Source organism: Pinus tabuliformis, chromosome 2_1, assembly GCF_031772625.1.
Source record: "Pinus tabuliformis cultivar Carrire ecotype Pingquan chromosome 2_1, CPIR1, whole genome shotgun sequence".
Classification (NCBI taxonomy): domain Eukaryota; kingdom Viridiplantae; phylum Streptophyta; class Pinopsida; order Pinales; family Pinaceae; genus Pinus; species Pinus tabuliformis.
Window position 1 is genome coordinate 896,065,365 of NC_142299.1, and position 72,089 is coordinate 896,137,453.

Here is a 72,089-nt window from a genome sequence, read left to right on the forward strand (position 1 = left end):
GGGTTAAAACCTACACTTTTAACCCAGGGCTCTTACATACAAAAAATTCTTTGTGAGCTATGTATTATTCCATAAATAATCTATTAACTGAAAACAAATTTAAAAATTTTCATTATTTTAAATTCGCCATGTTTTGGTCTTCGTCTTCATCCTTAGTAGTAAATATCTGACGAACCATCCATAAATTTTTTAAATTTAATTAAAAATTACAAAATCTCATTATTAAAGTGAGGAATTTTCTAAGAGAATTTCATCAATTACCTAATGGGAAAGAGACATAGACTTTTTCTCTGTCCAATATAAATGTTTCTTGTAAATGGTAGTCAGTTATATTATACTTACAAGTAGAACCACCAACAACGAAGAACCATTTTTGATTACTTCTATGTATCATTATCAAATCTTATTATAATATAATTAATTTCATTGTTTTTTTCCCTGACCAATGCTATTGTAGTGATATGCCTCTCCTTATATATATATAAACATATAACAATATTCTTAATTATGGATATCTGTTTACGTTTTTTTATTAATGAATTCAATTAAAAGAGTGGAAAAGACATAATTACTTTTGAGATAAGTTCAAACCTTTTATTATTGACGATTACTAAATATATTCTAAAATATTATGCATAGCTAAATCCCTACCATCAACATAATAATTATTGATAAATAAATTGAAATTTTGTAAACCTATTCCAAACAAAATAATTAAATTACATAAGATTATTTACAATAATATTGTATTTTTTTCCCCTTCAAATTTTATATATATATATATATATATATATATATTTGATAAATAAATTAAAATTCTGTAAACCTATTCCAAGCAAAATAATTAAATTACATAAGATTATTTACAATATATTGTATTTTTTTCCCTTCAAATTATGTATATATATATAATCAATTGGGTTTAGTTTGGCTGGTTGTACAAAATAGTTCTTATCCTCCCCATTTAAGTTCAAGTATCTTAAGTTGATATGTTGATCTTTTGGAATAAAGTAACTTTATTGCATTCCTAAATGCTTTGGAATAAAACAACTTTGTTGCATTCCTAAGTGAGTCTATAGTGAGGGTTGACTTAGTATTAAAAATCACTCTCTTGCCTTTGAGAGAGGTGGACTTTTTCCATGGGTGATACCCAATGTCCAAATTTGTTTTTTAGGGTATATATATAGAATGATTTGTATTAATTATTTAAAATTATTTTCACTTATTTTGTGTTAATTGAGTATACTCAATTTCAATTAATAAATATAGATATATGGTTAGATTCATCTTTACCTAAAAAATTCGATAATTCAATTTTGTAAATAAGTTAAGAAAATGTCTTTGAAAAAGGAAAAAAATCATGCTATTTATTATTAAATTTTATTTTTTTCCCAAATTTTACAAAGAATGCATCCTTTATTTAAAAAATAAATAAAAAATTCTAAACTTAATTTTTAATCAAGATTGAACCTTCACTAATTTTCAGTGGAAAATGGATACGATGACAACATATATAACTAGTACAACCACATTAAAAATATTAATGTGGTTGATATAGCCTTCAGATTTCATAAATATAACAAAAAAAAACTATTGCAAACATGAAGAATGCTTTACCAATGCACACATCTTGTAAAATGGACCATTTTGGAATAATCTCAAATCCCTAGGAAATTGGTGGGCAGGAGCCATGTGGCACAAATATAATTTTTTAAATTTATTAAAAGTCAACACAACCTAACAAACTCTGTAACCCAATACAGACGTTAATAAGCATTCAGACGAAGCATATGCTCAACATATTCCCTTAAGAATCAATCTAGGCTTTCAATCAAAAGAATAAAAAAGAGTTTATAGATCCTCATCCACCTTAAGTTGAAATAGGAATCCTTCAACAATTACCCTTTTTAATTTCATAAATAATTCTGATCAGTGGATCTAATTATGTATTAACCATCTAGATCTACCAAGAGCGGAGATAGATCAAATCTCTTTTCCTTTTACTGATTTTAAAAATATTATAATTTATAATTTTTATTTCATATTTTCGTATTCGTAAGTATTAAGTATTAGTGTTTTTTTTGTTAAATATTATAATATATTAATAACGATTTATGTTGAAAACTTTGAATATATATATATATATATATATATATATATATATATATATATATATATATATATATAATTTTAATTGTTGAAATTTAAACTTGTAAATTAATAAAAAAATAATTATTATCTTAAACTTAATTATGTGTAGTTTAACTAATAGACTAAATGACTTTTTCGCTGAAATCTCGAAATACAATTACTAGCTATTGGTTAAAACACACTTTTGAATGCATAAATGGATTCCGCACCTTAAACGCCCTTAAACACTTTACTTTTGCAAATTAAACAACTTACAAATAAGATTTTTAAAAATTTGTACTATATTTAGAATAAAAGTGACCAAAAAATGCGAGTAGAAAAAATTCAACTATTAATTTATTTAGTTTTTAAATTTCACTTATAAATTGAGATGGATATTTTCATATATATTATTTACTATAATTATTGTTAAAGTGCTTAATTAGTCTCTCATATATATACATACGTTTGCATTTATTAAATCGTTAATATATATAGTTATATTTTATATCAAATATTTTAATATAACACACACGTAATTTTATAATAAATTTATTATTGTGTTAAATTTTGATGGTCAAATTTAACTACCTTTCATTAATATTTGTTTTTTTAGTAATCTTAATTGATTTTAAAAAGGCTTGGTCTAACTTATAGATGAAATAACCTTTTTCACTGGAATTAGTTACACAATTTCAAGCAAGATTGTGATATTTTTGTTTAAAATAATTTTTTTGAATGCATAAATGGATTCAACACCTTGAAAAACTCACGGGACACTCAAATTCTACATATTGAACAAGTTTTTAAAAATATCTACCATGAATTTTCAATTTATATTAAATTAAATATTATATATAAGCTAGTCTAACTTATAAACGAAATGGCCCTTTTTAGGGCATGTTCTTTCATTAATTTTAACCTAAAATTGGTAGATATTTTTAGAAACTTGAGTTAAAGTTGTTTAATCTATATAATTTAAGTGAGCCGAGGTTTTTCAATGTGTTGAATCCATTTATGCGTTTAGATGTGTTTTAAGCAATAAAAAATCACAAATTTGCTTGACATTGTATAACTAGATTCCTGTGAAAAAGATTATTTGGTCTATAAATTAGACTACGCCATTTATAAATATCACTCAAGTCTATAACTTATTAAACCATTCATTTTTAGCCATTGTATTTGATTGTGTTAAATAGATTTTGAGAAAAGTGTCATCCATGGTTTGGTTATAGCTAATGGTTTTGTACTTTATATTATTTAATCTATTAGTATTTTCCCATGGTTTTTTACTTTATATTTATCCAATTTACTTTTTTGTTTGTTAACTTTTCTTTTATAAATTAAGTTGGCTGAGATAATTCGTTATCATGTGAAATTATTTTATATTTCAAATTTTATATTTAAATATATGTTAACTTGAATTAAAACATATGAAGTTGAGAGTTATATAGATATAACCCGACATTTAAAAATGTTGACAAAATTTCTTACATATGCACATCGTATATGTGCATATGTTTCGTATATGCACAACTTCTGTACATGCGTATATGTTCCGTATATGCACAACTTTCATATATGCACATAAACAAAAACTACGCATATAGAAAAGTTGTGCGCAACTTCTGTAATATGCATATAGTAGTATTCAGGTATGCACACATCTACCATATATGCACATCTAATGTATATGTGCAACTTTCAGATATGTGCATATACGAAAGACATGCGCATATACGAAAGATGTGCATGTGCATATACGAAAGTCACACAACTTCTATATATGCATATTTTTGTGTCGTATATTTACCATATATGCGCAACTTCCAAATATGTGCATATATTTCATATATGCACAACTAATTTCGTATATGTGCATATACATAAGTTGTGCATATATGAAATTTATGTACAAATTTCATATATGCACAACTAATTTCGTATATGTGCATATATGAAATATATGTACATATATGGAAGTTGTACATACACATAGGCTACATATATACAAAGGTTGAAGTTGTGCACAACTTCTGTATATGCATGGTTTCCGTACATGCACATATATGGTAGTTGTGCATATACCGTAGATGCACATAATTTATGTGCAGCTTCAGCCACAGTATATGAGCAACCTCTGTATATGCACATATTTGTTTAGACATATACAAAATATATGCACATATACGGAAGCTGCATATATACAAAAGCTAAAGCTTTGCACAACTTCAGTATATGCGCATATATTCCGTATATGCACAACTTCTGTATATGTGCAACTTTTGTATATGCGTATATCTTTCATATATGTTGAAATTCTGTATATGCACATATATGGAAGCTATACACAACTTTCGTAATATGCATATATTGCAATCTCCATATATACAAAATTTCCATATATGCGCACATCTTCTATATATGTACAGTTTCTGTATATGCGCATATCTTCCATATATTTGTAACTTTCGTATATGTGCATCTACTATATATGCATAACCACTGTATATGATTTTATATATGTGCAACTTCCGTATATGCGTATATCATCCATATGGGTGCATCTTCCACATATATGGAAGTGTGAAATTTGCGCACATATGGAAGATATGTGCTTATACAAAATCTGTGTATATATAGAGGTTGAAGTTGTGGACATACGAAAGATATGCGCTTATACGGAAGATATGTGCATATACGGAAATTGACGAATCTCTTTTTTCGAGAAAACAAGGAAACAAACCCACCTGCGAATATTATCCCCCAATATTTTCCATGCTTCCATGCCCATTTGACTCTATTTCAACATTACCCCATGCTAATGTTCATACCTATGACCTCTTCTTCACGACTATAGGACCTTGAGCATTAGCCAAACTTCGAGTCCTCATGTTGGTTCTTTTAAATTTCTAAGAAATTTCTTATCCTAAACCAAAATTTTGGGCAGATAATTCTTTTCTCCTCTTCAATACATTTATATTGACTATTTATTTTCCTGAATCTAAGTTTCAAGCTAAAATTTGTGTCTTGTGAAAGTTTTGGCCCATTCAACCCAATTTCCCTTATTCCATCACAACAAACTTCTATCAATATTATGAACAATTATGTATCATAATTTCAAATCTAGTTCCGTGGTTATATTATATTTTTCAATAGTATCCTACTGGCTGCTTCAACACCCAAATTTGAGCTCTAGTTGCAGAGTTACACTATAATTTTGAAGTGACTACATAAATTAATTTTCCCTCACGCTATTTCAATCATAAATTCTTCATACTAGCTCCATTTTTCAGTTTTATATGCCATTGGAAAGCTCTCTCCAAACTCTTTTATTTAAGCTACAAATACTTCCCATACCATCTATAAGACTCCCTCCTTCCCCCTTGTCTTATCTCAGTCTGTGGGACATGTTTCCTATTTGTTTTGACCCAATATCCAAGGTTTGTTATGAAGATAGGGTTACAAAATCCTCTTTTTCTCAAGTCTACAAATGTCAAAAAAAATTCCACCATCACATTAAGCTCATAAATAGCTTTCTAGTGATATAAATTTGACCTCTATGCAAGTCCCAAATTAAAAGTTTTCTAGCGATATAAATTTCACGTCTATCCAAGTCCTAGATTGAAATTTATGTTCATCAGAAGTTAGGCCAATTATGTTAGTCCACGTTATTATTGTTCTACCACGTGGCATCCATGTCGTCCTTACCTGGTCCATATGGCACTACCATGTCAACACAACGCGTGTCTATCGAGTCCTCGCACCATGGTGTTTTGGTTTACTTCGTTGTTATTTCCAACTTGTGTTACATTTGGCCTTTCAAACTTGTGCTACCCCTCACCACCCTCGGATCCCTTGATCTCCAGATCCATATCCCGTGTGAGGTAAATCTAGCACAAGTACATGTTGAATTTTCTACAAGAAGTACAATATATTATGATTTTCTGTCAGATAATTACTTCCTAATGCATTTTAACCAATATTTTATACTATTATCATTGAATAATTACACTTAAGAAAATCTCAACAGTAAATGCATCGAAAACAATAAAAACCATAGAAAGACAACTATGCACGATAGAGACAATAATTTTTACCCTAGGAAACCCAACCTTGGGAGAAAACCCAACAAATTTTCTTAACATAAATAATTCTTCAGGAGGATTTACAAATCAACAATTTTTCTAGAAATCTGTGCCAATATCCAAGTCAAAATACAAATCAAACATGCTCAATACTTTAACAAGTCAACATTAGCCAAACCAAATAAAATATATGAATTTCAATGCTCGTCAATAGCCTGGTAAAAATAGGAGTGTGGTCAACATTAGCCTTGCGGTCAAACTGCAACTTTCCTATGGTCAAACTATGACCTTCCTGTGGTTAAACTGGGATAAAATAATTTGGTTGACACAAGTCAAACTTGGTCAAAATAGAGGTCAAATTAGCTCGGCTAATATGATCAAACTTGTCTTCCTTCTCCACACATGTGGTTTTCCAAAAGGGATAAGAAGAAACATCACTTTTTGTTGGTGTTGAAATGAGGCATCAAAATGTTTATTTATACAAGTCGAATGGGGGTGTGACAACTTAAGAGACACACCTCTTCATATGCTGACCAACATGAATTCTTCTTGAGCCAACCTGTCCTCTTAATATAAATTTTTTCCTAATTTATCTAGGATGACTTGGATACCTTTTAGCAAAATAGGAATACCTCTCGAAGCTACACAAAAATAAACACTCCCTCTTAGCGAGGGATGTATTCTCCTTAGCTAAAAGAAAATTTCCCCTTAGCTGATATTTCTCATCCACAAGAAAAGTTCATGAGCTCATTATGTTAATGTAGTGTCTTCTCACATGCACATCTATAGATATATATCACTCCATAATAGAGCATGCAATGTGAGTATTCTAGGCCATTTACCCTGGGCCAAATGAGCATGGACTAACCAAATCAACATGGATTCTTAGGTAAATGTACCCAACACCTCTGGAAAAATTAGCATGACCCAGCCAAATCAACATGGCTTCTCAGGAGAAGGTTTACTGCTGAACCATTCACCCCTGGCCAAATTAGCATAGCCCAGCCAAATCATCATGCATCCTCAGGTGAATGTATTAATATCCTCTATTAAAATAAGCATGAATTAGTCATATAAGGATGACCTCTTACGATATTTTTTTTCCCTATGTTATAGTTACCCTAGGCCATTCACCCCTAGCCAAATCAACATGGCTCGACGATATTAAAATGGCTACTCAAGTGAATGTATCCATATACCTTGGTCAAATCAACATGACCCCTGGTAAAAATTCCAAAGGAAAACAAAAGCTTACACATGGTTTTGGTTGCAGATGGTATTGTGCTCATAGTATTCTCTTGTGTAGACTATACAAATATAGGATGACTATCACAAAATAAATAGAGAGCGGAATGTAAAGGACATTGGAGTGGAGGTGAAGTTTGATGTATATTTTATTATTAATAAAAAGAGTTGTTGATCCTTTGATCCGGATTTAAACAGGAACACAACAAATTACAAATATAACCATACATACAGAGATGCAGCAGAAATAATACTTCATTTCATTACTGTAAAATAATGAAATATGCTTACAAACAGAAATGGAAATAAACTAGCTAGGGCGATGGTAGCTTATCTCTGAGAAGAGATGTGGCAGCTACATGCCTCTGAACTGTGTTACAATGAGGCTCGAAGGCCTATTTATTATTGAGAAACAATGGAAAACCCTAAACATCCAAAAACCTAACCCTAGAAGATGAAACGCCAAACTGTGGGCCCCGTTTGGGTAAATTGGTACATCAACTTCCCGGGGTTGTAACTTTGGCATATGATCTCCGTTTGATGCGCACAATATCTCATTAGAAAGATCTATTCGAGAAATACAACTTTGGGAAGAGCAACATTCGTCCATGGACCCATGTTGCTCCATGTTTTCCCAAAAAACATCGTTTAAGGCCTCAAAATGGTTCCGGGAGTTCAAGACCCGAAAAATTGCTAAAAATAGTAAATTGTGCTACAATTAAGGAAAATGAAAAGCTGAAAGAAACAATGGTGGGGGTCTAAGTGGACTTGGAGGGTGGCCACCAATATCCACCTGGATCATTCCTCCCCCCTTAGGAAGCAATGGTCCCCATTGCGTTGAGTTCCTCCATGAGATGAGGAAACCTCTATTGAACTTGGTCCCTGATGAGCCACTTGCCCTAGTGAAGGAGTTGGATTTCTTTGACAACTCGATACAATTGGATATTCTGCTGGAGAGTGTGCTTAATCTGTATGTCCATGGTCTGATCAGTTGTAGCTTTTTCCATGCAATCTGGATTTAACTCTGTGGGTGTGAGCTATGTGTCTAGTAATGGTGGAAAGTATGGCCGAAGGCAGTCCAAATTCGGCCAATCCACATTGAACACTGGGTACAGGCCAAGGAATGGGGGAATGCTGAGCTCAAATGCATTGTCTCCCACAGCCTTGGTAATGGTGTAAGGACCATATCGAAGTGGTCTGAGTTTCCGATAGGCTCCGGTAAGGCGTTCCTTTTGTAAATGCAACCAGACTTTGTTGCCCACCTGAAAATTGTGTGGAACCCAATGTTGATCATGTTGCTTCTTGTACCTGGCATTTGATTTCTCTAGAATGTTGTGGACCTATGTTGGATGTGCTCAATGAAGCTATTTTCCTTATCCGTTTCAGACTGGACATGAGCCGATTCTGCGTGAGTAGCTGCAAATGGCATGACCACATCAATGGGACGTAGTGGATAGAATCCCAAGCCCACCTGAAAAGGGTTGTGGCCAGTCGAGCTATGGAGAGCTCGGTTGTAGCTGTACTGAACATAGGGGAGGCTCTCATCCCATGTGCGTGGATGCCTTGAGTTTTACATGCGCAAAATGTGTACGATCATCATGTTGACAACCTCTATCTGGCCATCAGTTTGAGGATGGAAAGCTGTGGACTTAGTGAGTTTGGTGTCTAGCATCGACCAGACATTGGACCAAAATGTACTGAGGAACCTGCTGTCCTGATCTGAGATGATAGACTGTGGGATCCAAAAGTGTACCCACACTCGTTCAAAGAAGAGTTTATCAGTGGCTTTTGTTGTGATATTCTTCTTGCAGCCCACCATAATGGCCATCTTTGAGAACCTGTCGATGACCAAAAAAACACAGTATTTTCCATGCTTAGTAGAAGGAAGGCCCAACATGTAATCCATGGAGATGGATTCCCAAGGTCGACTAGGAGTAGGCAACGAGGTATAGAGGCTTTGCTTCTTGATGGTAGGTTTGGAAATGGCGCAGGCATTGCATGATCTGATGTACTTCCTGACATCCTGTCGAAGATTCAGCCAATAGAAATACTTCTGCAGTATTGCCACAGTTTTCTTGACCCCGAAATGCCTAGCAGCCTGACTGTAGTGTGCTTCCCAAATCATCTTCGCACACTCGCTTGAAGGAACACAAAGGTGACCCAGGTGGCATAATAGGGCATCCTGGAGGTGAAAATCTGGAACATGCTAACCCTCCAAGAGTGTCGGGTATGTGTGGCTGAATTCTAAGTCGCTTTTGTAGAGAAGTGGCCAATCAGAAGTCTCGTGCCCACAAGAGTTGAGCATGGTGGTTAACGACATGATCGGTGGTCGACTGAGGCAATCTGCAACATTATTGGTGCTAACCTTCTTATACTTGATATTCAAATGGAATTGTTGCAGGTATGTGGACCACTTCTGATGGTGATCATTCTGCAATCTCCCTTGGGTCTGTATGAATTGCAGGGGTCGGTGGTCTGTATGGATGACCGTTTCCTTCCCCAAAATGTAATGCTCCCATTATCGACAGGCCTGCACAATGGAATACATATCTTTGTCATAAGTGGGATACTTCCGGACTGTGTCTGAAAGTCTCACTGTGATATGCCACTGGATGCCCGTGTTGAGTAAGGACTGCCCCAATAGCATAGTCAGGGGCATCTGTCTCGACCTCAAATGGTTGTTGCAAGTTTGGTAATGTGAGCACTGGTGCTGAGCAGAGGCGATCTTTCAACTCTGTGAATGCCTTCTGTTGAGATTCAAACCAAAATAATTTTTCTTTCGCTCCTCCTTTGGTGACTTGACTCAAGGGCCAAGTGATATGAGAAAATCCCAACACGAACTTGCAGTAGAAGTTGGTAAGACCTAGAAAGTTACGAAGCTCTGTCAGAGTGGTTGGAGATGACCAATCCCAAATGACTTGGATCTTGGCTAGATCCACATGCACCCCTTTTTCATCAATAATGTATCCCAAATACTGAACCTGAGTCATGCCAAAAGTGCATTTCTCCAAATTGGCACATAACTTGTGTTGCCACAGTGTTTGGAGAACCCATCGAGGTGGTGGAGGTGCTCTTCCCAACTCTGGCTGAAGATCAGGATGTCATCCAAGTATACCACTACAAATGAGTTGGTAAATGGCTACAAGATGTCATCCATTAGCCTCATGAAGGTTGCAGGAGCATTCGTCAATCCGAAAGGCATAACCAACCATTCGAAAAGGCCCTCCTTAGCTTTGAAGGCAATCTTCCACACATCAGAGGGTTCGATTGGTACCTAGTGATATCCTGACTTCAAATCGATCTTGCTGAAATATTTTGCCCCCTTAGGTTGGTCCAAGAGGTCATCAATCCGTGGGATCGGGTACCTATTAAGGACAGTGATCTTATTTAGCGCTCGATAGTCAATACAAAGTCTCCAAGTCCCATCCTTCTTCTGTACCAACACGATCAGGCTCCCACAGGGCGATGAACTTGGATGGATGTGACCTTTCTGTAACAGCTCCTAAATCTGCCTCTTGATTTCATTGTTCTCCAAAACGGAGCGCCAATAGATTTGTCCATTGAGAAGCGACACACTTGGGGTCAGATTAATGGAGTGCTTGACTTGACAGTGCAGAGGAACCCCTACGGGGGAGGTGAAGATGTCCTCGTACTCCTCCACGACCTTGTCCATCTGTAGTTGTCGCGTGGAGGGGCCCTGTCTAGAGGTTGTGGACACTGTCTTCTGTTGGCATTATGGTTCAAGTGTTGTCCTTGATGGCAACTCACTCAGTGGATGGTACAGGTGCTCAAAGGTTAGTACAGGTGATGGCAACTTAATCAGAAGACAGATCTCAGTACAGCATGGCAAGAAAGCTCATACACGCTGTTTCGTTAAGCCCAAGTCGCGTGTACACGCAAGTTCGATTCAGAAAAAACGCGTGTATGTGGAAAGGTTCCTTTGGTTCATGGTGGTTAGACCTTGGAAGTTGTGCCTATGATTTCGGACCATTATGTCTCGACGGGCGTGTCGATCCCTAGTTTTAAAGTTGATGGTATTGTGTTACTATGGTTTTGGCTCTTGGTATTGAGAAAGGCCTAAGGCTATATAAGGAGAAGAAGATCATTAGGCAAAGATCATCTTTCGACAAGGAATGAATATCTAAGAGAGAAAGAGATCTGATATGCAGGTTCTGAGTTGGTTGATCTGAGCTAAGGAGAGATCTCATCGGTTGATGGAGAACTAGATCTAAGGAGAGATCGGGATCAAATGGTTTGAAATGCACTATCATGTTATGGTTGATTATGCGTATTTCTAGATCTGCATATTGTCGCAATGTTACGTTCTGAGTCTAACTAATATCTGGTACAGCTGCAAGTTGAGAAAGTTTATTTTTAGATCTGTACGCAGGTTGGCTTCGGTAAAAGCGCGTGTATACGCGGTTTCTGCTCATTAAAGTAGCGTATATCTTTTGAAGCTTGATTTGGGTTTACAGTGGGATCTGACTGTTATTACAGAGTTCTGTAGTCTGCTCTGTGTTCTGGTAACTGGTGATTGACAGGGTTCAGTGGTTCAGTGATTCAAAGTTGGTTGTTTTATGCTTCAATGATCTGTTGTAAAAATTGAATGAATTGTGGTCTTCAGATTGTAATGTTGTGCTTCAGGAATATCCAAGTCTGAAAATGTATGAAAAGTGATACCTGGAAGAAGGAAGATTGTAGGTCAGCACCTACGTACTAGTATCTTGGCTAGTACAAAAGCAAAAGGGGGTTGGAGCTCCCTTCCAAGGAAGTTTGGAGAACGAGAGAAGGTTGAAGCCTTCTGCAGGTTGTAGCCTGCGTACTGGTATAAGGCTGCACCAGTACAAAAGATTGTAAACTGAAGTTTCATATTAAGAAAGATAGAGACAACTTGCAGCAGGTGGTTTTCACCCACATTGGGTTTCCACCTTATATCTTGGTGTTCATGTGTGTGGCTTTTTATCTGTTCTGTTATACTGCACATGTTTACTGTTAATATGATGAATAATGTCCTGATGCACTTAATTGAAGAATAAGCCAACTAAAATTGTGAGTTTTCTGCTTATACGCTGTTTTACTTCGTCACAGTAGCGTGTACACGCTGGTTCACTTAACTGAAGTAGCGTATATGTTTTGGGCATTTGAAAAGTTTGATTAATCTGATAATACTGATTCACCCCCCCTCTCAGTATTATTTCCAACAATTGGTATCAGAGCAGGTCCTTCAGAGAAGCTTGATCGCTTGAAGGAAGATCATTCATCATGAGCAACTACGAGAAAGAAGCATCAATCAGGCCACCGGTTTTTGATGGAACAAATTTCAATTATTGGAAGGTAAGAGTTACTGCATATCTTCAATCTCTTGGTACAGAAGTTTGGGACATTGTAGAAAAAGGCTATGCTTTTCCTTCAGCTACTCCTACAGATCCAGATGAAAAAAAGGCATATGAAACAAATGCAAAAGCAGTCGCTACCCTATTAGGAAGTATATCTCAAACAAAATTCATGAAGGTCATGCACTTCAAATCAGCAAAAGAAATATGGGACAAAATGATCACTAGCTATGAAGGAGATGAACAGGTAAAGGAAGCTAAACTTCAAACACTCAGGATTCAATATGAGACTCTCAGGATGTATAATGATGAAAGTGTGGCTAATTATTTTCTCCGGGTAGATGAGATTGTTAATTGTATGAAAAACTTGGGTGAAGAAATAAGAGAAACTATAGTAGTTCAAAAGGTTCTAAGATCTTTATCCCCCAAGTTTGAATCTAAAGTATCTGCAATAGAAGAAAAAGAAAATCTCCGTGTTCTCACTATGTCTCAGCTACATGGAATTCTAACCGCTTATGAAATGAGAAAGGGAGGTCCATCTGATAGAAGGGAAGCTGCTTTTAAGGCATCAGGAAAAGAAGATTACTATGAAGCAAGCCATGTTCCAGAAGAAGAGGAAGAAGAATCAAATTTTGTCAGAAATCTTCAAAGGGGTTCTGGAAGGTTCAGAGGTAAGCTACCTTTCAAATGTTTTGCTTGTGGGAAAGTAGGTCATTATGCTGCAAAATGTCCTTATAAGGATAAAGGAAAAGAACCTGCTAGATGGAACAAGAAACAAAGTGCAAATAGGAAAAGCTACTACACCCATGAAGATAGTGATGGCTTATCAAACAGTGATGAAGATGAACAAGGTAATAAATATAAGCTGTTAATGGCATTTGAAGATGATGATTATGAGGATGCTATAGATGTGGATAATCTCTATAATGAAATCACTAGACTCAAGAGAAGCATAGAAGAAAGGAATGTGATTATTGATACTTTGCAATTTCAAATTGATGAAAAGGAAAAACATCTTGAAAAACTAGAAGGTGAAATTGTTGGTCTCAGAAAAGAAATTGAGAAAACAAAAACTATTAATCTTAAATTTGTCAAAGGATCTGAAACCTTGGATGAGATTATTAGTGTGCAGCGGTCTCCTCTAAACAAAACAGGTTTGGGCTATAATGGAGAAACCTCTCAAGCATCCACCTCAAAAAGTTATCTTGATGCAGCAAGAGGAAATGAGCGGAAGAACAATGAAGATAATCAGGTAAAGCAGGGACGAGTTACAAACAGAAACTATCAGGGACAATCCTCCTTAAGGATGAACAAAAGCTACAACCAACCACAGGTAAAATCTTCTCAGTTTGGCTCAAGAATAGATGAAAATAGAAATTACAATCAGTTGGCTGGTAGATTCAATAACCGCAGAAGCTTCTTCAATGGACAATGCTTTTCTTGCCACAACTTTGGTCACAGAGCAGCTCAATGTGTTGCATATAAAACAATCATGACTAGGGAAGCTCAAAAACAAAGAAGTATGACAGGGATTACAAAAAGGACCTATAACAACTTTTCGGTGCTTGAAAATGAAGTTGAATGTTCTATTTGCAATAATTTTGGTCATAAAGACTCTGAATGCAGGAGCAGGTTTCAGGAGAAAAAGGAACAAGCCACAAGCACCAAAACATGGAGAATAAAGGAACCTCAAACAGAAAGATGTGGGATAGCATTTTATGCAGAAGGACAGGAAAATCTATGGTACATTGACAGTGGATGTTCGAAACATATGACAGGTGATAAAGAAAAACTTGAATCTTATTCTACTTTAGAAAAGGGAAAGAAAGTCTCTTTTGGAAATGATACTCCTGCTACTATAAAAGGAAAAGGTATTGCTCCTTTAAAAGAAAAGGTCAAGGCTGGAAATGTTTTGTATGTTGATGGATTGAAACATAATCTTCTAAGTGTCAGCCAGATGTGTGATCAAAAAACAGAGGTTATTTTCAGATCGAATGGATGTCTTGTTCGTGATCTTGATACAGGTAAAACAGTTCTCAAAGGCAAAAGAACTCCAAATAATCTGTACATATTTGAAGAAGAACAACAACAATGCTATCTTAGCAAGGATGAAGAGCACTGGTTATGGCATCGAAGGTTGGGACATCTAAGCTTCTCACAAATAAGGAAAGCATGCAAATATCAGGCAGTTCGCGATCTTCCAGATATCAAAATTCCAGACAACACCATATGCAAATCTTGTCAGTTTGGAAAGCAGACCAGAACTAACTTTCCAGAGAAGGAAGGGTCAGCTAGCTTGCCTCTTGAGCTAGTCCATACAGATGTATGTGGTCCATTTAGGAAAAGGTCACCTCGAGGAGAAGAATATCTGATATTATTCATTGATGATTTCTCAAGGTTTGTTTGGTTAGGGCTTATGAAGCACAAAGATGAAGCATTCGAAAAATTCAAATCCTTCAAAGCATTGGCCGAAAATGAATCAGGACACAAAATCAAGTGCCTCAGATCTGACAGAGGTGGGGAGTTCACATCAAATGAATTTTTTGATTTCTGCGATGAACATGGGATAAGAAGAGAATTCTCTACAGCTAGAACTCCTCAGCAAAATGGGGTTGTGGAAAGAATGAACAGAACTATCCAACAAATGGCTCGTGCTATGCTCGATGAATCAGGTACTCCTGCAACCTTCTGGGGAGAAGCCGCACATGCTGCTGTTATCATTCTTAACAAAACAAATGTCCGAGTAAACAGCACTCAAACACCTCATGAGCTTTGGAGTGGTAAAACTCCTTCCGTGAAGCATTTCAAAATCTTTGGGAGCAAATGTTATATTAAGAACACTGATGAGCAACTTGGCAAACTTGAACCTAGAGCAGATGAGGGCATTCTTCTTGGTTATTCTCCACATAGCAAAGCATACAAGTGCTACAATAAAAGACTTGGCAGAATTGTTGACAGTATTGATATAGTGGTTGATGAGAAGGGATATATTCCTAGGCAAGTTCATCATGAAGAAGATGAAGGTTACTCTCAAAGGCGAAATGATGAAGAAGAAGAACCTCAAGAAGAAGAAGAATCTCAAGAAGAACCAGAGGAGCAGACAAGAATAGAAGAGAAGACTCCATCCAGATATGTCCAAAAGAATCATCCAGAAACTCAGATTGTGGGGCAGAAAGAAGCAGGACTACAAACAAGAAGGACACTTGCAGAAGCTTCAAGCTACTTGGCTCTACTCTCCTCCATTGAACCACAAAATGTGAAAGAAGCATGCAAAGATGAATGTTGGGTCAAAGCAATGGATGAAGAACTTGAGCAAATCGAAAGGAACAACACTTGGGAATTGGTTCCTAGACCAAAAGATAAGAATGTAATAGGAACAAAATGGGTCTTCAAGAATAAGTTAAATGAAAATGGAGAAGTAATTAGAAACAAGGCCAGACTTGTTTGTAAAGGGTATGCACAGCAAGAAGGAATAGATTTTGAAGAGACCTTTGCTCCTGTGGCAAGACTAGAGGCCATCCGAATGTTCCTTGCTCTCTCAAGCTTTCAAAACTTCAAGGTATTTCAAATGGACGTGAAATCAGCCTTCCTGAATGGAGACTTAGAAGAAGAAGTATATATTGAGCAGCCAGATGGGTTCATTCTTGGGAATGATCCAAACCTTGTATGCAGATTGAAAAAGGCTCTCTATGGGCTCAAACAAGCCCCAAGGGCTTGGTACTATCGGTTGGACAAATATCTTCACCAACAAGGCTTTTCAAAAGGATCAGCAGATAGCAATCTCTATATAAAAGTTGAAAATAACAAATTGCTAATTCTTGTTGTTTATGTAGATGATATTATTTTTGGCAGCAATGAAGAAACTATGAGTCAAAACTTTGCCTTGGTTATGCAGAAAGAGTTCGAAATGTCACTTCTTGGAGAATTGACATATTTTCTTGGATTGCAAATCCAACAAAATGAAGGAGGTATCTTCTTGTCTCAAACCAAATACCTCAAGCAGATCTTGAAGAAGTATGGCATGGAAGAGTCAAAACCAGTATGTACACCCATGGTTACAGGATGCAGCCTCAGTGCAAATGATGAATCAGCAGCAGTTCACCAACCCACTTATAGATCCATGATTGGGAGTTTGCTTTATTTGGCAGGTACTCGACCAGATATTACTCATGCAGTAGGGATGGTTGGAAGATTTCAAGCCAACCCAAAGGAAACCCATCTTCAGGCAGTCAAAAGAATCTTCAAATATCTTCAAGGGACCCAAAACTATGGCTTATGGTATCCTAGAAATACAGATCTCACTCTTCATGCTTACACAGATGCAGATTGGGCTGGAAGTGTGGATGATAGGAAAAGCACAAGTGGAGGTGCTTTCTTCATGGGTTCCAGATTAGTGTCTTGGTTCAGCAAGAAGCAAAGTTCGATTGCCTTATCTACAGCTGAAGCAGAATATGTGGCTGCAGCATCTTGTTGCACACAACTTCTTTGGATGATGCAGACCTTGCAGGACTTTCAAATCACTTGCACTCCACCTGTCTCTATCTTATGTGATAATACAAGTGCAATCAGCATTTCAAAGAATCCAGTCATGCACTCAAAGACCAAGCACATACCAATCAAGTACCATTTTCTTCGGGAACAAGTGCTTGAGCAGAAGGTCAAATTGGAGTATGTTCCTTCTAAGGAGCAAGTTGCTGATATTCTCACAAAACCACTGCCCAGGGAAACTTTTGAATATCTCAGACAAAAGCTGGGAGTAGTTGATGCTTCATCCTGTTGTTGAAATTTGTTTGTTCTACAGAAAAGTTGGTATACGCAGGTTACAGAAGGGATATGAGCGTATACACGCGGATTTATGTTGAGTAAGTCGCGTGTATGCTGGACGCTTGTTGCAGAAAGAATATCCGCGTACATACGCTGCTTTATACAGGATAAAACGCGTATATGAAGTTCTGAACAGCAAAGGAAAACTCTGAAGTTCTGAACAGCAATAGGAATGTCAGAAGTATTCAGGCACAGTTTCAGGGAGTGCAACAGGCACAGGTTCAGGGGGAGCAGCTCAAAAGTCTCATAAAGCATTGTTGGCATTCAGATGTTTTGGTTGATTGGTTTAAGAAGGAGCTCAGAAAGAAATTCTCGTTGCTGATCTAACAAGATGTTTATCAGATGCTGCTGGTGTCTTTCCTAAGTCTTGGTCTAGATCTGTTGTCTCTATGTCATGTATCTCTCTTGTCTCTTTTATGGTGTCAAGGTCATGTAACGGCCTTTGTTGGTTTCCCCACTATGCCTGGGATGAATGATGAAATGTTCATGTATTATCATGGTTAGGTGGATGAGTCAATATTGATGTATCCCCACTTGGTTGGGTGGATGAGTCATTTTTTGTATATCCTCACTTAGTTGAGAAATGGATGTATGTATGAGTCTTTGGTTATAGGAAGGTCTTTTATGATGTATAGAGTCATGTTCTTCTTGAAGAACATCTTTTGCAGATCTTGCCTACAGTCAAGGGGAGCATGAACAGCACTTGGTGAGCAGGATGGATAGATTGGTACTCTTTGGCATTCACAAAGGGGGAGCACACTTGGAGATTTCAGCATGTACTCAGGGGGAGTATGGACAGCAGAAGGATTACCAAGGAAGAGAATATCTTGGTCCTCCCTTTGCCCTTGATGTCAAAGGGGGAGAGTGACTTGGTGTGGTGGTTGCCATCAAGTCCAAAGGGGGAGATTGTTGGCATTATGGTTCAAGTGTTGTCCTTGATGGCAACTCACTCAGTGGATGGTACAGGTGCTCAAAGGTTAGTACAGGTGATGGCAACTTAATCAGAAGACAGATCTCAGTACAGCATGGCAAGAAAGCTCATACACGCTGTTTCGTTAAGCCCAAGTCGCGTGTACACGCAAGTTCGATTCAGAAAAAACGCGTGTATGTGGAAAGGTTCCTTTGGTTCATGGTGGTTAGACCTTGGAAGTTGTGCCTATGATTTCGGACCATTATGTCTCGACGGGCGTGTCGATCCCTAGTTTTAAAGTTGATGGTATTGTGTTACTATGGTTTTGGCTCTTGGTATTGAGAAAGGCCTAAGGCTATATAAGGAGAAGAAGATCATTAGGCAAAGATCATCTTTCGACAAGGAATGAATATCTAAGAGAGAAAGAGATCTGATATGCAGGTTCTGAGTTGGTTGATCTGAGCTAAGGAGAGATCTCATCGGTTGATGGAGAACTAGATCTAAGGAGAGATCGGGATCAAATGGTTTGAAATGCACTATCATGTTATGGTTGATTATGCGTATTTCTAGATCTGCATATTGTCGCAATGTTACGTTCTGAGTCTAACTAATATCTGGTACAGCTGCAAGTTGAGAAAGTTTATTTTTAGATCTGTACGCAGGTTGGCTTCGGTAAAAGCGCGTGTATACGCGGTTTCTGCTCATTAAAGTAGCGTATATCTTTTGAAGCTTGATTTGGGTTTACAGTGGGATCTGACTGTTATTACAGAGTTCTGTAGTCTGCTCTGTGTTCTGGTAACTGGTGATTGACAGGGTTCAGTGGTTCAGTGATTCAAAGTTGGTTGTTTTATGCTTCAATGATCTGTTGTAAAAATTGAATGAATTGTGGTCTTCAGATTGTAATGTTGTGCTTCAGGAATATCCAAGTCTGAAAATGTATGAAAAGTGATACCTGGAAGAAGGAAGATTGTAGGTCAGCACCTACGTACTAGTATCTTGGCTAGTACAAAAGCAAAAGGGGGTTGGAGCTCCCTTCCAAGGAAGTTTGGAGAACGAGAGAAGGTTGAAGCCTTCTGCAGGTTGTAGCCTGCGTACTGGTATAAGGCTGCACCAGTACAAAAGATTGTAAACTGAAGTTTCATATTAAGAAAGATAGAGACAACTTGCAGCAGGTGGTTTTCACCCACATTGGGTTTCCACCTTATATCTTGGTGTTCATGTGTGTGGCTTTTTATCTGTTCTGTTATACTGCACATGTTTACTGTTAATATGATGAATAATGTCCTGATGCACTTAATTGAAGAATAAGCCAACTAAAATTGTGAGTTTTCTGCTTATACGCTGTTTTACTTCGTCACAGTAGCGTGTACACGCTGGTTCACTTAACTGAAGTAGCGTATATGTTTTGGGCATTTGAAAAGTTTGATTAATCTGATAATACTGATTCACCCCCCCTCTCAGTATTATTTCCAACATCTTCTTCATTCCTTGAGGGCGTATCGTCAGGAAAACAAATTTCCCGGTTTTGGAAATGAGCTTACTGCATTGTTTTGCAGTAACCAAAGAGATGGCGGTAGGCGGTGCTACCTATGGTATCCTGTACAACTTATTTCCCAAAGTAACAATAACAACACGAGGCCTTGATTCATACACAACATGTCACTTCCACAAGTACGATTTTCCTAATAATACATCACAAACATCAAGGGGAGCAATGTCACACAATACCTCATCCGTGAAGGGCTTGATGTTGTATGGAAGGTGACATTGCTGGTGCACGTGAAGATCCTGTCCTTGGTGAAGCCATCCGATGGTGTACGGTTGTGGATGTGCTGTGGCTGGTAAGCCCAGCCGCTTCATGACCTCTGCCAAAATGAGGTTCTTTTGGCTCCCGCTGTCGACAATAAACTGTAGCGGGGAGCCCTTTACCCACATCTGGGAGTGGAAGAGACGCTCCTCCTCCTCTGGATCTTCGGGTTCCTCCTTCTGGATCTTCGTGGTGGCAACGATGGCGTTGGGCTCCTCATCGATAATCTTCTTCCCTTTGTCATTCCCCTTGTCAGGTATTGACTCAGATTCAGAACATGCATATGATTCTGAAACCTTTAGCTCGGCCACCAGTGACTGCTTGGCCCGACACTCACTTGTGTTATGAGTGGAGCTCTTATGGAACTCACACCACTTTCCCGTGTCCTTTTTCGGCTTCGCGGCGCTGTTCTTTGCTTGCAGCTTTGGTGGGTTGTCTTGGGCCCCCCCACCTTGGCTTTGTCCTTTGTTTTGCGGTTTTGGGACACCTTTCTCTTGATTGGGCTTTGTAGATCCAAAGTCTCGCTTCTTCTATTTAAACTTTTGCTCGATCTTGACGGCATATCGATATGCCTTGTTGAGCGAGGAGATATTCAGGAATTCTATTTCTTCCTGGATGTACCTGTGCAAACAGCCGTGGTATTTGAGTACCAAATGATGCTTCGAATCCTTGATACCCAACTTTGTGCGAAGGGTATGGAAAATATTGGTAAACTTCGGCACGTATTAGTCCCTTCCCTGCCACAACATGGTCCACTTTATGTATTGATCCTCATAGGTTCCGACAGGGTAGTATTGCTCCTTGATGGAAGTCCGGAATGAATTCCAAGTGGGTGTGGCTGAAAATAGTGAGGCCATACTTTCATCCTTCTGCTCGCAGTAGGTTTCCCACTAGTCCTTGACATAGGGGGGCAGCTTTGAGAAGAGCAAAAGTAATCTTTTCCTGGCCAGAAAAATCATAAATAGATAAATACCCTTCTAGCATATTTAATCACTTATCTATGGTGTCTGCATCTATCTGACCATCAAATATGGGAATGTCAAAGTTAACTTGTACCTTAAAGGGTGTGGCGCTTCCAGAGTAGCTACTGGATGTAGATGTGTCGCCCTTGGGTAACCACTGAAAGATCTGGGAAAAGTTGTCCATCATCACGTTTCTTTGTCGCTCGAGGGCCTCTTTGAGCAAGATTTTGATAGGATCTCCTACCCCCTTGTCTTTCTTTTCATCCACCATGGGAGGCCGTCGGGATTTGCGAGGCTGGTCTTGCAAAGGTTCGACCAATTCAAGCCCTAACTCCTTATATCCCGACCTCGTTGGGGACATGCAAAGAAAAATAGAGAAAGAGCAGACCGCTCTGATACCACTGATCCGAATTTAAACAGGAACACAACAAATTACAAATATAACCATACATATAAAGATGCAATAGAAATAATAGTTCATTTCATTACTATAAAATACTGAAATAAGCTTACAAACATAAATGGAAATAAACTAGCTATGGCGATGGTAGCTTATCTCTGAGAAGAGATGTGGCAGCTACATGCCTTCGAACTGTGTTACAATGAGGCTCGAAAGCCTATTTATTGTTGAGAAACAATGGAAAACCCTAAAGATCCAAAAACCTAACCCTAGAAGATGAAACACCAAACTGTGGGCCCCATTTGGGTAAATTGGTACATCAACTTCCCGGGGTCGTAACTTTGGCATACGAACTTCATTTGATGCGCACAATATCTCATAGAAAGATCTATATGAGAGCTACAACTTTGGGAAGAGCAACATCGGTTCATGGACTCATATTGCTCCCAGTCTTCCCAAAAAACGTTATTTAGGGCCTGAAAACGGCTCTGGAAGTTCAAGACCCTAAAAATTGCTAAAAATAGTAAACTGTGCTACAATTAAGGAAAATGAAAAGCTGAAAGAAACAATGGTGGGGGTCCAAGTGGACTTGGCAGGTGGCCACCAATATCCACCTAGATCATCCTTTCCTTGTGTTTTTCCCAGTTAGGCTTTCCATGTAAAATTTGTGTTGTCTTAATAAATTATTATTGATCTAATATTCTTTTTAATTTATTTATTGATTAGTGTTCAAAATATAGCAATATTAAGAATATTTCTAAACTTGGTTCTAATGTCTAATCATACAAATTAGAGATTTTCACAATTTTTTTAAAATATATTTATCTTTTGGATTTTTAGGTGATTAAATAGTTCTTAAAAGTTAGATTGTATTTGCATGCTTTTGATTCAATCTCTTTTTCATAGTTAAGTGTAATAGAATATTATTGTTGTGTATCAATTAAATGATTATGGTTGTACGTATAAAATTGATATTTCATATAAGAGAATCTAATAAAACAAGAGACATTTCCATTATTCAAATATTATTGCATATATATATATATATTCAACACTCTTAAAATAATTTCAAGGGGTTTAGTTTATCATCTTGTTTAATAAAAAAAATGATTAGATAATGAAACTAAACAATATCACAATATTATATAGTATAAACATATAAAATGTTGCTTTAAAAATAATATTATATAGTATAAACATATAAAATGTTGCTTTAAAAATAATAAAAATATAATATTGCATTAAGAGTAAATTAAAATTGAACTTTTTCATTTATGACAATTCTTTATTTGGTGGCCACAAACTTTTTTAAAACGTGAAAATTTAAAAAAAAAATAAAAGAAAATTAAAGTGTGTCTATTAAGGACTCCTTTTCACTATCTTGTGAGAGCACTGCATGATGGACATCATCAAGCTACAATGTGTAATTAAATAGTCTGTATAAGCACAACTTTCATATATGTACATATCTTCTATATATGTGCAACTTCCATATGTACAACTTTCATATATGTGCATATATGGAAGTTGCACATATTCAAAATATATGCACATCTACATAAGTTGTGCATATATGGAATATTTGTGATACAAAAGATGAAAATATATAAAAGTTGTGCGACTTTCGTATATGAAAATCTTTCATATATGTGCATATCTTCTGTATATGTACAACTTCCATATATGCCTAATTTTCATATATGTGCAATTTCCGTATAAGCACATATCTTCCATATATGTACATATATTTTGTATATGCACAATTTTAATATATGTACATATATTCCGTATATGAGTATATGCACATATATTCCGTATATGCGCATATATTCCGTATGTGCACAGCTTCAACCTTCGTATATACACAACTTTTGTATAAGCGCATATCTTCTATATGTGTGCAACTTCCATATATGTCTATGTACGGAAGTTGAACACATACATAATATATGTGCATTTATGAAAGTTGCACATACACGAAAGATATGCAATACAAAAAATGCACATATATAGATATACAGTAGTTGCGCATATACATAAGGTGCACATATATAGAAGTTACGCATATATGGAATATATGTGTATACAAAAGATGTGCGCATATATAAAAGTTGTGCATATATGGAGGTTACAGTATATGCATATTACGAAAGTTGTCACTACTTTCATATATGTGCATATGTAGAAGTTTCACATATATGAAAGATAGGTGCATATACAGAAGTTTCACATATACAAGAGATATGCACATGTACAAAAGTTACATATATACAAAATTTGTGCAGAAATTCAACCTTTGTATGAGCACACTTTTCATATATGTGCATATTATGTATATGCACATATCTTTCGTATATACCAAAACATATTTGCACATATATAGAAATTTCACATATGCAAAGGCTGCTCATATACAGTGGCAGAAGTTGCACATAAATTATGTGCACAACATCTGTATATGTGCATCTATTGTATATGTGAAACTTCCATATATATGCATATACGAAAGCTATGCATATACAAAAGTTGGGCACAACTTCAACCTTCGTATATATGTAGCCTCTGTATGCGCAACTTTTGTATACACACATATACAAATTTGTGTATATACGAAAGATATGCGCATATTTGAAAGTTGCGCATATACAGAAGAAATGTGATACAAAAGATGTGCATATATAGAAGTTGTGAAACTTTCATATATACACATTTTTAATATATGCACATGTCTTCCGTATATACATTTATGTATATGCACATATATAGTAGATGTGCATATATGGTAGATACACATATATGTAAGATATGTGCATATATGGAATATATGTGCATATTATATAGAGGATATGGGCATATACAGAAGTTGTACATATACAAATGATATGCGCAAATACAGAAGTTTTGCATATCTGAAGATCGTTATATGCATATTACGGTTGCACACAACTTTTGTATATGCACAATTTCTGTATGTTCATATACAAAAGTTGTGTATATACAGAACATATGCACATATATGTTCATTTATGACAATTCTTTATTTGGTGGCCACAAACTTTTTTAAAACGTGAAAATTTAAAAAAAAATAAAAGAAAATTAAAGTGTGTCTATTAAGGACTCCTTTTCACTATCTTGTGAGAGCACTGCATGATGGACATCATCAAGCTACAATGTGTAATTAAATAGTCTGTATAAGCACAACTTTCATATATGTACATATCTTCTATATATGTGCAACTTCCATATGTACAACTTTCATATATGTGCATATATGGAAGTTGCACATATTCAAAATATATGCACATCTACATAAGTTGTGCATATATGAAATATTTGTGATACAAAAGATGAAAATATATAAAAGTTGTGCGACTTTCGTATATGAAAATCTTTCGTATATGTGCATATCTTCTGTATATGTACAACTTCCATATATGCCTAACTTTCATATATGTGCAATTTCCGTATAAGCACATATCTTCCATATATGCACATATATTTTGTATATGCACAATTTTCATATATGTACATATATTCCGTATATGAGTATATGCACATATATTCCGTATATGCGCATATATTCCATATGTGTACAACTTCAACCTTCGTATATACACAACTTTTGTATAAGCGCATATCTTCTATATGTGTGCAACTTCCATATATGTCTATGTACGGAAGTTGAACACATACATAATATATGTGCATTTATGAAAGTTGCACATACACGAAAGATATGCAATACAAAAAATGCACATATATAGATATACAATAGTTGTGCATATACATAAGGTGCACATATATAGAAGTTACGCATATATGGAATATATGTGTATACAAAAGATGTGCGCATATATAAAAGCTGTGCATATATGGAGGTTACAGTATATGCATATTACGAAAGTTGTCACTACTTTCATATATGTGCATATGTAGAAGTTTCACATATATGAAAGATATGCGCATATACAGAAGTTTCACATATACAAAAGATATGCACATGTACAAAAGTTACATATATACAAAATTTGTGCAGAAATTCAGCCTTTGTATGAGCACACTTTTCATATATGTGCATATTATGTATATGCACATATCTTTCGTATATACCAAAACATATTTGCACATATATAGAAATTTCACATATACAAAGGCTGCTCATATACAGTGGCAGAGTTGCACATAAATTATGTGCACAACATCTATATATGTGCATCTATTGTATATGTGAAACTTCCATATATATGCATATACGAAAGCTATGCATATACAAAAGTTGGGCACAACTTCAACCTTCGTATATATGTAGCCTCTGTATGCGCAACTTTTGTATACACACATATACAAATTTGTGTATATACGAAAGATATGCGCATATTTGAAAGTTGCGCATATACAGAAGAAATGTGATACAAAAGATGTGCATATATAGAAGTTGTGAAACTTTCATATATACACATTTTTAATATATGCACATGTCTTCCGTATATACATTTATGGATATGCACATATATTGTAGATGTGCATATATGGTAGATACACATATATGTAAGATATGTGCATATATGGAATATATGTGCATATTATATAGAGGATATGGGCATATACAAAAGTTGTACATATACAAATGATATGCGCAAATACAGAAGTTTTGCATATCTAAAGATCGCTATATGCATATTACGGTTGCACACAACTTTTGTATATGCGCAATTTCTGTATATGTTCATATACAAAAGTTGTGTATATACAGAACATATGCACATATATAGAAGTTGCAAGCGAAGAGGAGTGGACGATGAGAGTTGAAGGTGTAGAGGGTGTTGATGTAGAAGATGAGGGAGTCCCATTTATTCTGCTAGCCATTGCCATTATGGCCTTTGCCTGCATCGTCACCATAACACAAAAAATATCTCAATCCAAATATTTCTTTGAAAATTACCAAAAGAACCTATACAAATTTGATATTGCAAGGACTCCAATGAAATATAATAAAATCCACAAGATAAGCATAAAATCCTTCTTGTGCAAGAATGCTACACTACCTTATCTGTTGATACATGGTAAACATTCACTTTCCCCACATAGAAAATTGTGATAAGTGAGGAATGGTACTATACATCTATCTCATTCGGCTCTGCATAATAAAACCACCCTCAACATAAATTTTTCCATTGATTTGAGGGGGAAATTTTCTCTTTGATGTAATTTAAAAACAAAAGAGGGCAATAGGATTTAATTTAGTGTGATTCTGATAAATCAAATCCTAAACCAAGAAGCTCTCCCTCTATTAAAGTGTAATAAGGAGTGAGTCAATAATTGAACAATGGGTTTAGATACGAAAATTCTACTATAACAAAATCAGTTCATAACTTTAATTTCATACATGTACGCATCAAAGTTATAGGCTACTGTGAATTCCAAAATCTTATAGAAGTGGAGTTATCCTTTGGCTACAAAAGTTGGGAAACAATTCCTACTAGAAAATCGTTAATTTTCTTTAAAATCCTATGGAGTGGAATCAGACAGTACCTGCAATATTGTTTTTCCCTGCCGATGCTACGATTTTTTTCCACGATTTTCCCAAGGGTTGCTTTCCTTTATCGTTATTCGATAAAGTGTTCATAGATCTCGTAAAGACCCACATTGTTTAAGTAAAAAAGAAGGGGAATATCTTACTGTTGGACATGGGAGAAAGGGCAAGTGTATGCGCATTGACATAAGGTATGAAGAGATTCATTACCATGGAGGTGACGAAGAACACTAGTAACATAACGAAGACGGTGGAGGCAACCATATCTGAAAATAAAAAGAAATGTCAATGTCGGAAACCAAGAAATTACAAAAAAGAAAATCATAATGCCAAGAAAATGTAAGAACACCCCCGCGATAGTCCCTCCATCCCACACATTATAATTTCATTTCAAATTTTAGTTTCAAATTTTTCATGCGGGAGTTCTCAATTTGAAATCTTGAGTGCCGAGTGACATTGAATGCACCAAAGAAGTCAAATCCAGTTTTCGTGATAAGAAGAATAGGGATACCTATGTATGTACGTTGTATGGGTGAAGGGTGTCTTAAAGGGTGCATTAATGACCCAATAACACTCTAAATATTGGTTACTTTGAAAATAAGTGTCCTTCGATTGCCTTTAATTTGTGAAAGATTGAAACCATTATAGTCTTTCATTATTCATCACTTTGTGCTAAAATAAATTAGTGAGACAGGTTGCTCGCACAAATGTTGTTTGAAGTTTAATGAATAATCCCTTAAATCAAACCCTCATTTTTACAATAGTTTGAAGTTAAAAAGGTTTTTTTTTTTATTATTATTATTTTTACAATATTTTGTATAATCATATTTAAAAAAATAGTACTTTATAAACATGATTAAATTTAAGAGATAATAATTTATAAGAAAAAATCTTCAATTTCATCTTTTATATATATATATATATATATATATTTTGTAAGCTTGCTAGGATTCTCTAATTTTCGAGTTTACATGTCCATTATTCATCCCGCTTAGAGGAGAGGGTAGCACAAGATTCAAACCCAAAATCTTCGGTTCGGTGAGACTTCATTCCACGGCCATCGCCACTTGAGGTACCCCACGCGGACCTATTTTATGAATTAATATATTATTTTAATTATTTATTAACATTGTTTTTTATTTATTGATATATATTTTTTATTCTAAAGTTTTTTTTTTAATATAATATATTGTTGAAAACAACATAAATATTTTCAATATTATTTTTAAATATTGATGGAAAAACCATATTTTTCTTTTGAATTTTAAGTTTAAATTCATATATAATTTTAAAATCAACTATTATATATGGATGGAAAGTTCAATATGTTATTGATCGTGGAAATATACATGTCAAAATAAATTTTATTTTTGTTAATCTTTAATCTATCATGGGAAAGGAAAAGCAACTTATTGGCAAAACTAATATTCTCAATATATAAAATACTTAATGTCTATACCATAACCAACATAATAAAACTTTCAATGAGTTTATTTTATGTTAAATAAAATGTAATTATATATATATATATATATATATATATATATATGCATTTATTTATTTTTAAATAAAAATATAATTGAAATTTTAAACAAAAACTTTTACTTATCTTAAGGGGCAGTTTAATTGGTTAATTTGAGACATTGAAATTCAAAAGACCTAAGTTTGTCTCTTAATTGGTTAATTTGAGAAATGTGAACTCATTGAAATTTGAAAGACCTGGGTTCAAATAAGGATATTATTTCATTTAATTCTAACCAATCAAATTATATGAGTTTAATTAGTAAATGATTTTAAATAATTGTGTTTGTAACTTAACTATAACTAAAAACTTCCTCAAATTTATCAATTCATTTTAATATAAAAATATAATTGAAATTTTAAATATATAAAATTTCAATGCTTTTTTTTTTCAAATAATTTCGCCTTCACACATATCATTTCAATCAAATAATCTAAAACCTATATGCCAAGTGGCTTTTTCTTTTGATAATTCTATTTTTAAAATAACTATTTGAAAACTTTCACATTGAAAACAAAATTTCCAAATCAATATAACCCAACCCACTTACAAATAAAGTAACTCACAGAAAATATCTTCACTTTCTTCACCTTAGCAAAATTGCTAATGAAGTGTAATAAACAATGTTGCTTCTTTGTACCTGCCTTTTATGCAAAAATTAATTGATAACTTTTATGAGAATAATTATAAAGTATTATAATATAATGTTACTATATTAAAAAACATAGAACATTGAGTTAATTAAAATGGTCACCTACATAGGAGTAGAATAGATAATGACAAATGCTTTGTTAAAGTATTATGTGGTAAAAAGATTACCTGTTCCAAACACTTTTTTTCAAATATATATTAATACTAATTAAAATATTTATTATAATAAATTAATTATAAAAAAAACAGGTTAACTATTCCTTATTTTATAATTTTCTATATTAAAAACAAAGTATATTTAATTGAAAAATGATATTTATGGTACTTAGCAAAATCATTCAAATATATAATGATATTGTTATCATGTTTATTATTTTTAAGAATTATATATATATATATATTTTTTTTCTTTATTTTCTAAATAATTATAATATATTTTATTGGTATAAAATTATACTTATAAAAAATTCAACATCTTGGTTGTCTAAATTTTATTATTGATCGGAGAGGCAACTTCATATATATATCTATATATAGAAAAATAATGTTAAAAAATATATTTTAATGTTGTATATAATAAAATATGAATAAAATATTTCAATATGGTTCTCATTTTACAGCACAATATGAAGGCTATGTGTAAATAAGAAGGCTATGTGTAAATAAGATTTTTAACAGTGATATCAACTTCATATATATCTATATATAGAAAAATAAAGTCAAGGAAAATATTTTATTGTTTTATAGAATAAAATATTTCAATATGAATTAATATTTTATTTTTTTATTTTTATTTTTTTTGTAAATTTGACTAATTCTATTAATGTAACAAAAATGGTACAAGGAGGCACCAGCCTTTGCAGATTAAGCCTCAAAATATGCCATGTTTAACAACAAATAACTGAAAGAGATTGCCCTCACCGGGGAAAGCAATCCAAAACTAGAATTGTTTGCTACCCACGCAGGGGTAACAGCCTGTAATGCCAGAGTGGAATAGTTTTTCGAGCAAACATCAAAATTAACAACATTTACATAAAAGAAACAATAAAATAGACCTCTAAGGTTGGGAGCCCTGAAAATTGGAAAAAGACTTTGACCAGCTAGGTGTCATTAGTGGGAGGAGGTTCTTCCACTATCAGACACTTGTATGCCTCCATGTTATCTTTCGCGTCCTGTTAATCTCTTGAAGTTGTTTCCATGCTTGGATTATTGCGTCCCTGAGTTGCGTCTTTGCGGTCCTGAGCTTTTTCATGGCTTCTTTGCGCCCCTGAGCTGCTGCCAGGGGATTTTCTTTTGCTGGTGTTGGCCCTCTCCTAAATATTGTGAGCTAGAACTTCTGAGCTTTGAGGCTCCTCTCTAAATGCTACCGAAATGGTCGCAATGATGCATGGTCGTTCCAGCGTGTAGCGAAATTGGAATTGGGCTGAATCACTGGGTTGCTGAGACAAGACGAGGCAGCAGGACGTTGTGGAGCATCTTCAACATGCCGATAACCTGCAGTCTGATCTCGCCTCCGACCGTTGCGGGTGGCTGAATAACATCCCGCAGAATGAGCCGTCGAGGGGGAGGAAGAGTTAGAAGGGGTCGAGTCAGAGAGGGACAAGGGGGAGGGGGCGAATTGTTCTTCCTCTGCTACTACCCCTCCTGCAGCGCATCCTATGACGCAGACGAGGCATGTTCACCTGGTCCAAATTGGGCAGACGAAGATGAGGAGGAGTAGTGCCTGGGATTGAATGACCAATGAGAGCAGGGGGACCTGTAATCCGCGGTTCTAAATCAAGATTCAAGGCCGAAGAATCAAGTCGAATGCAACACAGAAGACTCTGCGAGAAATGGGCACCATCTACCATCTCAATGCAGCACAGAATTTGGCAACGTCTCCCCGTTGTCGTGCGCGAGCTCGGCTCTGCAGCAGCAGGGAGACAATTGCAATTCAAGGGAGGCGGAACAGGGGGAAGGCGGTCCGAATAAGCCATCTTAAGAACCAGATTGAGGTTTCCTCGGCCTGCGCAACGCATTAAAACACCATTAATGTCGGTGGTGATCATCTAGGTGGAAGTGTGGGTGGCTAGGTGGTCGTGCCACTTGCCAACCCAAATTCGCTCCGTAGTACCAGCGCTCTTAAACACCTGCATCCGGGATCAATATGAATTAATATTAAACTATACTTAAAAATATATTAATAACAATAAAATCAGTGTCATGTATACTAATAAAATGATTCAATACACATATTATATAATCTTTATAATATTAAAAAATACAATTTAAACAATAAAAAATAACACATTTTTTTTACATTACAAAATAAGTTGTACCTAATTTTTTTTATCCTTCTCAACTCATATTAAATTTATAATTAAAATAGATCCAAATTAATACATATAAAAATAACACTTGAGCTTTCAAAATCACTAAACTAAATTTAATTAATCAAAATATAATATACTGTTTAATATTTAAAATATAAAAATATACTCTTAATATAAATGGTTAATAATGGTATGTTAAACCATAAAAATTGACCAACAAGATTAAGCAATGTGGCACAACCCACTCAAGTGGGAAATATAAAGGCGTTCTTTTAAGGGAGCGGTCCTCTGCAAAGTTTCTTGTCTGTTAATAGCCATTAAGAAAACGCCATTTGTGCCATTGAAAACATGTCATCTGTTATTTGTTTGAGAACACTCTAGACCTAGCCAAAATCATTAACTCTGAGTCTAGAAAACAAGTCAAATCATGGCATTCTCTTTAGTTTTAGGGTAGAAACATCAAATCGACAGTTTAAACCTTAAAACGACCTCCAAATTCCTTAACTTTGGCGAGAATTAAATCAAATCTAATGGTGGCTGCTTGGTGATTTAAATTTATATTTATGAGTCATCATTCACTTGTCTTAATAAATAAATGCTTTGTACAAACCATTATGAATGAAGTCATATCACGTTCAACAACTTTTCCTCCAACAAAAAATTATTAATGTGCTTTGTCAGCAAATATTTAATTTGATTAACACTGTTATGTGGCTAGATGCTTATTTCACGTACTTGGCAAGAATTAAATCAAATCTAATGGTGGCTGCTTGGTGGTTTAAATTTATATTCATGAGTCATCACTCACTTGTCTTAATAAATAAATGCTTTGTAAAAACCATTATAAATGAAGTCATATCAAGTTCAACCACTTTTCCTCCAACAAATTTTTTTTTTTTGTCAGCAAATATTTAATTTGCTTAACATTGTCACGTGGCTAGATGCATCCAAATTATTTCACATACTATTTACGGGAACGGGGTAAATTAAAGTTACATGACACTAGTAATTCCACCTATGGCTAGATGCATCCAAATTATTTCACATACTATCTACTAATTCCACCTATGCTCGCATTTAATGGGAAGTCTATTGAGAGGTGCACTAACAGTAGATGAGCATAGTCTATCGATGGGTGAAGTGACGGCAGCGGCTAACCAGCTTGTCATAGGGCATTAAATGCTTAGGGAGATGCAGGCTGGATAGCTCGTTAACATGCAAATTCGGAAACTGGGCACTAAATAAGAGAGGGGAATTTGCGTGTTAGCGGGCTATCCAGCCTGCATCTCCCTGGGCATTTAATGCCCTATGGCAGACTAGTTACCCGCTGCCGTGAAGTGACACAAGATGAACATCTCTGGAATTAGGAGCAAGTCAGTTTTTTAATTTGAATTGCTTATATATACAAGAATGCTTAAGCAATTTTAGGTTGGGGAATGTATTGGGCCAAGATTTGAAATTTGAGCAATTTTTCTGGTTCTGGCCCTTTACCTCGCCTTCTTATTTATAGTTACAACACCTAAACTCTTTATATTCAGGATATTCAAGATTTAGCTGTAGAGATATAACGTTTTCTGATTTGAGAGGAGCCTATTAAAATGTTATTATAGTTCATGAATTAGATATAAATTTATGTTTATGTTTGATTAGTAATTAGATTAGTAATTAAGTTGTTATGTTTGTATATAATTAGTAATTAAGATTTTCAAATATAGAATAATTTGTATGTACAGAGATAGAATAATTGGTATGTATAGAGATGAGTGGTGTAGGTTATTTAGGGTATGGTGTCCTTTTTTCCTTTTAGCAAGTGCAACGCTCCCAAAAACAGAAATAGAATTTGGCGGGTATATTAGGCATCTTTATCAGAACCCCATATCTATCAGTGTCACTCGGAAGGGAACTCCAATTTCGTCGGGGTTGCAGGATCTTACCTCTTAGCCCAGCATTGTGATACTATTATTCGTATTGTTAAGTGTATTTAGTCTGTAACATTTAATTATTAAGTTGAGAGGTTCATTCTATAGCACAGTATAATGTGTAACATCATCAAAGTTTAAATTTTGTTTACCTTTGTCAATTTTTTTTTTAAATTAAATAATTATATAAATTTTTAAATAATATGGACTCATAAAAAAATTTGCACTTCAAGAAATTGGATCTTTCTGGGCTCATGTTAGATCTGTATTTAAAATAGATCTATATTTGTACCTCTACTACTCCTACATGTAACATACAAATTAACTCAAACAATACAATAACAATTTTTTTGTTTTGTTTATATAAAATGACCGCGCTTCACTTACTAATTAATTGCAATTAGTCACGTAATGGTTAATTTGGGACAGTTGAAATGAAATGTACACCTCCCACTATCTAGTTTAAGCAACACATTAACCAAAGTTATACACGGCTTTAATACATTCCACAATGGGATTCATGTACATAAGGTTAGGTGTGCGTTTTCAATGCATTTACAGTGGGGAGTTACTTACAGTACTAAGCTCTTAACTAACTCTCGGTGGACCTCGCATTTCGAAGCTCACCACCAGGTGTGCACCCCTCCTATCGCCACATGGCAGTGATCCAATGATGGTCTCGTCTTGTGTTCGTCCATGGCTAGAATCATTTGCGAAAGGGTTAGGGTAATTGTTTGTTGGGTTGCTGCATACATGCCTCATTTTCCCCCTCCATTGCGTAATTTAGCTCTTCACCCTCATTCCATGATTGCCTTTCTTTGGCAGGAGGAGCGTGAAGCCTCTGCAAACTTGACATACCTCAACCCCTCAATTCCATTCCACTCCGTATTCAGCTTGGACGCCACATTGCAATAATGCATACAATCTTTTACTACATGGGGTTTCTTCATTCATCGTCGGCACAGGTAATGGTTTAAGTTTGTTTTTTTTAACATTTATTTAACCAGCTTCCTTCATTTTTCTTTGGCCGAGTTATACTTATTGAACTTAACCTACAGGTTGGTTGCATTTACAGGTTAACATGACAACCACTAAATTCGTGGGCTCTAACATCTATCCAACAACGTTGGTTCTACGCTACAAGGTTGGCAATCACATAGCTCTTGGTTTTTTGTTGCAATTCGACTTGTCGATGGTCCTCAGAGGACTATGGTCCCGTGCTTGGAATGCGGGAAAACCCTCGGGTTCTTACCCTGTATTTGGTTAATTATTGAATTTTCGTTTTATCCTGCCAGTCTTTTCTCATAATATCATATGAGGGTTTACAGACCAAGCTCTCCTTTAGCTAGATTGCGTTGAGGGTTTTTATACTCTCTAGTTATGGTTACCATACTTGACTGTTTACAGTGATGTTCCTAATTTATATAATACTGTTGTTCATAATGGAATGTATCAGATATATGTACTTGTTCTTTTAATTAAAGAAGTTATTGTCCTCATTAATACTACTGTTTGCTTAATAAATTGAATGGATAGTTACTTACCATTCTGTTGCAACCAAACCAACTTGTCTTAATTTTATTTCTTGTAAATTGTAAAGGCTTCCCTCGAGCTATTGATTTTCGTTGCATACATAGTTAGAAATGGCGGTGAGACTCCCCTTGTTGTTAAGGTCAAGGCTGTCATTTAACCCTTGCTTTGTACCTACATCTCTGGCTTGAGACATTTCACAGGTGTTTCCAACATTGTTTATCCAACTTAGCATTTCATAGGTGTTTACAACGTTGATGTTCACCAGTTACTTTCCAGAATTGCTGTGTATTTCTAGTTCTTGTCTTGGCTATTGGTCGACTATGGAGTCAACTCCAAGTCCTATGAGTTAATTTTCTCACAGCTTAAAAGCCGCACCCAATACCTGAGTTTCCTTTCTTTTAAAATGTGAGTTTCAGGTTCTACATTCATCCACTTAGAACCACTCCCTTCCGCTTGGAACCACTTCCTTGTTGTCCTAAGGGGACTGGTCAGGAGGTAAATCCGGGTAGGACAATTCGGTGTTCCATTACTATGGCCTAAATATAAATTTGAGCTTTGTTAACCAGAACACATAATGGTATAATTTATGTTCACATTTCATTTAAAAGTCTCTATCTGCTAATTGTTCTAATCGAACACAAGTAATCATAAATTGTACTTGTATTTGTCTACATGCTTATTTTCATTCTTAGCATATGTCATGCAAAAATGTTTTTTGTAATAGAGAAATAATACTTGTAATTGAAAGAATTTTATTCTCAGAGCTCATAACTCTAGTAAAATCCTTTCACCTAGTTACTATTAGGAACAATCATATTTTAATTTGGAAATTCCTTAACCAATAGTAAGACACCTTCTTAGCTCAACATATCTTTTAACAACAATAACAGATTATGCATTTTATTATCAACAACATTGTCTATAGTCTTCCCTTAACAAGGATTGACTTATTGACTGGCACACACTGTTGGTCTGTACCAACCATTAAACCTTTACTACTAGCTAACTTCCATATAAGAAAGAACTACAAGAAATCTTTTGAAAAGTAACGACCAAACCAAAGAAAGAACTACAAGAAATCTTCTGAAAAGTAACAACCAAACCTTTACTGCTTCCCATTCATAAATGAATTCACAGTGTCACACATTATTAAAAACTTATTCTATCATCAGAACAATGAGTAATGTACTTATCTGAAATTCCTTAGATGATTAAGAGTTTGGAACCAGAATGAGACCAGTCCGCCCTTCCAATGGAACTGGCAATTACGTCTAGATTCCCCCCTAGCAATCGTTTGGCATAGTTGGATGTAACCTGTCAAGGTTATACTTCCAAACCTCAAGACCCCAGTCTAGTCTGGAACTTCTCAGAAATCAATCTGACTGGAGAAATTTCCACTGGTCCAAACCAGCTCTGGAAATACTCTTGTAGTTTTCACATATCCTTTTTCTTCAGGTGGTTCCTCCCTCTGGTGGCCAACCCCCTATTCGTCCCTCAAGAGCCCTTTTTATCTCCAGGACTTAGAAGAAAGGAAACTAAATAATAACTGCCTCCAACTATTTTCCCAAACTTTCTTTAGATTATCCTGAAATCTTCATTCTGTTATGACTCTTAACCATTTCCAGAATTACACAAAATAAATTCATTATTTATCTATTGTAACTGTTCTTTTTCTATTTCCTTTCGTAATTACAAAAATTTAAAAGTAAAATACTAACAACAATAATTTTAGTTTTTACTTCTACCTCTGGGGGTGTTACATCTTCCCCTCTTAGGTGGAACGTCGTCCTCGGTGTTTAATCTTCCAGCTGCTTCTGGAATAGTCCAGCCTCCTGTATAAAATCTGTATCCTCCCAAGTGGCTTCCTCGGGCTAAAGTGCTTCCATTGCACTTTAACCAGGATGATAGCTCGCCTCCGCAACGTTACTTCTGATCTTCTCTCTGATCAAGTATGTGCAGGGGCTCTACCAGGACTTCTCCTTCGGTTCGACCTGTCATCATCCAACTGTCATAAACCTGGCATATCTAAACATATATCCAGAGAAAAAAATTACGCACATACATATACTCCAATATTCCTTTACCTGAATATCTTGCCAATTTATGATGTGGCCGATGATCATATATATACTTCTTTTAAAAGGAAACATGAAATACTTTATGCACTCGAATGTCACTGGGTAGTGCAAGTTGATATGCAACCGATCTTACCCTATCTAAGATTTGGAAGGGACAACAGAACCGGGGAGCTAATTTGACACACCTTCCCCATCTGAGAGTACTTCTCTTGGGTTTAATTCACACATAGACATGATCTCCTACTTGGAATTCTCGATAAGTCCTTCTTGTTATGGGCATAAGCTTTTTGCCTATCCTGTGTAACCTTCAAAGTTTGCCGAACCTTTTTCACGGTTACTTTGAAAATAAGTGTCTTTCGATTGCCTTTAATTTGTGAAAGATTGAAACAATTATAATATTTCATTATTCATCAATTTGCGCTAAAATAAATTAGCTAGATAAGTTGCTGGCACAAATGTTGTTGAAGTTTAATGAATAATCTCTTAAATCAAACCCTCATTTTTACAATTTGAAGTTAAAAAGTTTATTTTTTTTATTATTTTTACAATATTTTGTATAATCATATTTAAAAAAAATACTGATTAAATTTAAGAGATAATATTTATATGAAAAATAATCTTTAATTTCTGATTAAATTTAAGAGATAATATTTATATGAAAAATAATCTTTAATTTCTGATTAAATTTAAGAGATAATATTTATATGAAAAATAATCTTTAATTTCTTATTTTATTTTATTTTATGAATTAATATAATATTTAAATTATTTATTAACACTATTTTTGATTTTTTGATATTATTTTTATTTTAAAGTTTTTTTATATAACATAATAACATAATATTTTAATCTAGATGAAAAAACCATATTTTTTTTTTTCAATTCAATTTTAAAATTGATTATTATATATGGATGGAAAGTTCAATATGTTATTGCTCATGGAAATATATATGTCAAAATAAATTTATTTTTATTATTGGCAAAACTGAAATTCTCAATATATAAAATACTTCATATCTATATCATAACCCACCTAATAAAACTTTTAATGAATTTTTTTTATGTTAAATAAAATTGTGATTTAAAATGTAAATATATAAATATATAAATATCTTAATACATTTATTTATTTTTAAATAAAAATATAATTGAAATTTTAAACAAGAACTTTTACTTGTCTTAGGGTAGCTTAATTGGTCAATTTGAGACGTTGAAATTCAAAAGACCTAGGTTTGTCTTTAATTGGTTAATTTGAAAAATGTGAAATCATTGAAATTTGAAAGACCTAGGTTCAAATAAGGATATTATTTCATTTAATATTTAACCAATCAAATTACATGAGTTTAATTAGTAAATCATATTAAATAATTGTTTTTGTAACTTAACTATAACTAAAAACTTTTTCAAAATTTTCAATTCATTTTAATATAAAAATATAATTGAAATTTTAATGTTTTTTTTTAATAATTTAGCCTTCCCACATATAATTTCAACCAAAGAATCTAAAAACTATATACTAGGTGGCTTTTGCTTTTGTAATTTTATTTTTAAAATAAGCAATAAAAACTTTCAAATTGAAAACAAAATTTGGAGATCAATATAACCCAACCCACTTACAAATAAAGTAACTCACAAAAAAATATCTTCACTTTGTTCACCTTAGCAAAATTGCTAGTGAAGTGTAATATGCAGGGTTGCTTCTTTATACCTGTCATCTTATGCAAAAACTATTTGTTAATAGAATAATCCCCCACGAGAATAATTATAAGGTAGTATAATATAATGTTACTATATTAAAAAACATAGAATATTCAATTAATTAAAATAGTCGCCTACATAGGAGTAGAATAGATAGTGACAAATGCTTTGTTAAAGCATTTTGTGGTAAAAATGTTACTTATTCCAAACCTTTCATTCAAATATATATTAATATGAATTAAAATATTTATTATAATAATTAATTAAAAAAAAAATCCCAAAAAATGATATATAATATAATGCATTGCTAAAACCTCCAATACTTAATAAAATGATCATATTAACAATCCCTTATTTATAATTTTTTATATTAAAAACAAAGTATATTTCGTAGAAAAATGATATTTATGATACTTATTATTAAGGGCAAAATCATTCAAATACATAATAATATTATTGCAATGTTTATTATTTTTAATATATTATATATATATATATATAATATATATATATATATATATATATATATATCAATTATTCTTTACTTTCTAAATAATTACAATATATTTTACCGGTATAAAAATATACTCATAAAAAATTCAACATCCTGATTGTCCAAATTTTATTATTGAGAGGCTTATTCTACAACACAATGTAAAAATGGTCAACACCATGTGAAAAGGCTTATTACGCTAAGAGGCTTATTATTCTGCAACACAAATGTAAAAAGGTCATGTGTAAATAACACGTGATATCAACTCCATATATATCTATATATAGAAAAATAATGTTAAAAGAAAATATTTTAATGTTGTATAGAATAAAATATTTCAATATGGCTCATTTACAGCACAATGTGAAGGCTATGTGTAAATAAGATTTTTAACACGGGATATCAACTTCATATATATCTATCTATAGAAAAATAATGTTAAAAGAAAATATTTTATTGTTTTATATAATAAAATATTTCAATATGAATTAATATTGACCTATACTTAAAAATATATTAATAACAATAAAATAAGTTTAATGTGTGCTAATAAAATGGCTCAATGCACATGTTATATAATCTCTATAATATTAAAAAATACAATTTAAACAATAAAAAATTACACATTTTTTTTTCATTACAAAATAAGTTTATACCCAAAGAAATTGAATCTCTCTCAACTCATATTAGATATGTGATTAAGATAGATCTTTCGATCCCTCTGAGCTCATATTAGATCTGTGATTAAAATATTAGATATGTGATTAAGATAGATCTACATTGGTACATATAAAAATAACACTAGAACTTTCAAAACCACTAAACTAAATTCAATTAATCAAAATATAATATACTACTTAATATTTAAAATATAAAAATATACCCTTAATATAAATGATTAATAATTGCATGTTAAACCATAAAAACTGACCAACAAGATGAAGCATAAGCCTAAACGTAGACTCCATTCATTAATTACACCGAAGGCATTTTTTAAATGAGTGATCTTCTGCAAAGTTTTTTGTCTTTTAATAGCCATTGAAAACATGTCATCTATTATTATACTTGCTCGTTGAGTTTTTCATTGACTCGTTATTAGTTTTTCTTTGACTAAAAAAAATTAAAATCTATCCAGAGTCTAACAATATGAAATTAAATTTATTTATATTTATCTCAAATATGATTGGTTGAAATGTCTCCCCTCTTATTGTGTAATGATGGCAAGAATTGACTTTTGTGTAATTTATTATTAATTACTATGTACTATATCACTAATGACTATGTACAATAAATATAACTAATTTGTAAAATAACATTATATATTAATTACTATGTACCATAAACACAAATAGTTTGTAATTAAATTCAAAAATTCCATTTTCTTATTGGTGTAAAGTATTGAATAGACAATTTTTTATGGATTTTATTTTTTAATTTACAAAAAATAATTAAACAAATATAAATTTGAAAAAATATGTAAAAATAACATGTGTACAATTTGTAAAACTCTCATTATATCAATCTATACTCTAATGAGATGCCCTGTGTATTATAATATAAAAAATTGCCATCCTTCAATATTAAATAAATGATTATTAACTTATTATCATTCTCTTCAATGTCGATTATATATATATATATATACCAAAAATGTAATTATATTAAAAAATTAATAAAAAATATTCATATAATTTATTTTACAATTTTATTATTGTTTAGAATATATACAACACATTATGACATTAAAATATTTTATTAAACTAAGAGAAAAAATTAATTATACAATTTTATTTATTTCAAATTATAAAAACAATCTCGACCAAACCAAAATCTAAAAAAACAGGTCAAATCATAGCATTCCCTTCACGTTTACGGTGGAAACATCAAATCCACGGTTTAAACGACCCCAAATGGAACTTGGAGAGAGTTAAATCAAATCTAATGGTGGTTGTCTGGTGATTTAAATTTATATTCATGTGTCATCACTCACTTGTCTTAATAAATAAATGCTTTGTACAAACCATTATGAATGAAGCCATATCAAGTTGATTGGACAACTACTTTTCCTCCCACAAAAAATTAATAATGTGCTTTGTGAGCAAATACTTAATTTGCTTAACACTGTTATGCCGCTAGAATGCATCCAAATTAAATTATTGTAACGGGGTAAATTAAATTTACATGACACTACTAATTCCACCTATGCCCTCATTTAATGGGAAGTCTATGCCCTCATCTAATTCTACATTTTTTTTCCGAAGAAAAAAGCAAAACTTTTTATTGAGAAAATATAAAAAGTTTACATTCTGTTGAGATCTTGAGCCGATCTAATGGCTCATTTAGTTGCTGTTTTGTTCCTCATATGACCTGTTGCTGCTGATAAAAACATGTAAAAGTCTTCCTGCCGGCTGGAGGCTTATAAACAAACTGAATCATTCATACTCTGGGGTCTCCTTCATAGAAGGAAAACAACCCTTACAGGATTTATAAAAAGTCTGAGTTACAAAAGAAAAAACTGCATAAAAGAAGATTTGTTTTTAGTTTATACAGCTCATGAAAAAAGATAAAAACAGTGATATGTTCATCTAATTCCACATTATATGAGCATAGCAAAGCAATCAGGAACAAGTCGGTTTTGTAATTTGAAGTGCAATTTTTAGGTTGAGGAACTTATTGTGCCAAGATTTGAAACTCCAGTTTGTTTTGTCATCTGTCTATGGTTACGTGCTTGACTCTGGTTCTGGCTTTGCCCTAGCCTTCTTGTTTACAATTACAACACCTTAAACTCTTTATATTCAGGGTATCCAAGATTTAGATGTAGAGATATAGTGTATACTGATTTGAGAGGAGCCTATTAAAATGTTATTATAGTTCATGAAATAGATATAAATTTATGTTTATGTTTAATTAATAATTAAGTTGTTATGTTGGTATATAATCAGTAATTAAGATTTTCAAAATATAGAATAATTCGTATGTATAGAGATGAAGATTATATAGAGAATAATTGGTATGTATAGAGACAAGTGGTGTAGGTTATTTAGGGCAGGGCGTCCCTTTTTCTTTTTAGCAGGTGCAAAGCTCCCAAAAACAGAAATAGAATTTGGCGGGTATTCTTTTTAGCAGGTGCAAAGCTCCCAAAAACAGAAATAGAATTTGGCGGGTATATTAGACATCCTTATCAGAACCCCATATCTATCAGTCTCACTGGGAAGGGAACTCCAGTTTCTTCGGGGTTGCAGGATCTCACCCCTTAGCCCAGCATAGTTATAAACACGATACTATTATTAGTAGTGTTAAGTGTATTTATTATGTAACATTCAATTATTGAGTTGAGAGGTTCATTTTATAGCATAGTGTGACGTGTAACGTCATCAAAGTTTAAATTTTGTTTATGTTGGTCAATTTTTTTTTTTTAAATTAAATAACTATACAAAACATTTAAATAATATGGACTCGTAAAAAAATTTGCGCTTGAAAAAATTAGATCCCATTGAGCTCATGTTTTTTTTTTGTTGTTGATAAGTGGGTGAATCATGAAAATCACTCTTACCCTGTAGCTGAGAGGCCATGACTCAGGGGCATCTAAGCCGTCAAAACGAACCCGGCCTGAGCCGCACCAGCGGAAACCATGCTGGATTTTTTGGTATCTGCGAGACTAGAACCGGTGACCTTTGCATACGGAGCGCCTTAACAGCACGCTCCTTCACCAACTGTTCTATATCTCTTTGATCCCATTGAGCTCATGTTAGATCTGTATTTAAAATGGATTTACGCTAGTACCTATGCTACTCCTACTTGTCACATACAAATTAACTCAAACAATACAATAACAATTTTTTTGTTTTGTTTATATAAAATGACTGCGCTTCACTTACTAATTAATTGCAATGAGTATTATTAATCACGTAATGGTTAATTTGGCACAGTTGAAATGAAATGTACACCTCCCACTATCTAGTTTAACCAACACATTAACCAAAGTTATACATGGCTTTAATACATTCCACAACAAATGGGATTCATGTACATAAGGTTAGGTGTGCGTTTTCAATGCATTTACAGTTGAGAGTTACTTACAGTACTAAAATCTTAACTAATAATGGGTGGACCTCGCACTTCGAGGCTCGCCACCAATTGTGCACCCCTCCTATCGCCACATGGCAATGATCCAATGATGGTTTTGTCTTGCGTTCATCCACGGCTAGGATCATTTGCTTGTTGGGTTGCTGCATACATGCCTCATTTCCCTCCTCACCACCGCGTAACTTGGCTCTGCACTATAGTTCTGTGGTTGCCTTTCTCCGGCGGGAGGAGTGCGAAGCCTCTGCAAACTTGACATACCTCAGCCCCTCAACTCCATTCCACTCTGGATTCAGCTTGGACGCCACATTGCAATAATGCATACAATCTTTTACTACATGGGGTTTCTTCATTCACCGTCGGCACAGGTAATGGTTTAAGTTTGTTGTTTTTAACATTTATTTAACCAACTTCCTTCATTTTTCTTTGCCCGAGTTATACTTATTGAACTTAACCTACAGGTTGGTTACATTTACAGGTTAACAGGACAACCACTAAATTCGTGGGCTCTAACATCTATCCAACAATGTTGGTTCTATTCTACAAGGTTGGCAATCACATAGCTCGTGGTTTTTTGTTGCAATTCGACTTGTTAACGGTCCTCAGAGGACTATCGTCCTGTGCTTGGAATACAGGAAAACCCTCGGGTTCTTACCCTGTATTTGGTTAATTATTGAATTTCCATTTTAGCTTGTCAGTCTTTGCTCATAATATCGTATGAGGGTTTACAAACCGAGCTCTCCTTTAGCCGGATTGCGTTGAGGGTTTTTATACTCTCTGGTTATGGTTACCATACTTAACTGTTTACAGTGATGTTTCTAAGTTATACAATATTGTTGTTCATAATTTAACGTATCGGATATGTGTACTTGTTCTTTTAATTAAAGAAGTTATTGTCCTTGTTAATACTATTGTTTGTTTAATAAATTGGATGGACAGTTAGTTACCATTCTGTTGCAACCAAACCAACTTGTCTTAATTTTCTTTCTTGTAAATTGTAAAGGCTTCCCTCGAGCTATTGATTTTCGTTGCATACATAGTTAGAAATAGCAGCGAGACTCCCCTTGCTGTTAAGGTCAAGGCTGTCGTTTAACTCTTGCTTGGTACCTACGTCTCTGGCTTGAGACATTTCACATGTGTTTCCAATATTGTTTATCCAACTTAGCATTTCACAGGTGTTTACAACGTTGATGGTCACCAGTTACTTTCCAGAATTGCTGTGTATTTCTAGTTCTTGTCTTGGCTATTAATCGACTATGGAATCAACTCCAACTCCTATGAGTTAATTTTCTCACAGCTTAAAAGCTGCACCCGATACCCATGTTTCCTTTCTTTTAAAATGTGAGTTTCAGGTTCTACATTCATCCACCTGGAACCACTTCCTTGTTGTCCTAAGGGGACTAGCCAAGAGGTAAATCCGAGTAGGAAAATTCAGCGTTCCGTTACTATGGCCCGAATATAAATTTGAGCTTTGTTAACCAGAATACATAATGGTATAATTTATGTTCACATTTCAGTTAAAAGTATCTCTCTGCTAATTGTTCTAATCGAGCACAAGTAGTCATAAATTGTACTCGTATCTGTATACATGCTTATTTTCATTTTGAGCATATGCCATGCAAAAATGTTTTCTGTAATAGAGAAATAATAATACTTGTAATTGAAAGAATTTTATTCTCAGAGCTCATAACTCTAGTAAAATCCTTTCTCCTAGTTACTATTGGGAACAATCATATTTTAATTCGGCAATTCCTTAAACAACACTAACACACCTTCTTAGCTCAACAAATATTTTAACAACAATAACAGATTATGCATTTTATTATCAACAACATTGTCTACAGTCTTCCTCTTAACAAGGATTGACTTATTCACAAGCACGCACTGTTGGTCTGTACCAACCCTTAAACCTTTACTATTGGCTAACTTCCATATAAAGAAAGAACTACAAGAAATTTTCTGAAAAGTAACAACCAAACCTTTATTGCTTCCGATTCAAAAATGAATTCACAATGTCACACATTATTAAAAACTTGATTCTATCATCAGAACGAAGAGTAATGTAATTATCTGAAATTCTTTTGATGATTAAGAGTTCGGAACCAGAATGAGACTAGCCCACCCTTCCAATGGAACTAGCAATTACATCTAGATTCCGCCCCTAGCAATCGTTTGACATAGTTGGATGTAACATGTCAAGGTTATACTTCCAACCTCAGGGCCCCAATCTAGTATGGAACTTCTCATAAATCAATCTGACTAGATAAATTTCCACTGGTCCAAACCAGCTCTGGAAATACTCCTGTAGTTTTCACGTATCATTTTTCTTCAGGTGGTTCCTCCCTTTGGTGGCCAACCCCATAATCGTCCCTGGAAGCCCTTTTTATCTCCAGAACTTAAAAGAAAGGAACCTGAATAATCACTGCCTCCAACTATTTTCCTAAACTTTCTTTAAATTATCCTGAAATCTTCATTTCGAGAATTACACAAAATAAATTCATTATTTATCTATTGTAACTGTTTTTTTCTATTTCCTTTCGTAATTACAAAAATTTAAAAGAAATACTAACAACATTAATTTCAGTTTTTACTTCTACATCTAGGGGTGTTACATCTTCGCCCAATTAGGTGGAACATGTAGAAATTTTGAATAATTAAACACTTATTCACAGAGATTATCCCGATTATACACTATTGTGGAATACATGCACAACACATAACCTCCTCTACGTTGATCATCAATTTAGCAGCATTAAAAACAATGAAACATCAATCGAATGCGCACATTAACACAGTATGTAACCCAGGGAAAGCATACAGTTGAAAACCCCACACTATCTGTATATTATAATGATTGAGAACATGTAACAATACATAGTACAATACTCCTCACAAGTACTCAGTACTATCTCCACCTGTTACACACAAACTAGCTCAGATCTGATGCCTCAAATCTCCTCCACTGTTTGCCTGCCTCCACTGCGCAATCTGCAAGAGATTCAATCACTCTGTGAATTTGAATTCCCTTGGTATACTACGCAAGCCATCATTGGCAATCTCAATCCATGCATGTGCAAATCTCATGCACAACTATAGTCACAACTGATAGCAATCTCAACCTCAAACACCTGCCTCCACTGAACTGTCCATGCAGTGATTTAACTGATGTATTCTTGAGTTAGTTTATGAGTTAATAATTAGTGAATTAATTAATAATTAATTCACACAACTCATCACTAGAGTATTCTTTAGTTAGACTAAATACAACTAGTTTAACCAAGTCAAATTGAACACAACTCCATCAACTCCACCGAAACTCAACCACATGAGTTCTAACTGAAGTCCTACATGCAATAGCTCAACTAACCCACAAGAAAAGCGTATTTCCTTCTGACAGCTGCATGTGCCACATCTGTAGCTCAAACTGAAGTGCTCCAAGAGGATAAGATAATGTTTATAGTCCAAATATTATTATGAGCTAATAATATTTGACTGTTCTATTTTTAGCCTGACCGTCTAAAAATAGAAACCGCCCATATGCCTAAAAATAGAAGTCCATCTATTTTTACCAACATGACCAATCATCCACAAATAGCATCCTGCAACTCATAGACCATGATCCATATGTCTAAAAATAGACAGTGTAAAAATAGACTTTGCACCAAAAATAGCCTGCGGGCCCACTTAGTGAACGTGACTTCTTTTCACTAAGTTCCATCATCTTGTTGCATTTTCAACAGAACACCGTCCTCAGTGTTTAATCTTCCAGCGACTCCTGGAATAGTCCTGGGTATGCCTCCTGTATAAAATCTGTATCCTCCCAAGTGGCTTCTTCGGGCTAAAGTGCTTCCATTGCACTTTAACTTGGATGATAGCTCGCCTCACCAATGTTACTTCTCTCCCATCAAGTATGAGCAAGGGCTCTACCAGGAATTCTCCTTTGGTTCGACCTGTCATCATCCAATTGTTATAAACTTGGCATATCTAAACATATATCTGGAGAAAAAAAAGTTACACACATACATATACTTCAATATTCATTTATTTGAATATCTTGCCAATTTATTATTAGGTAAACTTGACTCAGGATAGAGTCAAAGTTGACCAGGTTAAACAGTGATGGTTTTGGGGCACATGGTATTGTGCACTCATAGTATTCTGCCCGTGGTATTATATGTAATGGAGCTTATAAAAGGCTGGAAGGACTTCATTGTAATGCAAGATCTGGAGGTGAGTGGTGAAGGCTCACCTAGTGGGATTGGCCAGGTTTTTGACATATGCTAATGAGATCTTATTAGGTTGGGTTTTTCCTCGGATTTGGGGTTTTCCGAGATAAACATTTGTGTTTATGATTTTATGGTTATTGCTGGTTATTTTTATATTTATTCCTCTCAGTGATTATTTATGTTATGTAGTAAATTTTTTAACAACTGGTATCAGAGCTAGATATTGGGTTTAAAGGGATTCTTTGATGCCAGGGGTTTATAGTCCCTGATGAGATCAATGCAGCTTTTTACAGATCTGGGTCTGAAAATAATGGTGGAATAATCGTACGCGGAAGAACCTCGAAGAGAATGTGCGGAAGATAGTGTTGTAACTGCCAGGGATCATAGTGCATTTGCGATATTTACCGGTTTGGAACATGCTAACGAATTGTTCGGGATTCATGTGGCTTCGAAAATTGTTCGTTTTCTGCTACGTGAGGCCATCGGTGCTGGAATCTACGAGGTTCTCGTCGGGCTCGCAGTTGGAGCGGTTTGATAGTAGTTTTTGAGCAAATCAAATTCAGAGAGGATGGATCAGAATCACAGTAGCAATAAACAAAAAAAAAATAATGAAGTCAAAATTATTCATGTAAATGGGCACACTACTGTAAGACCTGGTAAGGCATGTGTACCCCTCGGTGATCACCGGTAAAGTCTAGGTTAGACTTAGGTGATAGGGGGATGTCGGGTTAACAATACCCTAGGTAAAAACTTTGGGGTGGTAAGAGCTAGAGTGAGCGGGATTGTCTCACTTAGTAGGTTTGGTTGGAGTTAGTCAAGGAACCCAAGTCAAGTTTTAGGGGGGGAATTGTTAGGTAAACTTGACTCAGGATAGAGTCAAAGTTGACCAGGTTAAACAGTGATGGTTTTGGGGCACATGGTATTGTGCACCCATAGTATTCTGCCCGTGGTATTATATGTAATGGAGCTTATAAAAAGTTGGAAGGACTTCATCGTAATGCAAGACGTGGAGGTGAGTGGTGAAGGCTCACCTGGTCGGATTGGCCAGGGTTTTGGCATATGCTAATGAGATCTTATTAGGTTGGGTTTTTCCCGGATTTGGGGTTTTCCCAGATAAACATTTGTGTTTACGTGTTTATGGTTGTTGCTGGTTATTTTTATATTTATTCCTCTCAGTAATTATTTATGTTATGCAGTAAATTTCTTAACATTTACGCCGTGCCTAAGGTCATATATATACTTCTTTAAAAGGGAAACATGAAATACTTTATGCACTCTAATGTGACTGGGTAGTGCCAGTTGATATGCAATCGATCTTACCCTATTTAAGATTTGGAAGGGACAACAGAAGCGGGGAGCTAATTTGGCACACCTTCCTCATCTGAGAGTACTTTTCTTGAGTTTAATTCACACATAAACATGATCTCCTACCTAGAATTCTCGGTAGGTCTTTTTTGTTATAGGCATAAGCCTTTTGCCTATCCTGTACAACCTTCAAACTTTGCTGGACCTTTTTCACGATTACTTTGAAAATAAGTGTCCTTTGATTGCCTTTAATTTGTGAAAGATTGAAACAATTATAGTATTTCATTATTCATCAATTTGTGCTAAAATAAATTAGCTAGACAGGTTGCTCGCACAAATGTTGTTTGAAGTTTAATGAATAATCTCTTAAATCAAACCCTCATTTTTACAAAAGTTTGAAGTTAAGATGTTTATTTTTTTATTATTGTTTTTACAATATTTTGTATAATCATATTTGAAAAAATAATACTATATAAACCAGATTAAATTTAAGAGATAATAATTTATATGAAAAAAATCTTTAATTTCTTATTTTAATTTATGAATTAATATAATATTTAAATTATTTATTAACATTGTTTTTTATTTTTTGATATTATTTTTATTTTAAAGTTTTTTTATATAATATATTGTTGAAAACAACATAATATTTTAAATATGGATGAATTTTTTATTATTATTATTATTATTATTAATTTTAATTTTAAATTTTATATCTAATTTTAAAATCAATTATTATATATGGATGGAAAGTTCAATATGTTATTGATCGTGGAAATATACATATCAAAATAAATTTTATTTTTGTTAATCTTTAGTCTATCACGAGAAAGCAATTTATTGGCAAAACTAAGATTCTCAATATATAAAATACTTAATATCTATATCATAACCAATATAATAAAACATTTAATGAATTTATTTTATGTTAAATAAAATTGTAATTTAAAATTTAAATATATAAATATTTTAATACATTTGTTTATTTTTAAATAAAAATATAATTGAAATTTTAAATAAAAACTTTTACTCGTCTTAAGGGGTAACTTAATTGATTAATTTGAGGGGTAGCTTAATTGATTAATTTGAGACATTGAAATTCGAAAGACCTAGGTTGGTCTTTTAATTGGTTAATTTAAGAAATGTGAAATCATTGAAATTTGAAAGACTTAGGTTCAAATAAGGATATTATTTCATTTAATATTTAATCAATCAAATTATATGAGTTTCATTAGTAAATCATTTTAAATAATTGTGTTTGTAACTTAGTTATAACTAAAAACTTCTTCAAATTTTTCAATTCATTTTAATATAAAAATATAACTGAAATTTTAAATATATAATTTTTTAATGATTTTTTTTTTTCAAATAATTTCGCCTTCACACATATAATTTCAACCAAATAATCTAAAAACTATATACCAGGTGGCTTTTGCTTTTGATAATTTTATTTTTAAAATAACTAATAAAAACTTTCAATTTGAAAACAAAATTTCGAGATCAATATAACCCAACCCACTTACAAATAAAGTAACTCACAAAAAATATATTCACTTTGTTCACCTTAACCAAAATGCTATATAATGCTACTATTTAAAAAAATATAGAACATTCGATTAATTAAAATAGTCACCTACATAGAAGTAGAATAGATAGTGACAAATGCTTTGTTAAAGTATTATGTGGTAAAAATGTTGCTTATTCCAAACCTTTCATTCAAATATATATTAATATGAATTAAAATATTTATTATAATAAATTAATTATAAAAAATCTCAAAAAATGATATCTAATATAATCCGCTGCTAAAATCCCCACTACTTAATAAAAAAAATCATGTTAACTATTCCTTATTTTATAATTTTTTATATTAAAAACAAAATATATTATATATAAAAATGATATTTATGATACTTATTAATGGCAAAATCATTCAAATATATAATGATATTATTACAATGTTTATTATTTTTAAGAATGACATTCAAATGTTTTTATTAATATTTTTTCTAATTCAATTGTGTTAGATTACCAATTTTCATTTTTATAGAGATTAATTTTATTTAAATTTTATTGGGCTAACAATTTCAATATTCTAAAATCTATAATAAAAACAACCACTACAGTAATTAAATTATTGAAATTATCTATTTGAATTTCACTTCTTTTAAACACATTTTAGATTTATTACATATTATACCATTTTAATAAATTAATATTCCTAATTTAAACAATTTTCCAAAATTTGTAACCAAAATGGAAAAGGAAAATAACCAAGGATTAATGAATTAACACACCAAAACTCAATAATTTGAAGAGCTACAGAATATAGGTTTAAAGCTTGATTTAGAAAAGTAACATTTAAAAAAATTTAAAACAAGAGACATGCGATATAGAAACTTAAATCGAAGTACAGTGTTGCATGGTTCTTGCTTATGTCCAATGTTGATCCCACAACTAAAGTGGATCTAAGTCGTCCACAACAATTGAGCATGGGCTCGTTCCAGAGTACCCTTTTGTCAAGATAAGTAACCTATTATTAGGATTTGCAAGCATGAAGGAGGATACCAAACGATACAAGGTGTTCAAGGGTGACATAAATACCCTCAACCATAACAAATGTAATTTTTTTCAATATATCTCTATATATATAATCTAGCTAATACATATACATGTGTTAGTTAGCTGTTGTATCTATATGTGAAAATTTTGAAAATAAGATATAAAAATTAAAACAAAAAACTAAATATATTTAATTAAATATCAAATTGATATTTATAAAACATTTTATTTACGACTCATAACATTCCTCCACATAAAAAAACTTAATTAAATAATAAAAACACACATCCCAACCAATTTAATGCCAATCCCATTCCAAGGCATCTTATTTACAACTCGTAACATTCATCAACATGAAAACTTAACTAAAACACACAAAAAATTCATGATAAAAACGAACAATGAAAAATCATGATATAAACACATAAAAAAGACACATCCCAAACATTAGAAAAATCTCAACATGATAAAGAAGATTGGGTTCAGAGAAGACCGAAACAACTTTCTGGTCGGTCGGCCATTTTTTCAAGCAACGTGCAAAGTGTATCATGCTTTCACAACGACTGCTATCACTGCACTCAATTATGGAACAAGCAGTCAAATTAAGCTGTCCCGGTGCACTGTCAGCAATATAAAATTTTAGAAAAGAAAAAACAACATAAAATGCACTGAATGCATACTGCCCTTGCCATCGTCAACGTCCCAACGAAGACACTTTTTGGCCGGTAATAAAAAATGGGGAACAGATTTGGTGGCCTACTAGTTGCAGGCAATGATACCCACTTTAAGCTCTGTAACCAAAAGTGAGTAGAGTAGTGGGTTGGTGGCAGTGAGTGAGTGAGAGAGTCCACAGTCCAAAGGCAACAGATAATATGAGGCTATTCCTTCCTTCATCTTTAACAAATGGATATATTCTAATCAGTGTGCTGGTAATTTGCAGGTTGCAGGGAAGGGTTGTTGTGATCACAGGAGGCGCCAGCGGAATCGGAGAGGCCAGCGCCAAGTCGTTCGTGGAGAATGGAGCGAAAGTAGTGATTGCAGACATTCAGGACGACCATGGAAACCGTCTCGCTCAATCCCTCGCTCCCAATGCCTGTCGTGTCCAGTGAAACCGCTTTCCAACATAGTGGAATGCAGAGAAAATGATATCAATGTTACTAACTGCCTGCAGGTATCAATCTCTTCCGAGTAGTCGCAATGATATCAATGTTCCTAACGGCCAATGATATCAATGTTCCTAACGGCACGCAGGTATCAATCTTCGCTGTGTAGTCACTTCGGAGCTTGGGAGTTAGTAAGTGTCTAAACATATTAATCTGACGATAGAAAATAGCTCTATCATCTAACATCGAGGGTGGACAATCGCACATGGTAGCAGCCAGCGCTGTTGGTTTCAAAGGGAAACGTCTTTCGGCGTAAAAATTCAATTTAAACAATAAAAAATTATACATTTTTTTCATTACAAAATAAGTTTATACCCAAAGAAATTGGATCCCTCTCAACTCATATTAGATCTGTGATGAAGGAAGATCTTTGGTCAACTCATATTAGATCTGTGATGAAGGTAGATCTTTGGATCCCTCTCAGTTCATATTAGATTTGTGATTAAGATAGATTTACATTGGTACACATAAAAATAACACTAGAGCTTTCAAAACCACTCAACTAAATTCAATTAATCAAAATATAATATATACTACTTAATATTTAATATTTAAAATATAAAAATATACTCTTAATATAAATGATTAATAATTGCATATTAATCCATAAAAACTGACCAACAAGATTGAGCATAAACCTAAACCTAGACTCCATTCACTAATTACGCCGAAGGCTTTCTTTAAGGGAGTGGTCCTTTGCAAAGTTTTTTGTCTTTTAATAGCCATTGAGAACATGTCATCTATTATTATACTTGTCACTTTAGTTTTTCATTGACTTGCTATTAGTTTTTCTTTGACTAAAAAAATTTAAAATCTATCCAAAGTTTAACATTATGAAATTAAATTTATTATTTTTAAATAAAATTTATTTCTATTTATCTAAAAAATGATTGGCTGAAATGTCTCCCCTCTTATTGTGTAATGATGGCAAGAATTGACTTTTGTGTACTTTATTATTAATTACTATCTACTATATCACTAATTACTTTCAAAAATAACATTATATATTAATTATTATGTACCATAAACACAAATGGTTTGTAATTAAATTCAAAAATTTCATTTTCTCATTGGTATAAAATATTGAATAGACAATTTTTATTGGTTTTATTTTAAAATTTACTAAAAAATAATTATAAATTATAAATTTGAAAAAAATATGTAAAAATAACATGTGTACAATTTGTACAACTCTCATTATATCAATCTATACTCTAATGACATGACATGTGTACTATAATATGAATATTATATAAAAAAATGGAGTCGTCTACCGGGGTGGAGGAATTGCCGGACAGTGAAAAGTGGCTGGAATCCAGGTAAAAAGATTTCAAAAAATCTTGTAGAGGTCATGTTTGAATGGTGTTTTTGATGGTGGAAATGGATTCAGCACCATCAAAAACGTCTAGGACACCTAAAAGTTTGAAGTTTAACAACTACAACTTGGATTTACAAAAATCCTTGCCAGATTTTTTCTAAATATGAGCAGAATTTCCATAACTTTCCCGGCAATTCCTTGGGCTTATTAGACTAAGGCAAAAAAATTGCTATCTTCAATATTAAATAAATAATTATTAACTTGTTATCATTTTCTTCAATGCCAATTATATATATATATATATATATATATATCTTATCTACCAAAAAAAGTTGAAGTTGTCTTTAGTGAGACTTTTTGGAAGCTTTTCCCATAGGTTTTTCCGGTCAAATTTCTCTAAAATCTCGCAGCAATTTATTGAAATCGCAAGTTTGATAGTTAATTTCTGCACAATCAAAGCGTTCTGGGGTTTTTCAGGGTGCTAAATCCAAATATGCAGTTAAAAAACCATTTTAAATAATACAAATCAAGATTTAACCTCAATTTTTTCCGCCGGATTCCTTCAAGGGAATCTCCAAAAAGTTGCACTAAATACAACTCCAAAAAAGTTTAATTATATTAAAAAAATTAATTAAAAAAGGTTAAACAAATATTCATATATTTTTTGAGAAGAATTTTCAGTGTAAATCACATTCGAATTTTTTTGTCAACGCGTTTCAAACCAACCAGTGTGGTTCATCGTCGGGACAAGTTTTCGTTGCTTCTAAAGGTGTAGACAAAGGAATTCGAATGTGATTTACGCTGAAAATTCTTCTCAAAAAATATGATATGGATCACAGGTTTAAATTAAAAAAATATTCATATAATTTATTTTACAATTTTTATTTTTTATTTTTTATTATTTTTTTCGTAACACTAATTCTATTAATGTAACAAAAAATAGTACAAGGAGACACCGACCTCTGCAGATCTTGTCTGAGATTATGCCATGTTTAACGAACAATCACTGGAAATGACTGCCTACATTTGGGAAACCAGAGTAAAACTAGAGGAGTGCCCACGTAGGGGAACCAGCCTATAAAACCATAGTGGAATAGTTTTTTGAACAAGCCTACAAAAATGACAACAATTACAAAAAGAAACAGCAGAGAAGACCCCTAAGTTTGGTGACTGGGAGCTCAAAACTTGAAGTAAAGTTTGGTCGGCTAGGTGTCATTAGGTGGCAGAGGTTGTTCCACAATTAGACATCTGTATGCCTCCATGTCATCTTCTTCGTGCTGTTGATCTCTCGTCGTAGCTGCGATATTCGCGTAGCTGCCTGGAATATTGTGTCCTTAAGCTGTGCCTGTTTGATTCGGTGCTTCATCGTGGGTTCTGCGTGTCCTAGAGCTGCTACCATGAGTTTTCCTTCTGCTAGTGTTGCGAGCTGGGACGTTAGAACTTTGAGGCTCCTCTCTAAAAGCAATTGAAATGGTAGCAATTACACAAGGGCGATCCATCGTGCAACGAAACTGGAATTAGGTGGAGTGGTTGGGTTGCAGCGTCGGGACAGAGGCAGTAGGCGGCCGAGGAGCCTCTTCAGCACGCCTAGAGCCGGCCGTGTGAGCATGCCTAGCACGCCCTCTACCACTACAGGTGGTAGGATAACGACTCGCGGAATGAGCCGTCGTAGAGGGGGAGGAGGAATTCGAAGGGGTAGAGTCAGAGAAGGGTAGCGAGGGGGGTGAATTGCTCTTCTTCTGCTGCTACCTCTTCTACAACGCATCCTGTGACGCAGACAAGGCATATTCACCTGGTCGGAATTGGGCCGATGAGGACTAGGAGGCGCAGAACGAGGGATAGAATGGCCAGTGGGAGGAGAATCAGGGATTCGAGGTTCAGAAGCAGGATTCAGGGCCAAAGCTGTTGTTCGAAAGTAGCAAAGAAGATTATGCGAGAAGTGGGCACCTTCAACAACAAAGAATCTGGCAACATCTCCCCGTTGTCGTGCACGAGCTCGGCTCTGCAGCAGCAGGGAGACAGTTGCAGTTCAAAGGAGGCGGAACAAAGGGAGGGCGGTTCGAAATTGGTATTTTATGGATCAGAATGAGGTTTCCTTGGCCCGCACAAAGCATTAAAATGCCATAAATTTCGGCGGTGCGCTTCTAGGTGGAAGAGTAGGTGGTCATGTGACTGCACCACTTGCCAGCGCAAATTTGCTGCGCTGTACCAGCACTCTTAAACACCTACATCCGAGATATTTTACAATTTTATTATTGTTTAGAGTACATATAATACATCATGACATTAAAATATTTATTAAATTAAGAAAAAAAAAAAACTAACTATACAACTTTATTTGTTTCAAACGATGAAAACATTCTGGAGAACCAAAATCCAAAAAAAAACATGTCAAATCATGGCATTCCCTTCACGTTTATGTTGAACACATCAAATCGACGATTTAAACTTTAAAACGACTTCCAAATCCCTGAACTTGGCTAGAGTTAAATCAAATCTAATGGTGGTTGCTTGGTGATTTAAATTTATATTCATGAGTCATCACTCACTTGTCTTTGTACAAACCATTATGAATGAAGTCATATCAAGTTCAACTACTTTTCCTCCAACAAAAAATTAATAATGTGCTTTGTCAGCAAATATTTAATTTGCTTAACACTGTTATGCCGCTAGATGCATCCAAATTATTTCACATACTATTCACTGGAACTGGGAAATTAAATTTACATGACACTACTAATTCCACCTATGCCATCATTTAATGGGAAGTCTATCGACGGGTGAAGTGACAGTAGATGAGCATAGCAAAGCAATCAGGGGAAAGTCGGTTTTGTGATTTGAATTGCTTAGATGTACAGGAATGCTTGAGCAATTTTTAGGTTGGGGAATGTATTGTGCCAAGGTTTGAAACTCCAGTGTGCTTTCTCATCTGTGAGTTGTTAATAATTATTGACATCATACATATAACAACCACGAAATAAGCGAGGCAAGGATTTTACTTACTCATTTATTAATTTTAGTAAGTAAAAGGATTTTACTTACTCATTTATTAATTTTAGTAAGTAAAATCCTCGCCTTTCATGATATAATAAAATTGTGAGCATTCATGAGCCAAAAACAACCTAATTATGGTAAAATTTTCACATATGCGATTATTACATAAGGAGCTGAACGGCAACATGTATTGAATGATATTATTGAGTTCAGCATGTCACGGAAGGGTGTTTGATTTTGGGATTTGATGTCTTCATTTTATTTTGAAGTTACAAAATTATTTTTTTTATATATGTTTTTGTATTCTCATTTTTTTAAATCATTTTTTTTTCCAATTTTTGTTATTTGGAATGTTTGAATTTTTTCTTAAAAAATTCAAATATATATATTTTAATCATATTTATTTTCTCTATTCTATATTAGCACTGAAATATATTTGTAAAATAATTTGAATCTCTTTTATCTATAAATATTACAAATTAAAAATCTCTACTAATAGATTATTGGAGATAGGGATTAACTCATTGCGGCACCTTCGTCATAGATGGTACCTTTGAAAGAAAAGGTGGAAAAGAGGAAAGTTTGAATAAGGTTAGGGGTCTTAGAATCAACAAGCTTAAAGATCAAAGTGATGGCTTTAGGAAATGGGATTTTAGTGAAAGGAGACACCATGTTGAGGCTAACTAAAATATCTTCATCATCTACATGGACCTCATTGCCAAGATCTCAAAAAAAGAAACCTAAAACCCATTTTCAAACCCCATAAAAATCTAAAGCATATATTCCGATAAACCAAAGACAAGTTTAACCCATGCTATGTTCAAGGGTTTACCAAATTCTTTGTTATTGCAAGAGGACTTACATTAGCTAGCCTTAGGAAGACTTAGGAAATCATTTTAATACTTGTAATAATTTTTTCAAAATATATATTTATTAATGATTACAAGTAGGAATACTAATATATCTCTATTTTAGACCTTATAAAAATATTAAACTGTAAACTATACCAAATCTTATAAGTATATTAAATTATAAACAATACCAATTTATACCCAAGTGTGATGTTTTGTTAATCTTTCATTTTATTTTGTAAGCAAGTCAGAATTCTTTATATTATCATAAATTGACATAAAGTAGAAGCATGGAAAATATGGAATAGACAATGTCCATCCAGACATGCAAAAAAACATTTTTGTCTTGAAGTGAGCATATGAGAGACCATCTACCCATGAGAGGGAAAACAGGTGCTCTCTCAGAGAGCTTTGAGACCAAATTAAAATAGAATTGGTCCATAACAAAGTAGATATTATCGACACTAAGTAGACAAGAGCAAAAAAACAACATGGAAAGCTAGGAAGCAACAAAGGCTGAGTGAGCCTTTCCTGGGAATTTAACAAGCCTAGTTGAGTTGGTCCATTGCCTGGTCATGTTGGTTTGGGTTTTGTTGAGCTTGATCACTTTGAGCCTTATCATGTTGAGCCTTGTCCCTCTTAGTTTGATCCTGTAGGGAAAGGTAGAGGAAGGCGTCATCAAATCCTTGAGGAAGCCATGAAAGGCGCTCCCACTTAACGACCACAACCCCAGTGTAGGTGTTTGCCTCCTTTCGAGAGGTTTCTCCCATGGTTGTATGTTTGACGTTGTATGGTTGCACTTGCTTCGCGTGGTCTGGAGGTTGTGGCTACCAAAGAGCTTTTTGTTCTTTGTATGAGACCCTCGTGATTAGGAATGGAATGTTTATTTCCTTGATGAGTTGAAGCAACAACTTATGTTCCTTCATGCAAATTTGAGGAAGTCGGTGGAAGGGGAGGAGGGGGAAAGGAATTCCCAAAGAACTCAACAAATTCTGAAAAGTCATGTGAGTATGAACCAGATAGGAATTAATTTTAGAAATTCGACTTTCCACCCTCTCCTTAGCTTCTTCCTGGTCCCAAATATGTCAGACTAGTAGGTTCCCGATGACCCAACATCCATCACCAATGTTCCTACGTTGCCACACCTCCATGACAACTACTAAGTGACAAATGTGCATTGACAAATCTTCGTCGAATTTCTCTTCTCCTTGATCATGTGAGGGAGGGACAAGCTTACACCCACATCATGTACCACCTCTCTTAGCTCGACCCATTTCAGAGACCATGATGATCATACCTAAAAAAATCTTTACTTTTAACCTTAAACACCCTGAACCTCTCTGCCTTTCCAGACTCATAGTGTCTAGCCACACATCGAGTGGAAAAACTAGGGAATGAGTTTCCTGTAGAGTATTAATGGTATAATTCGTGTTTTTATTGGGAGTGAATGCCTTGTCCTCAATTAGTCACCCTAATGATGTATGCGATGAATGAAACCTTCAATGTGCTTAGAGAATGATGGCCACCTAGCCCTTCTCATTAATGAATCAAGTAATGTTGGCATGAGAAATCTTCCTCGCCTCGGTGGATGCGAGGACACCTGGATTCAAGATGTTAATCTTCTCTTCTTACTCAATAAGGATTAAACAATTTTTATGAATATATGAAAATAATTTTAAAAAGTAAATATTTTATTATTATTATTATATATTTAAATATAAAAGATTTAACAATGATTATTTTAAAATATATATTTCCTAAATTATTAGTGGATTATATTGATGGTAATCTGGATTTATCAAAATTTTAAAAATTGTGATTAACTAATTTGCAAATTGACATTTTATTTTATGATAGAAAAGATTGCAAAAACACTTTATTAGTTTTTTCTTTATTCTTCTTCTCATAAGTTAGCAAGTATACATCATTAGCGTTACAAATATTGTATAATCGAGTTTTAATATGCATATATTAAGGGAATTCTATGATACAATTCTTCCACACACTACTTTATTAGTATAAAAAATATTATAAAAAGTTTTTGTCGAAAGTAATTTAGTTCTTATTCAACTACTAATTTCTCTATGAAGATTGTGAGAGTTTGTTCTTATTTTTTCTCTATCATTATTTTGTTAAATTTTCTTGTGAGTTGAAAAGATTTAAACAATTCTTTTTTAAGAAAAATCATGTGGGAAAACCAAAGCAACAATCCCCCATATTCATATATGATATCCTTAAAAAGTCCTTGACTCTAAATAATTAATCGTCACACTTCATCATAAGAATAACTATGAAATTGATTGATTCAAAGCACTCTTTGAATACCCTAGCTTGTATGTGTTAGGATATTCCGACACATAAGAAATAGTTAAGTATAACTTGGTCTAGTGTAGAGTTAGGTAAAGTGTGTTTCTTTACTATGTACTTTTGTAACTTACAATACGATGGTCACGATATGTAGTCATTTGATGGTCACAATATGTAGTGATCCGACGGTTCATTCTCTCCTCGGTATTACCGACACTTGATCTGTGGCTTAACACCCAATTGGTCCATGATCTCTATTTAAAGAGCATGGAGGGTCATTTGTCGGTTAGCTGTTCATGAGAGAAGCTTATGTAAAATTTCATTCTTTTATTAATAAATTGCCTGAAGTGGCCACGTTGGCTCAGGCCGTGGACTGTTTCCCTCTTTGAGGGTTTTAACCACGTCAAAACACTGGTGTATTGATCTGTGATTTGTTTGTGAGTGGTGTCCTTTGGTGTTCTGTTTGAGGAACTTACCCTGTAAATTCCTACATGGTATCAGAGCTATTTGAGGGCCGCGTCCGTTGGTGATCCAAATCTGAAGTTGGTAGAACTGCATCCGACTGTCGTTTCCTATATCTATTGTTTCTGACTACTTTCGGGCCAAGAGGACTGCTCTATTGTGTTAGGAGCATCTGTTCCAGTGAGGAACCCCTTTCGTTCACGAGAAAAGGTTTCCAGTAGCCCTAGCTACATCATTTTTAAGATCTGGAGGGAAAAAGAGCTTTCTCAAGTAAGCACGCAGCCCAAAGCTTCAGCGACTTAAAAAAAAAAAACAAAAACCCTTCCTCTTTTCCAAAAATTACTAAACTTTTAGTTTAGCTCACTTGGTCCAAAGCTACTTTATGAGAGTAGAGGTCTTGAGTTCAAGTCTTCTTTTTGTTGAGCTAATTAGATTAAGTTTGGAAAGGGGTGGATTATTTTAACATTATCATTCATTTCCGCACATTCCCGCACTTCGTCGGCATCTTCATCAACTTTTCTTCAAAAAACCATAGCTTCTTCATCCGGAAGCCGTTTTCAGAGCCATTTTTTTAACCAGCCTAATTTTTCGAGATCTTTCCATTGGAACACTTAGTTTCAACATCTATAGCTTCAGTTTCTGTTAAAATGGAAAGTCCATGCCAAGTTATTCTTGACAGCACCAACTACTTCCAATGGTGGTCCTACATTGTGGATTTACTTAGAAGTAAAGGTCTCTACAGAATAGCCTCAGGCCAAGAAACCAAACCGAAAGATGAAGATAAGGCAACTAAATGGGAAAATAGGCAAGATCAAGCACTAGGGTTGATAGGGATGTTTATTTCTCCAGATCTTAGATTCCATATTGCAGAACTTGATACTCCTGATGAAGCAATGAAACAGATTACTAAAGTTTTTGGAATTAAAAATGAACGTAAAGCCCATCAACGCGAAAATGAGTTGCTTACATTGGACTCCAATAATTTTTCTTGCATTGAAATTTTTTTGTCCAAGTTCAAGACCCTTAGACTTCTCTTGGAAGGTGTTAAGGTTAAGAAAGAAGATAGTAACCTTATATATTCCATTCTTACTAAGTTGGGACCAGCCTACTCTGTGTTTGTTTCCACCTTCCATTCTACAAGAGAAGCCTTCATTTCTCAAGGACAAGCCTACAAGTCCCCTTCCTTTGATTCCTTTTGTGATTCTTTAATAAGGGAACAAGAAAAACTCTTACACCTTGGTCTTCTTAATCTTGAAGACTCTTCTAAGAAAGCGTTAGCCACCCAGCAGCAACCAAATTCAAAGAATCCTAAGAAGTTGTATCCTAAAAGGAATGGTCCTAAACCAAACAAGGGTCCTAAGCAATTTCAGCCTCAAAATGAAAAATCATTTCAACAAAATGATAAGACAAATAAAAACAAAGGGAAGAAGACTGATAGACAGTGCAACTTTTGTAATCGAGATGGCCACTTAGAATCCAAATGCTTTAAGAAGATGGAAGCCTTGGAAGCAGCAATGAAGAAGCATAACATCCATTTGGAGCACTCTTCAACTACAACTTCATCTTCAGGAATAGCACTTTCTGCATGTGGTTGTCAAGCATCTCGGTCTGGCTATGCACTAAATGTATCTTCTTCTTCTCATTCTCATGAGTGGCTCATTGATTCTGGAGCTTCTTATCACATGGCCAAAAACAAAGCCATGTTTTCTTCTTTAAATGATTGTAACACCAAAAACATATATGTTGGTGATGATAAATCTCTTAGTGTTGTGGGGACTAGAACTGTTCATATAGACAATGGTCAATTTAATGATGTATTATGTATTCCAACCTTATCCTGCAACCTTCTATCTGTATATCAAATAACTCATTCAGGTGAAGGTAAAATCGTTGAATTTTCACCTCACAATGTTGTAATTAAGGACCTAAGAGATCTTAGACAGATTTTAGCTACTGGCATTGCTGATGATTCTACAAAGTTGTATAAGTTTCACAACTTTGGGTCATCAAATCTTCCCTCGGTATTTTTTTCTCATAACGATGAAGTGAGCAAACTTTGGCATGAGCGATTTGGTCACTTAAACTATCTCTCCCTTCAGAATCTATGTAAATAAAATATGGTGACAGGTCTTCCAATGGTATCTTGCAGAGATGGTGTTTGTTCCGGATGTGTACTCGGAAAACATCATCGGGATAGTTTTGAAAAACGTGCCTCTTGGCACACCTCAGCCCCTTTACAGCTTGTGCATAGTGATTTATATGGTCCACTTCCAGTTGTTTCATTCTCTAGCTACAAGTATTTCTTAACTTTCATTGATGATTTCTCCAGACGCACTTCGGTATACTTCTTAAAACTCAAGAGTGAAGTATTTAACATGTTCTTGGCCTTTAAGGCCCTTGTTGAAAAACAATCTGGACATCAAATTCTTAAGCTAAGATCTGATAATGGCGGAGAATATGTTAACAACAAATTCATCAACTTTTGCATTGAGGATGGAATTCAAGTGCAACATACTGTTCCATATACTCCACAACAAAATGGTGTAGCTGAAAGGAAGAATCACACCTTAAAGGGAATGGCTAATTGTATGCTTCAATCTAAAGGACTTGGTCTTAATTTTTGGGCAGAAGCAATTAACTGTGCAAATTACATAATAAATCGCACCCCTACTAAGGTTTTAAAGAATATCACTCCAGAAGAAGCATGGAGCTCAATTAAACCAGATGTAAGTCACTTTCGTGTTTTTGGAAGTGAATCATGGGCCCATATTCCAGATGAGAAACATAAATCTTTAGAACCTAAGAGTGAAAAATGTATTTTTGTTGGATATTATGAAGATGTCAAAGGATATAGACTTATTCCACTTAAGTCCAAAAATGTTATCATTAGAAGAGATGTAAAGTTTGCTGAAAATATATCGGCCTACGAGCCTAGTTCGGCGGACGTGCCACCTCTCCCTATCTCTTCTACTTTTGAAAATATTTCCTCTTCAGATGATGAAAGCGAGGATGAAAATCCTCCCCCACCTTCTCAAGATCCTCCTTCAACTCCTCAGCTTCCAAAATGGGTTCGTGCTACTCAGGATGCAGCAGGTGATCTTGCCGGTGATCCTACAGATCAGCGACGTACACGTTCTCAGTTTGATAGAGCCTCTTCTTTACTGGCTCAAGCTTCAGTGAATTATGATCCTGACACCTTTGCAGAAGCTTCAGGCCATCCAGATTGGGAAGTAGCTATGAATGAAGAATATCATTCATTATTGACAAATGATACATGGGCTCTTGTTCCTCTACCAAAGGGACGAAAACTTGTTAGATGCAAATGGGTTTACAGAATCAAGTATGGACCAGATGGGAAAGTTGATAAACATAAAGCTCGTCTTGTTGCTAAGGATTTTTCACAAGTTGAAGGAATTGACTACACTGAAACCTTCTCCCCTGTTGCCAAAATGAACTCTATCTGCCTTGTTCTTTCCCTTGCTGCCTCTTTCAAATGGGAAGTCCATCAAATGGATGTTAAATCTGCCTTCTTGCATGGGGACTTGCATGAAGGAATCTATATGGAAAAACCTATTGGCTTTATACAAACAGACTCCAGCCTTGTATGCCGGCTTAAGAAATCCCTTTATGGTCTCAAGCAAGCTCCTCAAGCTTGGTATGCCAAAATGGATAACTTTCTTTTAGAAAATGGCTTTGTAGGTGTCATTCTGACAATACTGTCTACACCAAGAAAGTGGGAAAGTCTCTTATCATTCTTGTTCTTTATGTTGATGATCTTACCCTGACTGGTAGTGATCCCAACCTTATAAACCATGTGAAGTCTAGCCTTAAAAGGAAGTTTGAAATGACATACTTAGGACACTTACATTATTTTCTTGGTCTTCAAGTCTTGCAATCCAAGGAAGGTATTTACCTTTCCCATTCCAAGTATGCCTGTGATATTCTATGCCATTTTCACATGGAAGATTGTAAGCCAGCCCCTTCTCCCTTTCATTATGGAGTCAAACTTTCAGTCACTTGTACTTCTCCTGAAGTTGATGCTACCTTATACCGTCAACTTGTAGGAAAACCTTTGTATCTTACCCATACTCGTCCTGACCTTTCCTTTGTTGTTGGCCTTGTTGCTCGGTTTATGCAAAACTCACATGAAAGTCATTGGAAAGCAGCGAAAAAATACTTTGTTATGTTCGAGGTACAATTCAGTTTGGGATTCATTACAGTGCCGAAGCAGCTCCTCTATTGGTTGGTTTCATTGATTCCGATTGGGCTGGTGACCCTGATGATCGGAAGTCTACTGCAGGTTATGTGTTCACTCTTGGTTCAGGACCTATTACATGGGCTTGCAAGAAACAAGGTGCCATTTCTATTTCTTCAGCAGAAGCAGAGTATCGTCGTGTCGTAGAAGCTAGTAAGGAAGCCTTGTGGCTTCATCAGATCCTGTCAGGGTTTGGCTTTTAGCAGCAGCATCCGACTACACTTTGGTGTGATAATCAAAGTGCCATTCAACTATGCAAAGATCCAGTCCAACATCAGCATAGCAAACACATTGAACTGCACATGCACTTCATCAGAAAGCTCATTCACGACCATGTTCTTGAAGTGCAATATTGTTCAACCGATGATCAAGTTGCAAACATCTTCACAAAGGTCCTCACAGAGGCAAAGTTTACTAAACTTCGATTTATGGTTGGAGTTCAGGAAGTTGTCACTAAGGGGGGATAGGCTCTAGTGCCTCCTTCCTTCTCCTATTGTGTCATATTTGTAAATCCTTCAATCCTATCCCAAGTTGTTCTTGAGGGGGGATGTTAGGATATTCCGACACATAGGAAATAGTTAAGTATAACTTGGTCTAGTGTAGAGTTAGGTAAAGTGTGTTTCTTTACTATGTACTTTTGTAACTTACAATCCGACGGTCACGATATGTAGTGATCTGACGGTTCATTCTCTCCTCGGTATTACCGACACTTGATCCGTGGCTTAACACACGATTGGTCCATGATCTCTATTTAAAGAGCATGGAGGGTCATTTGTAGGTTAACTGTTCATGAAAGAAGCTTATGTAAAATTTCATTCTTTTATTAATAAATTGCCTGAAGTGGCCGCGTTGGCTCAAGCCGTGGACTGTTTCCCTCTTTGAGGGTTTTAACCACGTCAAAATACTGGTGTATTGATCTGTGATATATTTGTGAGCGGTGTCCTTTGGTGTTCTGTCTGAGGAACTTACCCTGTAAATTCCTACAGTGTGATCTTATAGGATGGCTTGATCACGGATCTAGATTTTGGAGGGGGTTCACCCACCTTTTAAGACATTGAGGATCTAGAATTCCAAGCCTTTGTCACTTCTCTCAAGAAATTAATGAAGTTATAACCAACCTATGTTGTCATGTAGATAAAAAATATCCCTTCCATGAAGCAAATCCAGTCATCATCCAGGCACATGGTCATGGCTATGGTTGATATAAGACTCATTATCCACTTTAATAGAATGAATTGTCCCCTTGATCAGTAAATTCATGGATTCAAAAGGCTTGTCATCTGTTGATCAAAGGTTAGATGGCCCATTATCTCTAATTGGGACTTCACATCAGGGAAATCCCCTTAAATGTTGGCGACATCCAACATTGTCAACAGTACCCCAAGGATAAATGAAAGTAATTTTTTATTGATCTTAGTTTTTTATCTATATCTAATTATAGTCAGAGAAACCATCCATGAAGGAAAAGATCTGACTATCAGCACATTCATCGATAATCTAATCAATGAATGGGGTTGGGTAGTTATCTTTTGTTCATGTCAAATTGATATCCCTATAATCGACATAGACACAAACATAACATTCTCTTTTGGTGATAGGAATGATGTTAGAAACCCATTCTGTCAAAGTAACTGGTTAAATAAACTTAGCTTTGAGCAATTTTTGGACTTCCACCTTGATAGCCGCAACTTTGGGACGATGGAATAGCTAGAGCGTTTTCCTAATAGGATTCGCTCCTTCGTAAGTTTTGATTTCATGCTCTACAATCCGAGGATCTATACTAGGCTCTTATTCATAGGAACAAGTGAAAACATCATGGAATTATTTGAAAAGAGAAGTATAAGTGGAAATCTCATTAGGAGTGTAATACACTCATATCATGATGTTTCCCATGACCCTTGGTTTCTCAGAAATGTTGATGGGAATGACACGAGAGATTTCTGTGAAGTTCCCTTCGAAGAACACATCATGGGTGGTATTGAGATCTCACACACAATTAACATTTTGCAAAGAAATGAGGTTAGGTAAGTCGTCATTCAAGAGTTTTAACTGGCAATGAAAATATGAATGGTGATGAGGGTTATCCAAAGGTGGATCAAAGATTATCATAGCTTCCAAGATGGCATCATAGTATCAAATAATTGAAGGGAACAAGAATGATCAAGACTATCCTTGGCAGGTGAGGAATAAGTGTCAAATTTGACATCATCGAAAGAACTTAACTCAGGATTAATAGTCACCATTTGGATAGCTTGATAATCCAACTTGATAGGGCTCAAGGGCATTTGATCGCCAAACATGTCAATTTTCTCAAGAGAAGGAATCATCTAAGGATCAGTGAGCCACTTGGCACCATATGGGAGAGATGTGACCATGTTAATGGATTTAGTTGATTGTGGCAGTTCATGCATAAGCAAGGGGAATGTGCCCATCAATGAGGAGTATTTGAACATCCCCTCTCTAATGCTTTCAGCAAGGGTGATGGAATCACCTACAAAGGGGACCGACTGAATATTGTGAAATTGAAGATCAGGTTTGCAGAAGTCTAACTTGTCAATGGTGACTATCTTAGCCTGATGGGGGAACATCATAGATCGAAAGACTAAAGGGATGACAACAATCATAGCATAAAACCAACTTCAATTGAGCAGGAGGTTATAATTAAGTGGTGCATCGATGACCTCAACCTCAATAGAGATCGGTCCCCCCCCACCAGCTTGACAGGTAAAGCAAAAAATACCCCTTGAGGCTATAAGGTATTTGCATCAAACACCCTCAAAGTTGATCTAGGTGCAGAAAAATATGGGGAACCAAGAGCCTTCCAAAACTTTAGCGACATAATGCAGGGGGATGCCCCCTCATAAAAAATTGTCCTATGAACACATTGTCCAAAAACTTAGACCATAATTTGGAATGCCAAATGATGTGCAAAACAAGGTTTCCATAAAGAAGGATAATAGGTCATGATATTTGAATCCAACAGGTGCACCCCACCAATAATAGATAAGACTACCTTGTGTTGCATCTAAGAAATGTTGCAAAACTTCTAGTGCAGATATTATAGTAGTTGGAGCTTGGGAAAAATCCTAAACAATATTGTAGTTGTGAGTAGCCCTTGCATTAGGATTATGTGTAGTCTTTTGAAGTGCACCCTTAGGCAAGTGTGACACAGTGTTTAACAATGGCTTATCAAAATGAAGAAGGCCATCAGGTGGAGGTTGGGTCATAAACTCTAAGGTAGAATTTCCACTCTTAGGATTCTCATAATTATGTGCTCTGGTCGTGACATTGAGAATTGACTTAACCATAAAGATATATCAGTGCATATAATACAAGGCATTAGAAGAAGTGTTGATCCCACTTCCCCCTTGCAGAGGTGGTGGAGGGTTAGTAACATGTTGACAGTGTTGGACTCGCCAACATTCAGGGTCACCCCACGCTTTGTTATAAATATAACCTCATAACTCATAGAACATGCTTTTGGGAGCCAAGATTTTGGCTAGGCTTAGGCTTAGAAAATGCTTGGGAGTATTGTGATGAGCCTTGGCTTCTCCACAACGTAGAGCGAGTATACTTCTTTGGAGGAGCAAGTGTTCTTGACTGTAATGTTCCACTATTGGGGCTAGTGGTCGTCAATGGTGTATGTATGGATGGAACTTTCACTTATAATAATAATATTAGAGCCAACACACTTTCATGCATATGTTGTTACTGTATTAGGACTATTCTAGTTTCTTTAGCAATGTATGTTGTTTAACTTACGCATTTTATTATAAACTACTTTGTATGCACTTATATGAATAATGTTGAATGTGTGTTGTTGGATTAACTCATCACTTTAATTTGTGGACTATTCTGCATTTTAGCTTGTGATGTCATTTCACTCACGTGTTCCTTTCAAGCAATGTACTATTACATGCTTCTAAGGGGCACACTTCCTTTTCCCCTCTGTGTGTTAGAACCTTCATGCATCACACTTGAATCTCTGCAAGGTCACACACTTGCTCTCACCTAAATTTATCTTACTTACCACTGCGCGCTACCACAGTCAAGGCATTACACTACCACCCACTACTGGGACTCCTACTTCGAATGGTTTGAGGTATATTTGGGAATTCATATCTGGGAGATCCCCTGAATGTTGGCGGGTCCAAAACCATCAACATAATCATATGTTTTTGTTGGCCCAAAAAAGGATTCGTCAAGACAATTGGTTGACAAGCAATATGGTATTGCGAGAAGTATTGGTGAATCACATCCATTTGGGGGCACTTGTGAGTAAAATGGTCTTCCCCACATATCTTGCAAGGAAAATGATTTTTTTTTCTTCTCTTTGGTGCCACTCCTAGTGTTTTCTTAGGTTTTCGATGCCACTTGTTCCTTGTTTGAAGATTTATACTTTTTCTTTTTCTTATTACCTCCTGATTGTTGATGGTTCTTGGTTGATGTGGATTGAATGGAATTGACCTCAGAGGTGGAATTGGAGACATTAGGAATTTGAATAGAAGGTTTGAAAGAAGACTAAATCATAAAATTGTTCAATTTGTTTTAGAAGTGTGCCTATTAAATTTGAAATGATTTCCATTTCCATAGAAGACTCCAAAGATCTATCTATATTGATACTAGAATAATATTTGAGCTCTATATTTCCCTATGAATCAAGAATCAACTTGGAACATGGATTCTTATGACATGTTTTCAAGAGCAGTTTATTCATTGGAAGATGTAGACATAAACACTCTCAAAATCAAAGGGTGAGAGGCAGAAAATGGACAAGCAAATCCAAAATCCAATCTTAATACTACAAAAAGTATGGTCATTATGAAAGTGAATGTAGAAAGATACACTCAAGCTTAAACAATGTCAGAGTTAATGTCTCCAACACTAAGACTCTAATTCAATGTTTATTTCATGTCAAATCATTTAAGAAGATCACAACAAGGGTTTGGTTGCTGAATAGTTGCTACAACAATCATATGACATGTAACAAAGAACGATTTTATAGTATTGGGAGTACTGTTAAATATGAAATTACTTTAGAAGATGATTATCAACTTAGGGAATTAGGTAAAGGTGTTATGCTTGTCTTAACCAAAAAATATGAGGCCCGATGGCATTCTTGATGTATTTTATGTATCATCATCATTTTTTTGGGTGAGGATTGTGGCATATGAAACATTAGAAGTGAAAGTGTACAAGAAGAATTCCTTGTTGAAATTGGGGTTGACCAACGCATGAGATTCTGCGATGACCTCCTTAATTTGCTGAAACGATTTCTTAGCTTCATCGCTCCACTTATACACAACGTCTTTCTTCATCATTAGCTGCACGGGACGCACTATTTCTATGAAACTTGAAACGAATTTCCTAACGAAATTAATTTTCCCGAAGAAAGATTGCATTGCCCTTTTATTTGTAGGGGGTTGTATTCTCATGATGGTCTCTATTCTTTCGAGATCAATAAAAATCCCTTCTTTAGAGAGGATATGACCCAGTAGTTTCCCTTTTGTAACTGCGAAGACGCTCTTCTTGGGATTCAACGATATTCCGTATCTTTGGCATCTTTCGAAAATCTGTTTCAGGTGATAAATATGATCCCTTTTGCGATACGAATATACGGTAATGTCATCCATGTACACTACTACTGATTTGTTAATCAATCCTTGGAAAACTATGTCCATAGCTCTCTGAAATGTGGCGCCCGCATTAATAAGTCCAAACGACATTTTACGGTATGCATAAGTGCCCCATTTAGTGTTGAAGTCTTAAGATGATCTCCATTCGATACCAACACTTGATTATATCCCGAAAAACCATCCGATAGGGACAACATTTCAGACCCAGAAACGCACTGAAGAATGTGTTCCATAGAAGGGACAGGATAATTATCTTTCTGCGATGCTTTGTTCAGGTTTCTAAAATCGATACATAACCTGATGTCTCCATTTTTCTTTCTTATTGGCATGAGATTGGCTACCCAGCGGGTGTGCCTGACAGGAAAAATGATTTTGGCGTCCAACATTTTGTTTAATTCTTTCTTCACCAACGGTTCCAGGCTTGGATGCATCTTGTGAAGCTTTTGTTGATATGGCTCAACATCCTTCTCCCACAGAATCACATGTTGCATAACGTTGGTATCGAAGGTTTTTAAGTTGCCATATGTCCATGCAAAAGGCGTCCTTGTACTCTTTAAACAGCTTAACAAATGCAACCTTTTCTCATGGAGAGCATCCCAAGCCAAAATTAACAATTTTTGGGTATTCTTTGGTTCCAAGGTTGACCGATCCATACTTCATGAATGAGCTATGCGTTTTGCAGTTAGTCGGCTTCTTAAATTTATCATGCAGGTCATATAAGTGCCCCATCTTGACAACTGACTTGGGACTTATATTGAGTTGCTCTTTTTCCTCATCTTCACTCCCATTCATAAGCTTTCCATGCTCTTTTTCATCAATGACTGCATTTTTGAGTGTTTTTTCGCAATGCAGGAACTCAAGGATTTTCTCATCACCTTCAAACACCTGCCAAATCGAGATGTTATCAGGCACAAATGGTCTGAAAATCAATTCAACATAATATTTATTCTTGTTTAATCTAAGATCAGGCAAAAGTTTCGCAGCCATACCAGCCATCAGATCGGCATCTCGGTTTTTCCCTTGAGGTATGTATGTGATATTGAAAGAATCAAAACTGTCAATTAAGCTCCATACCTCATGTTGGTATCTTACCAGGTGTGGTGAATTGCAATGTATCCTTTTCCTTACCTGGTCCACAATTATTTGTGAGTCACCAAAAACTTTAAGATTTTTTACCTTCATATCAATGGCTTTTTTTAGGCCCTGCAGCAAGCCTTTGTATTCTGTCGTGTTGTTGGTGCACGCGAACTCCAACCGGCTGGCCATCAGATGTTGGTTCCCTTGCGAGTCAATGAGAATGCTCCCAACACCTGCACCTTCAAGGTAGTTAGAGCCATCAAAGTAGAGTGTCCAGAATATAGAATCTAATGTTACATCAAATGACCTGCTTCCTACGAAATTAGTTCTATCATCTACTATATTACATGGTGGCTCATCAGTTGGACTACAGGGGAGAGCTTCCAACTATGTGTTTATTGTAGTTTCTTCA

The 72,089-nt window shown here is 34.7% G+C and overlaps 1 long non-coding RNA gene across 1 annotated transcript; it reads left to right on the top strand.

The window, feature by feature from the left end:
* The first annotated feature begins 34,265 nt into the window (after positions 1-34,265).
* LOC149203536 (uncharacterized) lies at positions 34,266-35,139 on the top strand. Its single transcript, XR_016253627.1, has 2 exons — positions 34,266-34,601; positions 34,712-35,139. It is a non-coding gene; the product is annotated as an uncharacterized LOC149203536 (long non-coding RNA).
* Positions 35,140-72,089: the final 36,950 nt, after the last annotated feature.